This window comes from Desmodus rotundus, chromosome 4 (assembly GCF_022682495.2).
Source record: "Desmodus rotundus isolate HL8 chromosome 4, HLdesRot8A.1, whole genome shotgun sequence".
Lineage (NCBI taxonomy): Eukaryota > Metazoa > Chordata > Mammalia > Chiroptera > Phyllostomidae > Desmodus > Desmodus rotundus.
Window position 1 is genome coordinate 77635433 of NC_071390.1, and position 72089 is coordinate 77707521.

Below are 72089 nucleotides of genomic sequence, written 5' to 3' on the forward strand. Positions count from 1 at the left end.
AGCAATCAAACCAATGTCTCCCTGATTGTTCTCTGTGTGTATGTGTGTATGTGTGTGTGTGTCTTGGTTTAGGGTGGAGGGGAGGGAAGGGCAGAACGGTATGGAATCTCCAGGGTATATAGGTAGATAGGGCGCACAATTAGTTCTAAATGGACTTTTATGTTAAAAAACTTTTGTGGGTAAAGACAGGTGTCGCCCCCTCCCTCAGCCATCTTGCCCAGACACTCTGTATGACCTATGGCTGTCTGCTCCCAGGAAGGTTTTAGGAGAATAGCCCACAATGAGATGATCGGGCTGCCTGCCGTCTGCTCAGGAGCTGGCTCTCAGTGGAGAGGGAAAGTGAGTTTGTGGATGATAAGGATGGAATTGATACAGGGCTGTGAGGGGCTTGGGAGGAAGTCTTGCAGTGATGAAGCCAGGTATCAGGAGACGGAGCAGGGCGGCTAGTAGGAGGAGATTCCAAGGAGAGTGCTGGGCAAATCTTGTCTGTTAGGGATGGGATGGTGACAGGTGCGGGGAGTCATTGCTGATTGAGCTGTTGATTCTTGTAAATTGCATTTAAAATAAAACTCGTGAATGGTTGACACAGGGGAGGGGAGGGTTGGGACCTAGCTCATTCTGTTTTTCAACTCCATCCTTGGGGATGGTGGGAAAGCAGGAGAATGTCCCCACCCCAAGACTTTAGCTTGTGCCAAGCTTTCTTTCTGATGCTGACAGGGGAGGGTGGGGACTGGGATGACGAGTGAGTTCCCTGTATCAAACCCTTTTATGAATGTCCAAATCTGTGTTTCCCCAGCCCTCCCAGACTTGTGTGGCCAGTCAGAAATGTCTGGTATGTGTTCATCTCTCACTCATTTCTGGTGCTGGGACTGAGACTCCGCCACAGATCTCCTGTGCTCTGCATCCATGCCTCTTTTGGACATTAAAGGTTTATTGATGCAAAAAAAAATCAATTTATTTCTACATTCTAGAAATAAGCAATTAGAATTTGAAGTAAAAAAATATTGTTTATAATAAAATCATTAAAAATGATATTTTTAATATCATTAAATACTTAGGGACACAATTTTCTTAAATGGGTGCAGGACCTTACACTGAAAACCACAAAATATTGCTGACAAAAAATAAAGACCTAAATAAATGGAGACATATAACTTATATGCATGGTCAAGGGACTCACTATTGAATAGTTGTCAATTCTTGTCAAACTAGATTCTTCATAATATCACTCACAATCCCAGGAGAAATAACTAAAAATTAACAGGCTGATTCTAAAATATATATGGTAAATCAAATATATATGGTAATTTAAAGAACCTAGAATAACCAAATAATTCTGAAAAAGAAGGACAAAGGACCCACATTGCCTGATTTCAAGACAATAATGCTGCAATAATCAAAACAGAGTGTTATTGGCATAAAAATAGACATATGGATCAACGGAACAGCAAAGAGTATAGAAAACACCCATCCATATGTGGTCAATTTATGTTTAATAACAACTGATGATACATCAACTGAATATTCACATGGGGAAAAGTGAACTTTGTTCCTTTATCTCACTATCCACAAAAATTAATTTGAAATGGATCATAAATCTAAACATAAAGACCAAACTATAAATCTCCTAGAAGAAAATATTCAAAGTACATATATCTGAAATACTGGACTTATATCCAGAATATATAAGAACTCTTTTAACAATAAAAAAAAGACAAATAACATAGTTAAAATGAACAAAATATATGAATGGAAATTTTACAAAAGGAGATATATGGAATGCCAAAATGTATATGTAAAGTTGCTCCACATTTTTAGTCATAAAGGAAAGGCAATTAAAACCACAATAAGATACCACTACCTCCCCGCTCAAATGACTAAAATTAAAAACACTGGTAATATCAAACATTGTGATGAAGCTGCCAATCACCAGTTGCCCATAGCTGCAGCCTTCTGAATGATCTGAATAGTTTCTGTGGAAGAATGTTCAAACTTAATGCAAAATTTTATGCAGATTTGTTGCTCAGTCATTTTGAATGCGACCACCACATAGTACACATGCTCACTCAATGGTGTCCACTGCCACCAATGACTACTACAGTTAAGTCGTCATTATTCACACATGTACATTCCAGTCCACTCCCCTTGGCTGCCAGGTTACATCAGTGTCATGCAAACTGTTCTCATTATATTGACAATGGCTGCGCTTTTCTAGGCAGACCTCACACATACCTACAGATAAAGCCTTTTCAAAAAAAACTTTGAGGCCCAAATTTTTGTCTTTATGGTTTCTATCTAACTCTCTATCCCGTGGCTCATACACATTCTGTCTTTGCTTTGCCTGCTCCCCTGTCTCTCTCCCATATGTAGGATGCCTCCAGCAAGCTTCCTCTAACTATTCCCTAAATATGTTCATTTCAAAATTGTCCGTGATGGAATACCTAATTGTTCTTTGTTTGGAATGGTTGTTATTAGCCAGACATATTTACAACACTTCATCTTTAGATGATATACTCCCTGCTTAATAACTACCAAATTTGTCTATAAGTCTAATGAGTCTGCTCATAGTTAGCAACTATGAAGAAGTTGCTAACCATAATTCAGTAATCCAGGGGCAAAAAACTCTAATATCTTATGCTCAAATAGAATTATAAAATACCTGTTTATTAATATATGATACTCCACTTCTCCTAAACACTCATATTCATTATCTTATTGATCCTCAGTATGACACTATAACACTGGTATCATCATCATTTTACAGATTAAGACACAACTGCCCATCAGAATTAAGTGAGGACTTCAAGATGGCAGCATAGGTAAACACAGCTTGACTCCTCGCACAACCACATCAAAATTACAACTAAAAAATAGAACAGCCATCACTCAGAAACATCAGAAATTGGAAATCTACTTGAAAAAAAAATAATGAAAGAAAACTTCCTTAACTTGCTGAAGGAAATAGACATACAAGTCCAGGAAGCACAGAGAGTCCCAAACAAGATGGATGCAAAGAGGCTCACTCCAAGACACATCATAATTAAAGTGCCAGAAGTTAAAGATCAAGAGAGAATCTTAAAAGCATCAAGAGAAAAGAAGTTAGTTACCTACAGGAGAGTTCCCATAAGACTGTCACCTGATTTCTCAAAAGAAACTTTGAAGGCTAGAAGGGATTGGCAAGACATACTCCAAGTCATGAAAACTGGGAACCTTTTCCCCACTTTTGCCAAGATTGCTCTACCCAGCAGAGCTATTATTCAGAATTACAGGGCAGATAAAAATCTTCCCAGACAAGAAAAAATTAAGGAGTTCATCATCAAAAAACCATTATTATATGAAATGTTGAAGGGACTTATTTAAGAAAAAGAGCAAAACTATGAACAATAAAATGGCAATAAATACATACCTATCAACAATTGAATCTAAAAAACAAACTAAGCAAACGAGAAGAACAGAGACAGAATCGTGGATACAGAGAGCGTTTCGATGGTTGCCCGATGGTAGTGGGGTGTGGAGAATGGGTAAAGAGATAAGGGAATTAAGAAATACAAATTGTTAGTTACAGAATATACTTGGGGATGTAAAGTACAGTATAGGAAATGGAGTAACCAAAGAACTTATACACATGAGCCATGGACATGGACAATGGTGTGGGGATTGCCTGAAGGAGGGAGTTGGGGGAGGTGCAGGGTGGAGGGGGGCAAAAGGGGAAAAACTTGGACAACTGTAATAGCATAATCAATAAAATATAATTAAAAAAATAAAAGACATTAGGTCTCAAAAAAAATAATTAATTGACCTTGGCCAGTCATAGATGGCAAACCACAGACTAGAACTTTAACACACTTATTGAGACATTACCAATTATTTTTAGGTTCTACACAAATAGGAAAGAAGTGTCATATTTTACCAGAGGACTATGTTTTTAAGAATTATGAGGCATGTCTGTGGTCCTTAGTATTTTGCTCTATAAAATTAAAGCCTAAAATAGGTTAAAGGTTGCCAATCAGTGTAACAACCAGAAAAGATGATCTAGTAAATCAATGAGCCTTACCTGAATGATACTGAACAATTACCACCACCACAAGTACTTTTCTTCCAACTCTTACCCCCAACATGGTCTTACTTATTCATAAATTCATTCATCAAACATTTATGAAGGACTTGTCATGGGCTAGAAATTTTCAGGAGAAAAGATAAAGCAATAGGAACAGAGTTCTTCCCTAATGCCTAGGTTTTCACTGTCAATAACTTTATACCACTGCCCAGGTTATCAAAGTTTTATGGAAAGACTAAAAAAGGTCAATTTCTGGGATTTCTTTGTGTTCTAAGAAGCTGTGAATTTATGACTTCAGACATGAGAAATCAAATTAAGAGAGTAATTATAAGAAAGACAGACATGTGGGGAGAGAAATAATCAATGAAAGAAAAAGACCAAAGCCCGACATAACAGCTCAGTCTTTTCCTATGAACATTTCCTCAGTTAACATAGGGCAGTTGTGTGGGGTCTAGGTAGAGCCAACACTTCACAAACCCAAATGTGGCCCCACAATGTCAGCCACATCTCCCCACAGGCCCACTGTGCCTTGCTCATGTGATCAATTCCAGAGCTTGATGCCTGAATCCCAGTTTGTACTACAGGACTCACCTGGGATCTTGGGTGCAACCCTACACTATGTGTTTGTAATCCTAGATTTCCCGGTGGCAAAGATGGGTGGAGATGGATGTTTATGACTCCAGAAAGCCACTCTGAAGATTGACATGTTTTCCAAAGTGTTTTAAAATCCCCAGATGAGAGCTACTCATAGAGCCAGCTGTTGCATACTTAGCATTTTATTTTAAATTGATTACTCTCACCATACTCATATTTCAAGACCCCAAAAAGGCCCAGATTAAAGGCAATGCCCAGCAGTCCACTGATAGCTTCTAGACTGCACCTCCACAGAGGCTGACAAGCTGACACAAATAGATAGAACACTCCTATTCAGTACCACCTTTACAGAGACACATTGCATCTTCACTTTTAGATGTGGGATCGCGAGCATAAAAGTCACATTTGAACCAACATCTGATATCTCCCTTGAGGCCACACTGCAGACTACCACCACACTGTTCTGTTTTTGTAATGTTTCCAGGCTAATGGCAAAATGATTTGTTATGGGACTATCAGAGGGAAACTGAGTGGAGATTCATTTTGCTATTTAGAAAAATAGTTAGTAAATAAGTTTGAGTGATAATCTCAGAAAATCCAAACTGGTTTAATAGATGTAGTTTCTAATGATGTATAAATTGATCAGAAACTATATGTACAATCTGGTTATCCTTAGATGGAGTAAATAAAGGCCAGTTTTGGAATTCTGTGTTGTTGTCTACTTCAAAGCATTTTTTTTTTGGTTGGCAATTTGAGCCACTTACATTTTAAAACAAAAATGAAGTGCATTGATGGACTAGAAAGAAAATAAAATTACTGTATTGCTTTTCCCCTGTGAAGCATTTTCCCTGGCCCTCCAACTTTTTAAAAGAATGTTAAAAGCACCAAAATTAGAAAGAGGTATAATTTATAATGGTGTGACCTATGCCAAATCTAGAAGTTTTCTCTTTTTTTTCATTTTAAAGAGAACACTCTTTATTTCACACTTGAGTATATATTTAGTCGTGGGTTTGTCACATATACTCTGTCAAGCTGACATTTTTTCTTCTTTTTTTATTTTTATTTCTGTTTTTATTTTTTAAATTAATTAATTTATTTTTATTCAGTTACAATTGTCTGCATTTTCTCCCCATCCCTCCACCCCACCCCAGCCAGTCCCATAGTACCAATAGAACAGGTGGAAGCCAGCCTTGAAATAGCTACAAGTGCAGTGAAAATCTGCATTTGAAAAGTTCTAATGGCTTGAGGAGTCACAGGTTTCACAAAAATAGTTAACCTTAGTCCCATATAAATAAGACGTTATTTTTAATATCTCCTGTGTTTTAGTTTGTACAGGTAAGCAGATAAATGTATATATTCTTATTTACCCTTCCTTCTTGTAAGAAAGTAGAATACTATAGTCCTTTGCACTTTTCACTTTTCAGTTAACAAAATATTCTGGAAATCATCCATATCAGCATATAGAGACCTTTTCCATCCTTTTTTAAAGCTGCATAATACTCCTTTGCATGGCTGTTCCATTGTTTATTATATTATTCTTTTATGTATGAACATATAGATTGTTGCCAATATTTTGCAACTGCAAACAAAGCTGGAAAGAATAACTTTTTTGAACTTGCATTTCTGTTTCTCAATCTAAAAAAAAAATCCAGCCTCTAGTATTTATTTACATTTTTATAATGTTACATAAATATTTATAAGCATAATATTAGACATACTCTTTTCATTCTTATAGCTCTAACATAACCATAACATCATAACAAATTTATACATTAAGCATCAGTTAAACCATAAAAGCAAATAAAATTATTTATTTATTCATCAATCAAATCATAAAAGCAAATAAAAGTATTTATTTATTTCAGATAAATTTGATTCTAAATGAATAGCTAGTATTAATGTATGAAGTAGTCACATGAATACTATCAAACATTATTGGCTATATACAACCAAGGTCTGTCCAGAAAGTATCCAGCCATGTACTATGCCAAATAGAGACATTCATTGAAGATACAAGATACAAGAAACATCATACATAGGATAATGATGCCTCAGTCCCCTTCAAAGAGAGTACCTTGGAACCTCACACAGTTCTCTCAGCATCTCTTCCACTGTTCAAAACACTCTGTGAAATCACTTGTTGGAATAGCCATTAGCTGCTCCATTCTATTTTCCTGAATCTCATTGACGTTCTGAAATCTCTCCCCTTTCAAAGGTGACTTTAGTTTTTGGAAGAGCCGGAAGTCACAGGGCACCAAATCTGGGCTTTGAGGGGGCTGAGTCACCTGTGTGATTTGATGTTTTGTCAAAAAACTCTGCACAAGATGTGATGCATGAGCGGGCACATTGTCATGATGGAGTGGCCAAACCCCAGTTGCTCATAGCTGTGGCCATTTTCATCATATTGCATCTCTCAACCAACAAAGAACATTGAGGTAGTACTCCTTATTAATTGTTAGGACTTGAGGGGCGTACTGTGATGGACAACACCTTCTTGATCTAAAGACACGGTTAACATGGTCTTGATCTTGCTGCGACTCTGCTGTGCCTTCCTCAGGCATGGAGAACCAGGTGACTTCCATTGGGACAACTGAACCTTCATTTCCAGATCATAGCCATAGACCCACGATTCATCTCTGGTTATGACCTTCTTGAGGAAATCTGGTTCATCGTTAGAGATGTGAATCAAGTCACTAGCAATTGCAACACGATGTTCCTTCTGCTTTGGTAGCAGAAGCTCCAGAACAAATTTTGCCACAACACGTTTCATGCCAAGAACTTATGTCAAAATCTCAGACACAGTAGTTCTTGGAATCCCCAGATCAGCTTCTAGTTCTCGCACTGCCAATCACCAAACTTGGTTGTTTGCAGCCCGTACACATTCAACATTGTCAGGTGTTCTGCCTGTTGCAGGCCTTCCAGAACATGGATCACTTTCAACAGATTCTCAACCATCTTTGAAGTATTCGTGCCACACTTTTATTTGTACTGTACTCATTGCTTTGTCCCTAAAAGCATTCTGGATCATCCAAATTGTTTCTACCAAGGAATGTTCAAGCTTAACACAAAATCTGATGCAGATTCGTTGCTCTACTCACTCAGTCATTTTGAATTCAATGGCATACACAGTACATATGCTGCCCCCACAGACTTCGTATACCAAATGTAAGAGTACATTAGAAAAAAATGGTGGCTACATCGTGTCTTATTTTGAAGTTTTAATTTTCTTAATATCTGGTTAAGGTCTAAGTGGCAAGAGGAATAAAAATAAGTCCTATAGCCTGTGGCTTCTAGGTTATTCTCAGCAGTTCTCAGTGAATCAGTACTGAAAAAGAAAAAGAAAGCTTATAATGGCCACCCTTTCACTACACCTCCCCATCTTCATGAATAAATTTCACAAGTGACTAGAAGTAATATTAAATAGTTTGGCCTCAGTAAGTAATTCAAAAAATATCCTTTTGATCAGCTAAAAAGGAACTGAGGATTATCTGTTAGTGGTATTTTCACCATTTAGAAGTAGCCACATTCACAAGACACGGAGGCCCAGAGAGTGAGGGACAAAACTACACCTGCTGCAATCTCCATTTGCTTTCTATTCCCAGCTAGGGTGGTGGGCCATAAAATAGGCTGGTAGGTAGGTGCCAGAGGAATGACAGATAGAACCAGGGCAAGCATATAGTCTTAACAAAGAGTGTGGCTTTCAGGAGCCTAGTAGTAGGAACTCGATACCTAAGAAGTTTCTACTTGCTTAGAAGCGCTAGAAAGTGGCCATCTTTTCTTGAGTTTCTACTATATGACAGGCACCTTGCAAACATTATTAACATTCACAACAACTCCAAGAGACCAGAATAATTATCTCCATTGTAAAGATGAAAAATATCAAAGGCCAAGAAATTAAGTCACTTGACCAAATTCACATAGTTACCATAAATCAAAAAAAAAAAGCATAATTCAAACACAGGTTACCCTGACATCCAAGTCTGTGTATCAGACTTCCTCACAGATCTATTTAAGCTGAATTGCACAGTTGCAAACACATCTTTGTGCATCCCTGTGTATTTGTATGCTTGTGTCTGTGTTATGTGCACAATCTTTAGGAACAAAAGCAGAGAAATTATATAAAACAGTGACCACATTTTACCCAGTACATGTTGAAAGCTATCACCTGAGAAATTATTTTTGTGTCATTTTCCAAATGTGATAGTCAGTCTGCATGACATAATAAAAAAGATCAAGAATAATGTCCTAAACCAATCATGGGCAAAGCATACTGGATCACGACTGCCTTAGATCAGTGATTCTCAAAATATGGTCCTTGGACCATTAGCATCAGCATCACCTCAAAACTGTTATAAATGCTCTGCCTACACATACTGAATCAGATACTCTGGGCGTGGAGCTCAGCAGCCTGTCTTAACAAGCCCCCAGCTGAAGGTGGCACATGCTATAAAATTTGAGAACAGTGGTTTAGGCTTCCACCAATTCTGATTTGACCTCTGAGGCTACTGCATGATCACATCCCTGAAGGCACAGGATGAAGAGTGGGTACTTAGACAAATTTGGAGCTCTGAGAGCAAGAAAGGCTCTCTGCCAGCCAAAGAGCCTCCATGAACAATGCTTCAGGGGATCAAAAAAGGGTTACAGGCCTCAAGGGAAGTAACATGTGACTCAGTCAAAAGGATGGGAGTGTTTCATAGGACCTAAAAGAGCATTTCAAAAAGTGAAAACAAAATCAGCGAAGGAAGTCACTACAGTTCCCTTTGCCCAGAGGCACTTAAATGATTAGGGTTCATTTGTTTCTGATGAAGTAAAAACTCATTTCTCAAAGTGCCAATCTAATACATATAAAAACCTCCAACTCCTTTTTCAATTATAAATATGACTAAAGGGGAATTATAATTTTAAAGTATCTCAATGTAAGGAAAGCAACTAAATTTCCTTAAGATTATATTTCCTATTTAGATTAATTTAGTGAGACTTTATATTACCCACATCATAGTCCCTCTGTTCACCCAAAATATTATCACTACTTTTTTCAAATAGCCAGTACAAGTTTTAACAACAATACCTGGGGTCATATATTTACCTACTGCTTTGGAGTTTTCTAACGTAAACAAGAAATGAATAGCAAAATCTAGAAAATAAATAAGTTAAAGACAAGTAATGTGGGGGGGGGGAGGAGGGGAATCTGGGACACACTGAGTAGGAAAGGAGTTAACATTCATAATATATTAAAAAGCTTCCACCAACAAAAATAGAACAACAACTTGATACAAAAAAAGAGCAAAGGAAGCAAACAGATCATTCATTCATTCAGTAACTATTCTTTTTTTTTTTAGATTCAGTACAATCTGCACCCACCCTTTCTAGTTGTATGACCTTGAGCAGTTTATTTAATCTGTCTCTGACTCAGTTTTCCTACCAGCCATAAGCAGATAATAATAGTACCTACTTTATTCTCTGTAAGTATATATTAAAATATATTTAAAGTACAGAGGTTCAGAAAATGCTAGATATTGCTATTATTATTTATATAAGGCAAGTTTTAAATTTAAAAAAATTTAAATATATATATTTTATTTAATTCAGTGTATCCAAATTTTACCATCTCAACATGTAATCAATATTTTAAAGTATCAATAAAGTAAGTGTTAATAAAAGTATTATTTTAATACTAAGTCTTCAAAATTTGGTGTCTTATACATTGTAGTTCTTAATTCAGATGCTAAATTTTCATTCAAAATACTTGCTCTGTAGTTAGATTTCATAAAATTTACATTTGAAAAAGCCAGTTCACATACCCAAGTTATTCCATGCATACTTAAAGTTTACCAGTAACTGAGTTGAGAATCAATTTAAATCAAAATTAAAAAAAAACAAACAAACCTCCCTTCCTCAGTTGCACGGGCCAGCCCAAGTACTCGAGAGTCACGGAGGCCAAGGCAATCTACTAGGCACTAGTAATTCTCAATGAAAAAGAAAGATAAATGACAAAAAAAATAGTAAAAGCTGCTTACTATCAAATACACACAACTTTGTGGGAAAATAGCATTCCCATACTTTGTTGGTATAAATTGGGGGAAAAGACTGGGGAGCAGGTAGATAGTATCAACTTTAAATGCACATATATTTTGCCTTCAGCTTTCCACCACTAGGAATTTAACTGAGAATACTTACAAAAGCGTGAAAATGTTTATCACTTTTTTCTTTTTTTAATATATTTTATTGATTATGCTATTACAGTTGTCCCATTTTTCTCTGTCTTTATCGCCCTTCACCCTGCATCCTCCCTCCCACCAGCATTCCTCCACCTTAGTTCCTGTCCATGGGTCATACATATAAGTTCTTTAGCTTCTCCATTTCCATACTATTCTTAACCTCCTTCTGTCTATTTTCTACCTACCACTTATGCTCCTTATTCTCTGTACCTTTTCTCCCTCTCTCCCCCTCCCATTCCCCTACTAATAACCCTCCATGTGATCTCCATTTCTGTGATTCTGTTCCTGTTCTACTTGTTTGCTTAGTTTGCTTTTGTTTTTGTTTTAGGAGTGGTTGTTAATAACTGTGAGTTTGCTGTCATTTTACTGTTCATATTTTTTATCTTTTTTTTCTTAGATAAATCCCTTTAACATTTCCTATAAGAAGGGCTTGGTGATGATGAACTCCTTTAACTTGACCTGATCTGAGAAGCACTTTATCTGCCCTTCCATTCTAAATGATAGCTTTGCTGGATAGAGCAATCTTGGATGTAGGTTTTTGCCTTTCATGACTTGGAATACTTCTTTCCAGCCCCTTCTTGCCTGTAAGGTCTCTTTTGAGAAATCAGCTGACAGTCTTATGGGAACTACTTTGGAGGTAACTGTGTCCTTTTCTCTTGCTGCTTCTAAGATTCTCTCCTTATCTTTAATCTTGGGTAATGTAATTATGATGTGCCTTGGTGTGGTCCTCCTTGGGTCCAACTTCTTTGGGGCTCTCTGAGCTTCCTGGACTTCCTGCAAGTCTATTTCCTTTGCCAGGTTAGGAAAAGTTCTCCTTCATTATTTGTTCAAATAAGTTTTTGATTTCTTGCTCTTCCTCTTCTCCTTCTGGTACCCCTATGATTCAGATGTTGGAACATTTAAAGATGTCCTAGAGGTTCCTAAGCCTCTCCTCATTTTTCCGAATTCTTGTTTCTTCATTCTTTTCTGGTTGAATGTTTCTTTCTTCCTTCTGGTCCGCAGTGTTGATTTGAGTCCTGATTTCCTTCCCATTACTGTTGGTTCCCTGTACATTTTCCTTTATTTCACTTAGCATAGCCTTCATTTTTTCATCAAATTTGTGACCATATTCAACCAATTCTGTGAGCATCCTGATTACCAGGGTTTTGAACTGTGCATCTGATAGGTTAGCTATCTCTTCGTCGCTTAGTTGTATTTTTCCTGGAGCTTTGATCTGTTCTTTCATTTGGGCCATTATTTTTTTGTGTAGGCATGCCTGTTATGTAGTAAGGGGCGGAGCCTTAGGTGTTCACCAGGGTGGGGCAACCCACATGGCTGCATTGTATCACATTTTTATAACAGAATAAAACCTGAAAGTATCCTGAATGTTCACATATGAATATTGAATAAAAGAAATAGGATATATTCAAATAATGCAAAATCCATTAAAAAGAATAAGACAGATGTGAATGTATCAATATGAAGACATGTGTGTTCAAGACCTAAGTTTTCAAAAGAGTGTAATATGACCTTTTGTGAACATATTAAAAGGATTGAAACACATACTGCAGTACATGAAAATGTTGTGGAAGGATAATTTGGTCAGCTTGGTCATGAAGAAGTAAAAATCCGGGTTGATCAACCAAACTCCCTGTGGCAGTCATTTCATAGTATGTACACATATCAAATCATTATGTTGTGTGCCTTGGACTAACACAGTGTTATGTGTCAATTGTACCTAAATAAAACTACAGAAAAGAAGTAGAGATCAGGGATGGGAGAAGGAGAGTTTTATTTTAACTTTTCCTCTTTACACTATTGGAATTTTTCTATAGATTTTATTCTTTTTTATGAGATTATGCGTTGTCCTTTTTTCCTTATTTATTTTTTCAGTATTTTTAAACCTAATTTTTAAAAAGAACAAGTGCTTATTATTTCATACTGTTACTGAGGGTCAGAAATCTAAGAGCAGCTCACTGAGGTGCTTCTAGCTCAGGATCTCTTATGGGTTTGCAGTAAAAATGCAGGCTGGGGCTGCAGTCTCATCTGAAGGTTTGGTTGGGCCTAGAGGATCTATTGCAAGGTCACTTGGTCAGAGGCCTCAGTTCTTCACTCTATGGTTCTCTTCATAGGTCTCTACACAGTATGGCAGCTAGCTTCCCCCAGAGCAAGTGGTCCAAGATAGACAGCCAGAGAACAAACAGGAAGGTGCAGTCCCTTTTAACATGGCCTCTGAAATTACATACCATCACTTCTGCTTTATTTTAATTCATTAGAAATAAACCAGCCCACCTTCATGGGGAGGGAAATTAGACTCCCTTTCTTGAATGGTAGGGTATTTATGGTTTTTAGGTAAACACCTAAAAACCACCATGGAAGGAGAATATTTAGGAGGCAAATTTAAGAGAGGGAAGCAGGAGTCAACATGTTGAAGTAGATATGTAGAAAAGCCTCAAATCAGGAAAGCCAGGTTTTATTTCTTGACATACAACCAGCACTAATTAATGTATGGTAAATGAATGCATGAATAATAACTTTCCTAAGATTGTTTTTAAGTGCTCAGTCATGGGCGTAAGAGCGATTATCACATTACAGGGCTCTCCAGAGGGACAGGTGAGTAATGGGTGTTAGAGCTCTTTGCAAACTGAATACTTGTAACCAATGATTCCTGGAGGTGAATGTAGCTTGGGACAAGAGGAATGGTCCTTGCCCACGTGAGGTACTTTTTCTACCTGTTTGTGTCCTAGGACCTTGGGCAGTACTCTGATTCCAGCTTTCCATCCTAGCTTTCTATCTCAGCCCCAGCCCAGACTCTTTACAGTGCCTTACCTCCAGTTTTTGCTAACAACTTAATATATTGTATTTTATGAAACAACACCAAGCTCTTTCAGTACTCCCCATCTTAATAAATAGCAACTCCATCACTCCCACCAGTCAGACCCAATACTTGAGCCATTCTCAACATCTCAGCCTCTCTCACTCCTCATACCCAACTCATCAGCAAATTTTTCTAACTATATCCAGAACCCAGCTGATTTTTACTACCACTGTTTCTATTACTACCGTCCCCTGCCAAACATATAACCTGATATACAAGGTGATTTCTTTATGTGATTGCAAAAACTTTTTCCACAAGCCATTTGTCTGAATCTATCATCCTACTCTGGATATGACTTCTTATCCTGCCACCAGCATCACTTTGCAGGGTTTTTCCCAGGTTTTATAGTATGATATTACATAATGACTAGACATGATGTCAACTACACTGAAACCATGTCATGATGACCATCATGACAATGATATTGTCTCCTGCATCACAAAGACCAGGACTGACTGAGGTTGACTATGCCATGTGACTTCTAAAACTACTAAGCTACTCATAGTAAGGAGGGGAGACACTGCCAAACACTGAGTTCTGTAGAGCAGAAAGATAAAGTATATGTGGTACTCTATGATACTTGGATGTACAATTGAAGTAACCAATCTTTAAACTGCCAGGCTTGTCATGTCAGATGAAAAATCCCTTATTGCTTAAATCACTATTACTTGTTTTTCTCCTGCAAAAACAAAACAAAACAAAAACAAGACCAACCTTGTCAATATATCAGCTATAACTAGAAAGGGGGGTAGCAACTTAAATAAACACAAACACAACAGGTCATTTAAAAATACAATCATAAATTGATTTCAGAAACCCAGTAGAGGAACAGTATAGATGATGCTACCAAAAATCTAAGATCAAGTAAACATTAGACTTAAATTTAAAGTTCCTGCTGAAAGAAAGAAGGAAGGAAGGAAGAGCATAGCAACACCTTAGAAGAGGAAAACCTTTTCCTGACACTAACTCTAAGAAAAAGTTACCATAAGAAGATAAAGGACACAGAATAACATAGTGGAAGCAGTGTGTCTGTGGTAAAAAACTATTGATCCTCCCCAAATATTCATATGCTTTTCTCCATTTCCTAGTCCTTGTGAATCCTGGTGCAATCATGTGACTAATTCCTTAAAATGGAATTTGAGCCAAAGTGATGTGTCACTTTTAATCCAAGAAGGATGTACCTTAACCAAACCCTCTCTCTCCTGTCCATGCAGTTCCAAAGGAAGTACTCCAAGATGGCAGAGTTGCAAGATAAAAGCAACTTGAATCCCTGAGTCACCACTTGGAGGAGAGCCAAGCAGAGGAGCTATGCAATCTACATCAGAGTGTGATATAAAAGGTAAATAAACCTTTGTTGTGTGAAGCCACTGAAATATCAGGTGTATCTGTTTCCTAGAATAGTTTCCCTCAGTGGCTTAATACTGTACTTAATCAAGATTTTGGAATCAAGAATGTCATTTAGAATAGACAGTTGGCTAAGGTTTAATTCTTCTAAACTGGTCACATTCTTCATTTACATAACCACTCTCAGCCCATCTCCAAAACATACACAGAAATACACACTACTTTTTGGTACCTTCTCTTGAGTTCACTAGGCATCCTATCTCTCTAACAGATACGCTCCTTTCTCAGGGAAGCCTCATTCACATCAATTGTACTTCATCCTTTTTATGCAGCATTTAAGAAGTTGAAAACAAAGATGATGCGGATAAGTTTAAAACACAAACTAGATAAATGCTGATAAGAAAGAGAATGTCACCAAAAGGTTTTATACCTTTTGGAGAGTCTTCCATTTCTCAGCATTAAAAATCATATCATATCAAACATATGACTTCAAATGTTCCATTAAGAATTCAATAACCTATTATTATAAAAATTATGCCAAACCAAAAATACTTAAGATCTCCAAATGACCACTTTCTTGACTAAAAATAATCTTAGGCAAATACATTATTTCAACTATATAAACTTTGAAAAAGTAACACTGGGGGTGGGGCAAGGTAGACATTCACTGAAACACTTTTGAATTTCATCATGTTAGGTGCCAATCTATACATTTTTCCTACCTCTGTCTTCCTGGGTATAATCCATGCACTGATCTGACTTTACATGAGCTGTTCCAGCCCTCAACCTTCCTATTAGAGTCTTAGGGAAGGAGTTGCTGGGATCTACAACTATAACCTGAGCCTCCTTTACTAAGGTCATACTCAGAATGCTATCCCCCAAAATAACCCCTAGTTTCCAGTGAATCTCTCCCTTTTAAGTGTCTATCATTAAGTTCCCGCTCCTGAGTTTATACAAATTTTTCTTTGGTCCCTATTTCAAACTATTGTTCCTAAAATTATTCTTACTAGTTTTGCCTCCCTCCCCCCAAAAAACCTATCCCCTAAGACTGGGGTCTGTACCAAAGGATGGTTAATAATACTGAGTATCAGGTCGTATGCTAGCAGTTTTCCTACCGGATCTTCTAATCCCCACAACCACACTTGAAGGTAGGTGCTATTTTTAGCCCCACTGTCCAAATGAGGGAACTGAAATCTAAAAGGGTTAGGGAATTTGCCCAGAGTTTCCAGAATAGGAAGTGTCAGAGTCACTGCTGACACTATTTAATTTAGATAATTAAATGGACCGTGGAATAATGGGTTTCTTTCTGTCTTTCTTTTTTTAAGAATGTTTGATTCTTTCTCTTTCATGTGCTTTCCTAGTGGAGTTCTGTTACAGAATAAAGAATTGTTTTTTGTGGATGGATTACTGAATAAGAAAGTCACTGTTTCAAGTTATTATTTTCTGCAGTGATTGATTATTAATTAATCAATCTAGCATTAATAGAAAAGCATTATTATTATAGCATTAAATTTCTTTGTGGCCTGGCAGTGTATTAGTGAACAACAAAAAATAGAATTCACAATAATCAAGATTTAGAACTATGGGGAGAAAAGGCACACAACTGTAATTGAATAACAATAAAAAAAATAAAATTAAAATTAAAAAAAGAATTTTTACAGAACCATTTAAAATCATTACATTTTATTAAAAAAAAATTTAGAACTAAAAATTATACTCTAAGTTGTACTTGTCCAAGCTGTGGGTTTTTTGTTTTGTTTTGGTTTGGTTTTTTCTTTTTTTAGTGTTCTAGAGTATGGAGACATATTTATAGATTGTCATAGCAACTTAAATTTGCTCAATATTAAATTCTGAGGTAACTGTTACCTATTTTGGGGAGTTCTGGTACATTTTAAAATTTTTATTGAATTTACTGGGGTGACATTGGTTAACAAAATTATATAGGTTTCAGGTGTACAGATCTACCATATAATATATCACCTGTGCGTTGTATTCTGTTTTCACCACCCAAGTCGTCTCCCTCATAATGGGTTTCAATAAGTTAACGATTGTCCAGAGCCTAGTCTGTGAGGGTGATTATTGGACTGACAGACCATGTGATGTCCCTATAGTGTCTAGGGTTTCCCAGGCTCAGGCAGACAGGACAACACCTGCTTGAGAGAGACCTGAGGGGGCACGTCTGATGGCAGCAGGTGGGAAGTGGGCAGCCCTATGGTTTGGATGTTGGTACATTTAAGGTGGTCCCAAAGGTTCCTCAGCCTCTCCTCATTTTTTTGAATTCTTGTTTCTTCATTCTGTTGTAGTTGAATGTTTATTTCTTCCTTCTGCTCTAAACCGTAGATCTGAGTCCCAGTTTCCTTTGCATTACTGTTGGTTCCCTGTACATTTTCCTTTATTTCACTTGGTGAAGCCTTCACTTTTTCCCCTATTTCGTGACCATACTTAACCAATTCTGTGTTCATCCTGATTACCAGTGTTTTGAACTGTGCATCTGATAGGTTGGCTATCTCTTCATCACTTAGTTGTATTTTTTTCTGGAGCTTTGAGCTCTTCTTTCATTTGGGCCATTTCTTTTTGTCTTGGCACACGTGTTACGTATAAGGGGTGGAGCTTTAGGTATTCACCAGGGTCCAGCATCTCAACATTGCTGCATTGTGGTGCCGTATGTGGTGGAGTGGTCTGCAAGGGAACAATTCCACTTGCTGGGTTCTCAGACAGCTTTCAGCCACTTTTCCCACTACCCACAAACAAATTGAGCCCTTCTGTTGCTGATTCCTGGGTGGGTGGGTTTGTGTACATTCTAGGACACTGTGGGTCTCTCCAGCGAACTCTCCTGTGAGGCTGGGAGTTTCTCCTGCCACTGCCTCCACCCTCACAGGTCTTTTCAGTCAGAGGTTTTGAGGTTTTATTTCCCTGGGCTGGAAGCCTGGGTTGTGAGGTCTGTCTTGCTCCCCAGTTGTTCCTCCCGGTTTATCCGCATGCAAATGTGGGGCCACCCACTATGCCAGCCACCACCTTGCCCGCTCCACCAGCTGCCACTTTGCTGCAAGTCCTCTCCACCCGTCTCCGCCCCTTCTACTGGTCTGAATGAATGTTTCTTCTTTAACTCCTTGGTTGTCAGACTTCCATATAGTTCAATTTTCTGGCAGTTCTGGTTGTTTTTTGTTTTTAAATTTGCTGTTGTCCTTCTTTTGGTTGTGCAAGGAGGCACGGTGTATCTACCTACGCCTCCATCTTGGCTGGAAGCCTTGGATCATGGTTTTTTAATTCAGCCTTTTCTGGATCATATAATCCATTTATATTTAATTTAATTACTGATAAGGTAAGATTTATGTCTGAATTTTGCTATTTGTTTTCTATATATATTTGGGTTTTTTGGCTCCTTGATTCCTTCAATACTGATTACTCTTGTGTTGAACAGATATTTTCTTTTTTTTAAGGTTTTTATTTATTTAACTGAACAACAATAAAGTAATTTTAAAAAGGTTTTTATTTGTTTTTAGAGAGGGGAAGGGAGGGTGAAAGAGAGGGAGAAAAACATAAGTGTGTAGTTGTCTCTCATTCACCCCCTACTGGGGACCTGGTCTGCAACCCAGGCATGTGCCCTGACTGGGAATCAAACCATTGATTCTTTGGTTCACAGGCCAGCACTCTATTCACTGAACTACACCAGCCAGGGCTGAACAGATATTTTCTGGTGTACAATTTTAACTCCCTTGTCAATTATTTTATATTTTTTGAGTTATTTTCTTACTGTTTGGCCCAGTGAGTACTATTAACATCTTAATTTATAATAATCTGGTTCCAATTAATGCCAGGTTAATTTCAATAGTATGTAAAAAATTGCTCTAAAACCCCATTTCCTGCCACTCCTCTATGTTGTTATCAATATTATCACAAATTATATCTGTATACATTGTGTGCTCAACAACATACATTTATAGTTTTTGTTTTATGCAGTTATCTTTTAAATCAGATATGAGGGAGGAAAACTAATAACAAAAGCTCCATTTATTATGTTTTATATTTACCTATGTGGTTACTTTACCATTGTTCTTTACATCTTAGCTTGGATTTGAGTTAATGTATAGAATTCTTTCATTTAGTTTTTCCTACAGTTAGTTTTTCTGACAATGTTTTCTTTTGCCTTGCCAAATGTAGAATCCTTGATTGGCAGGGTTTTTTTCAGCACTTTGAATATGTCATCCAACTTTCTCATTTCCACGATTTTTGTTAAAGGTTATTTTTCTTTTTTTTATCCTCACCAATGACATGCTTACTGATTTGAGAAAGAGGAGAAGGGAGGAAGAGAGAGAGGGAAAGAGAGATCAATTGGTTGCCTCTTGTACACACCCCGATTGGGACTGAAACCTGCAACCCAGGTGTGAGCCCTGAGTGGTAATCAAACCCACAACCTTTTCTGATTATAGAACAATGCTCCAACCAGCTGAGGCACACCAATCAGGGCTAGCTTCCATGATTTTTAATGAGAAATCAACTGTTAAATATTATTGAGGTTTCCATATGTGTGATGAGTCCTTTCTCTCTTGCTACTTTCACAATTCTATCTTTCCTTTTGACTTTCAACAGTTTGATTATGATGTGTCTAGGTTTGATCTCTTAAGTTTACCTGATGAAGAATTTTTTGAACTTCTTGGATATGTAGAAAAATGTTTTCTACCAAATTTGTGGTTCAGTAATTGTTTCTTTATGTATTTTTTCTCCCCCTTTCTTACTCTCCTATCCTCTGGAACTTCCATTATGCTTATGTTGGTACATTTTTGTGTTTCTATTTACTTAGCTTATTGGGTCACTAATGACTGGACAGAATTTTTCTTAACCACTTGGAGCCAGTAAATCTCCCAGACTTTGCTGCGAGTGGCTCTGTATGGGTGCTGGGAAAGTCTTTAAAACTCAGTTTGTAACTCCATCTTAGCCTTCACTTCCTGCTTTCATAGAATCTCAAGGTCAACCAGAAGTGAGAGCTTAGGGTCTTTCTTCTGAGGTCTTTCCTAAGCATACTAAAGCTCTTCCATGTAATACATGGCCTTCTAAACTACCAGGAATATGTCAGAGCTTTTCAAAGCTCCATGGACAGTGCATTTCACCAGCTATTTCCTTTAAGCTTTTTGTTAGTCTATTGTTTGCCCTGACTGTTAACCATCACCTAAGGCATCTGCAAAGTTAAAACCTTGCCTTAATTATTTTTGACAATGCCCACTGTTGGGGGAGAAGTTTTTTTAGCATTGAGTAAGCTCTGAGGCAGTGATATAAGTATAGTCTTCCAGAGAACCACCAGACAGGTCAGATAATGACAGTTCTATAAGAATGAGGCTTTGAAAGAATTCCAGATACATTCTGCCACCTCTGGTGGATGGCAAGCCGTACCAAGACCATGAGCTATTATTTTTTTAAGGCTATTGCATAGCTGGAAAGTGGGGAAGGAGGGGAACAAGAACAAGTTAAAATGCCACAGAGCTCACTGTTCTTACTAAGAGTCAGCCATTTTTTTCTTTTTTTTTTTTTTTGTTTTAAGATTTTATTTATTTATTTTTAGAGAGAGGAAAAGGGAGAGAGAAAGAGAGGGAGAAAAACATGAATGGGTAGTTGCCTCTTGTGCACCCCCCACTGAGAACTTGGCCTGCAATCCAGGCATGTGCCCTGACTGGGAATCGATCCAGGGATCCTTTGGTACACAGGCTGGCACTCAATCCACTGAGTCACACCAGCCAGGGGTTTTTTCTTGAATAAATGATCCCTGAGTTATTGTAAGCCTTTGGTTAACCTCTACAGTTCTGAAAAAGTTAATTACAAAAATTTTGCCAATTTTTTCATTGCGCTTATGGAGTAGAAATTCTTGGAAGTCTTTTCTGCCACATTTGCTGACATTCTTCCATAACTTTTGTTATGCCAAAAATAATCAAAACCATGGCTAAGTACAGAAGCACTAGTAGCCAGACACCAGCATCACGGAAATGAAGAGTTAGGAGTTGTGAAATAAGACTAATGAAGAGCCTGTCTTCTGTGAAATTGCCTCATATAAGGCCCATTCAGAATAGCCACTAAATTAATCCTCCTTTAATTAAAAGTGCTCTTCCTTAACACCAGCAACAAGATAAATGAGAATAAGCTAACTCAATCTTATCACTAGAGGTCCTGTTTGGTTTAATCACTAGAGTTACTGTTTCATTTAATTACTAGAGACTGTTTTCTACTATTCCTCTTTCAAACATACCTTGACTCAGTTGTAATATTTCTGCAGAGAAATGTGCTCTACATTCCAGACAATCACCTTATAAACTTTTAAACCCAACAATTTGTTAACAAAGGATTGCTTATATGCAATTAATGGCTAAAACCAAAAACCAAACACTTAAACTGGATTTTGAAGGATAAAAGAGGAATTAGGAGAATGTGAGAAAGATTCTATGGCCAAAAGTTTCCAGTCTGGAATCAGCATAACACAATCTCAAATCAGTGAGCAGACTAATTGGCTGGAGTGGTGATTAATATGGGGAGCATAAGAAAATTAAAGTTGGGGAGACATTGAGGTTAGAGAAGACAATAGAAAATTTTAAACGTTAGGCAGAAAACTTTGGACTTGACAAGTAGAACAAAGGTTTACAACCACATTCTCTCCTCCAATACACTTGACAGATGCAGTCATCCCCAGGAAGAACAATGACTCACAATTCAAGATCCTCCAGCATGGAGATGAGATAGTAAGAATGGTATTAGAATGTTGGGGTAAGAGTCGGGGTGGGGTGGTTAGTGAGGGACATGAGAGATTTTGAAAAGACCCACTCGAGATTATAATTTCCCTTCCTTCAGCACTCCACTCATCCCTCCACACCTCCCTCAGTGGGAATGAAAAACCACAGGAAACCTCTAAAGAAAACACTGCTGTTTTGAAAGTGCTTCGGAGGCTGTGTTTCATGGAGCAGTGCCTAATTTCCTAAACATTATACAAGTATCTATCTGTACTTTCCAAAATGTAAGTCATAGAATACTCATTCCCACAATACAATATACAGATGATGCGTATGGAATTGTACATCTGAAACCTATTATTAACCAATGTTACCCAAATAAATTCAATAAATAAAATTTTTTTTAAAGAATACTCATCCCACAGATCTATTAAAAAGGTTCAATCTATATATGTTTGGGAGGTCCCACATAACATATCCCCTTCTATCAGAGATCCACAAACCCTATTAATTAGCCTACTAAAGGATCAAAGAACTCCCACAGTAGAGAAACCTGTTAATTTTTTAACCCAGAATTTTCATACATTTATTTGATCACAGATCTTATTCTCACATAATACTTAACTAATATCTAGTATTTCACAGAAAAGATAGATGAACACTGGCCTATATTTGCTGCTGTGTGGTTGGGGCCATGCCACATGTGGTTTTGCACCAGCCACAGATCTTCTCACACAAGACAATAAAGCAGGAAATGGCACTGCCCCTATGCTAAGAAACCCCACTCAGTACCATTCTTTCTGTCTAGCTCTCATTTGCCTCTTAAGTTCCTTAGGCAGAGAATAACCCAACCTCAGGTTCTCTCCTCTACCCTTCAAGTCCCCCCAAATAACTTTATTCAATGGGGACGATGAATCAAGGCTCCTAGTTTCTTCAGTGTTTCTCTGAGACCCTGACCAATGTCCATTCCCTGAATCTGAACTAAGTAACTGAGCTGGCTAAACAAGAAACCAGCCTGGAGAATGTGATGACACTTGAAGGTCTTCCTGTGTAACTAACTACAGGAAAGGGAAGGGTTATGAAAAGCTGCTGAGCAAGGGACAAAAGAGAAGATGGGAATAGGCCTGCCTGGGCTTGAATGAGTTACAAAAGAAAACAAGGCAATGAGAATGAAAATGGAGAATAACCATCCTCCTAGCTCCAATTTCCTTCCTCTGTAAAAGCTGAGTGGCCTTTTAAATTCTTCCCCAACACAGCCAGAGTCCGCTTTCTCTTTCTGTTTCTTTTTTGTCTCTTTATTTTTTTCTTTTTTATTGAAAGCTCTCTCTTTCAAAGCTGTGCTCTTGTCTCCCTCTGCTGGCCCTAATGTAACAAGTAGATTTAAAACTAACCAGAGTGTAATTGCTATGGTGGCCTGCAGTGATGTTTGCCATCTACATAATCTTCTCTTAAATATGTAAGATAAATGAGAGTAAGCTAACTCAATCTTATCACTAGAGGTCCTGTTTGGTTTAATCACTAGAGTTACTGTTTCATTTAATTACTAGAGACTGTTTTCTACTATTCCTCTTTCAAACACACCTTGACTCAGTTGTAATATTTCTGCAGAGAAATGTGCTCTACATTCCAAACAATCACCTTATAAACTTTTAAACCCAACAATTTGTTAACAAAGGATGGCTTATATGCAATTAATGGCTAAAACCAAATTGTAAAAACTAAGTGGAGTAAGTTGGAGTATTTTTGGAGACCTCTGAAGAAAATAACACTTAAACTGGATTTTGAAGGATAAAAGAGGAATTAGGAGAATGTGAGAAAGATTCTATGGCCAAAAGTTTCCAGTCTGCAATCAGCATAACACAATCTCAAATCAGTGAGCAGACTAATTGGCTTTAGCAGTGATTAATACTTAAATTTGGCTATACTTTCTAGCAAAGGTGAGAATTCAACTTCTTTTCTATTAGCAACAACATCAGAAAAGGGAGATGGGAAGGGAATGGTTAAATAAACTGTTGTATTTCAGGCTATGAAATGCAGCCACCTAGTTGTGTCTACCATGTGTGAAGTGCTGGGTAGAAAAGATTGGTAATACTGGGCTTATGCTCTCAGGAAACTTACAAGTTAGAGAGGGGTCCAATATATAACACATTTCTCAAAAGAGCAGATTTTTAGAAAACTTCTGTAATATGTGCCTTGAATGATGATTTTAATATGTTCACTGGATCTATAGTGAAGCATCTCATACAGGCCAGGCTGTCCTTCCTTAAATGTACATCATACTGAACAGATTTAATTACCCAACAATATTGATTCATAATGATCTTTTCTTTTAAGTATATTTTATTGATTATGCTATTACAGTTGTCACAATTTTTTCTCCCCTTCATCCCCTCTCCATCCTGTACTCCCCCACCTTCCAGTATTCCTCCCCCCAACCCCCTTAGTTCATGTCCATGGGTTGTACATATAAGTTCTTTGGCTTCTCTATTTCCTATACTATTCTTAACCTCCTCCTATCCGTTTTGTACCTACCATTTATGCTTCTTTTTGTAATATATTTTATTAATTATGCTATTACAGGTATCACATTTTCCCCCCTTTATTCACCTCTGCCCTACGTACCCCCTCCCACCCACATTCCCCCCGACCCCCTTAGTTCATGTCCATGGGTCATACATATAAGTTCCTTGGCTTCTACATTTCCTATACTATTCTTAACCTCCCCCTGTCTATTTTCCACCTACCATTTATGCTACTTATTCTCTGTACCTTTCCCCGCTCTCTCCCCCTCCCACTCCCCTGTTGATAACCCTTCATGTGATCTCCATTTCTGTGATTCTGTTCCTGTTCTACTTGTTTGCTTAGTTTGTATTTGTTCTTGTTTTAGGTGTGGTTGTTAATAACTGTGAGTTTGCTGTCATTTTACTGTTCATATTTTTTATCTTCTTTTTTCGTAGATAAGTCCCTTTAACATTTCATATAATAAGGGCTTGGTGATGATGAACTCCTTTAACTCAACCTTATCTAAGAAGCACGTTATCTGCCCTTCCATTCTAAATGATAGCTTTGCTGGATAGAGTAATCTCGGATGTAGGGCCTTGCCTTTCATGACTTGGAATACTTCTTTGCAGCCCCTACTTGCCTGTAAGGTTTCTTTTGAAAAATCAGCTGACAGACTTATGGGCACTCCTTTGTAGGTAACTGTGTCCTTTTCTCTTGCTGCTTTTAAGGTTCTCTCCTTATCTTTAATCTTACGTAATGTAATTATGATGTGCCTTGGTGTGGTCCTCCTTGAGCCCAACTTCTTTGGGACTCTCTGAGCTTGCTGGACTTCCTGGAAGTCTATTTCCTTTGCCAGATTAGGGAAGTTCTCCTTCATTATCTGTTCAAATAAGTTTCAGTTTGTTGCTCTTCCTCTTCTCCTTCTGGTACCCCTATGATTCAGATGTTGGAACATTTAAAGATGTCCTGGAGGTTTCTAAGCCTTTCCTCATTTTTTTGAATTCTTGTTTCTTCATTCTGTTCTGGTTGACTGTTTCTTTCTTCCTTCTGGTCCACAGTCTTGATTTGAGTCCTGGTTTCCTTCCCATCACTGTTGGTTCCCTGTACATTTTCCTTTATTTCACTTAGCATAGCCTTCATGTTTTCATCTAATTTATGACCATATTTAACCAATTCTGTATGCATCCTGATTACCAGGGTTTTGAACTGTGCATCTGATAGGTTGACTGTCTCTTTATCACTTAGTTGTATTTTTTCTGGAGCTTTGATTTGTTCTTTCACTTGGGTCATTTTTTTTTTTTTTTTTTGGTCTTCATGTACCTTTTATGTAGTAGGGAGCAAAGTCTTAGGTGTTCACCAGGACAGGACAACCATTGTGGCACTGTATGTGGGGGAGGGGTCTGAGAGATCAATAGCGCTTGCTCAGCTCTCTGCCAGTTTTCAGTCACTTTCCCCGGCTACTCACAATCAAATTGGGCCCTTCTGGTGCTGATTCCTGGGTGGGTGGGTTTGTGTACATTCTAGGACACTGTGAGTCTCTCCAATGATCTCTCCTGTGAGGCTGGGAGTTTCTCCCACTGCTGCCTCAACCCCCACAGGTGTTTTCAGTCAGTGGATTTGAGGTTTTATTTCCCTGTGCTGGAACCCCGGGTTGCACAGTCTGTCTTGCTCCCCGGTTTATCTGCATGCAAATGTGGGAGTGCCCACTCCACCAGCCACAGCCTCTGCAAGTCCACCAGTTGTCGCCTTGCCTGCCAGCTGCAACCTTGCACATCCAGTTCCACAAACTACAGCCTCACCGGGTCTGCCAGCCACAACCTTGCCATGAGTCCTCTCCACACTGCTGCCCATCTCTGCCCCTCCTACTGTTCTGGATGAATGTTTCTTCTTTATCTCCTTGGTTGTTGGACTTCCATACAGTTTGCTTTTCTGTCAGTTCTGGTTGTTTTTTGTTTTTAAATTGTTGTTGTCCTTCTTTTGGTTGTGTGAGTAGGCACAGTGTGTCTACCTACATCTCCGTCTTGGCCAGAAGTCTCTCCAACTTATTAAATTTAAAGTAACTTGAAGTACATTTATTGAGTCATTGTGACATCAGCACAGAAACAACTCTGAAATCCAACTTACAATGTATAAGGTGTAATTAAGTCTATGGTAAAAATGACATTTCAAATTAGTGAGGAAAGAATAGTCAATAAATTGTATGAAACAACTGGCTGTATATTAGGAAAACACAAATTCCCATCTCACAAAAGACAAAAGCAAATTCCAGGTGGATTAATGTTTTAAATATTAAAACAAACAAAAGTAACAGGAGAAAAATAAGAGAATATTTTTATATGAGGCTAGGAAAGGAAGCCTTGACTAAAATGACACTAAGGTCCAATGTCATAAACAAATATTGACATGTTTGACTATGTAAGAAGCAAAAATGTCTGCAAAAGAATATACACAAGAGAGAGGAAGAAAGAAAGAAAGAAGGAAAAGAAGCTTCAGAGGAAATATTTGAAAAATATATCATAGTCAAAGAAAACAACATATGCATTTAAAAGCAAAAAAAGATTCCAGAAAAATATATATGCATGTACTCATTAATTTTATTTTGTATTCACTAATTTTGAATATAAAAATACATAAAAAAGAAAAGGTAAACATAAATTAAATTATTGCAGTGGTTATTTTATGGGATTGTAAAAATAGAGAGGCTTTTACTGGGATATTGTTTGAATTTCCACAGTGATCACACACTACAAGAAAAATAACTATAAAAAATATTTACAACCCTGACTGGTGTAGCTCAGTGGGTTGAGCATTGTTCTGCAAACAAAAGGTCACTGCTTTGATTCCTAGTCAGGGCACATACCTGGGTTGCAGGCCTGGTTTCCTGTTGGGGGAGTGTAAGAGGCAATTGATCAATGTTTCTCTCATACACTGATGTTTATCTCCCTCTCTTTCTCCTCCCTTCCCCTCTCTCTAAAAATAAATAAAATCTTTAAAAGTATATATATTTCTGCCCCAGCTGGTGTGGCTGAGTGGATTGAGTGCCTGCCTGTGAACCAAAGTGTCGCCAGTTCCATTCTTAGTCAGGGCACAGGCCAGGACCCCAGCTGGGGGTGCACAAGAGGCAACCACACATTGATGTTTCTCTCCCTCTCTTTCTCCCTCCCTCCCTTCCTCTGAAAATAAATAAAAATCTTTTGAAAATAAAAATAAAAATCTATATATTTCTATTTTAAAGAACAACAAGTAAAAAAACTTTTACTTATTTATAGGAGAGCATCAATACTTAATAAGATACATTCTGAATTAGTAAGTATTTGAAAATTTCCAGCTTGTGGAATATTTACAAACTCTCTAGTGACCTCAGAAATAGGATGATTCAAAAATTAGTGACTTTTCTTTCTGAAAAGATCATCTCTAAAAAGCAATGACAGTAGATTTGCTAGTCAATGAAAGAAGTCATGAGGCCTGAAATCTAGTTTCAAAAGAAATGGACAATGATGAAATGTCTCATTTCTCCTTCTCAGAGATCCAGCTTCTCACCATTCTTTCTGCTCCATTGTCCATGTTTTGACAAACTATCAAGGGAAGAATGGAAATACTGTGGTGGTTTATATTACCTGCTGTGGTTTTTATTCTCAGTTATCCCTTTTCCATAAAAATTAAGAACAAAGAAAATGGAGGATGTAGAGGAAGAACAGAGGAGGAAGAAAGAGCAGGGAAAGAAGAAAAAGATTCTCAGCTCTTAATATTTCCAAAACAGATTTTGGAAACTCCATGAAAAGAGAGTATGGACAGCAAGAGCCAACAATAATGCTATAAATTGGGAGGAATGCCTGGGGTGATAGGAGGTTCCCTGCTAGACTTGCTGGAGTTTCTACAGGCTGGAGGGAGGCAGAGAGTCAGAAGGAAGCAATCCAACTCATCACATAGTGCCAACTGGAAGGGGAGGAGTGATAGAGTATAGTGATGAGAAGACACCCAGTAAATTGGGGATCTAAGGGCTTGCTTCCCAAGTGAGGTAAAGTCTAATCAAGAGCTGCTTCCAACAGGACCACAGAGTGACGATGCAACAGGAGGGCTGGAAGCATGGTATGTTGGCCAGAGAGGCCTGACACAGCCTCTCCAGGCTCCCCAAGCCTCACAATGGTGCAAAAAGTTTTCCTCGCCCCCAACAGGGCCACGAAAGTGGTTGAGAGAGAACCAGAACACCTGAAGGGACCTTGAGGTTCCAAGAAGAGTAAGTGAACTGATGATCGGAGATGGATAAATAACAAACATTAGCAGCTAATGCCACCTTAGAGAGATGAAGGTTGTGAATCAAAAGATCTCCCACTCCACCAAGTTCCCAACATACAGAGATGCCACCCCATGTAGAAAGAAGGGAAGGGGAAGTTCATGAGTTAACTGAGGAAACCCAATATTGGCTAGAGTAAGCCAAAAATCTAGGGGTAAAGTGGGGCTCAAAGATAGAGTTATGTTATAAATTATGTTATACATGGCTGTAGGCCTGAATTTATGGATTGGGCAAAGTGAACCCACCACACAGGATTGTTTTAATGACAAGGCAAAACAGACAAGAGAGGTCCCATATACACCTCTCCAACTATCAGCTGCTCCTTATTCTTAGGACAGCTCATGATTTTATTGCCCAGTCACCTTCAGATCCCCTGTTTAATAAACAGAAGGCACACTACAATATGGCCAAGTTTGTTCTGCTTATTTTTACTGTAAGCAAGAATATACCAACACATTACCTCAGAATTAACATATTTTATTTTCTCACACATAAGTTATGTAACCAGAGCTTTTAATTCAGCCACCCCCACCATAACACAAGACATTATCTCTAAGCTGATAAGACACCTTAATTCAAGATTTCCTTTCTGTGGAAGGATATGTGAAATCAACAAGGCATTTTTCTCAAGAGCTACAGTCCACACCAGTTTTGCTGCTTGCTTGTCAAATCCAATTTGATTGTACTGGGTTAATATAAACTCAATTACTACCTGTCTTCATTTCCTGCCAGGCACCCCAGAGAGACATTGTTTTTCCTTTTAAGTTATACCATTGGGAGCAAGAAAGTAATTTTCATTAATGTACTTATCACATAAGGATTGCAATTCCTTATCTATATATGCTAAGAATTATGCACAATTACTTAATTTGAACTTGACAGCTATCCTCATTTTATAGATTAGGATGCTGAGTCTCAAAAAGGTTACGTTGCACTGAGAGCCCAGAGTAAATATTAATGTCTATATCTGAATCCAAGTTTTATCTGACCTCTTTCCACTCTTCCACAACACCTTGCTAATGAAACATATGTCTATCTTAAGCTTATACATTAAAAAATTCTTGTCAAGAAACTCAAGATCTGGTATAACAAAAGTCATTCTACCAATACTACCCTTCTCACCTCCTGCTCACTCCACCATATGCCTTCCCTCTGCCACACTCACATCTATTCCCTAAACTCACCTGCCTTCCTTCAAGCCTTAAAGATCTGTTCCCTCTGCTTGGACTGTCCTACCTTTCCTTCCCACTTAGAGGATTCCAACCCACCCTCTAAGTCGGACATTGACTTTAAAAGTTTTGCTCCCTCTCCCAAGGATTAACTGCCTACACTCCAGCTTTTGCAACCTAGTTTATCTTTCCATCGTAACAGACACATATACAGCACCTGAGACTGGCATTTATCTGCATGTGCCTCTGTAAGCACTTCTAGAATACGAACTCCTCAAACTGAGGGTCTGAGGCTTACAACTATACATACTTGTTAATCTAAGGAAGTCAGCGCATTGTGGGACTTCGACCAATGCTTGTCCAGTTAATGAATTTTATTTTTAATCAAGGTCTATATTTAACATGTGTTAGATTATGAATGAACTCTATGTAGTAGGTGGGCACTGTGAAATAAACTAGCTCTTAAATGACCACAAAGAAGAGCTTCACTCACCCGAAGCTAGTTTTTCCAGAGACTCGCCTACTGTCCCGCCCTCTACAGCCCCCTGTCTCCCGCCACCCCTCTCTGCTGCTCCACCAACGTTTATCACAGGCTTAGCGCAAGCAGGACATAGCCAGGCCTCCCTACCTGCCAATCAATCGCTCCAGGCACAAGCGCAGGCACCGCCCCCGTCCCCAAGCCCCGCCCCCAGTCACTGCCCCAAGACTGTCGCAGGCAGTTAGGTCCTGGGGGAACCTTTCCTTCAATGGCCCACCCACTATGACGATCACCTACAGCTGCATTGCTAACGGCCGAGCGATCCTAGCGGATCTGGCCTTGACTGGTGGCTCATATCAGGTATTCCTAAATCGTCACCTCCGCCTTCACTCGTTCTGCTTTCAAAAGGTGGTGCGGGCGTGGCTCGCCCCTCGGGTGGCCCAACTGGACAATGAGGCCATGCGGTGTGTGGCAGAGTCAGCTAGACGGTCAATCCCTGGTTGGAGCCCCTCGAACTCGTTCGTAAACAGCAGAGCCGCACGTTCGCCACCTAGGGGTTAGAGTTGGTGCTGCATGTGGCCCATTTGGCGGTGATTAACAGCCATGTTCAATTCCGGAGACCCCCTTACGGGTTTTCTCACCCCTGCGGGAAATGACTGGCAGCTCAACACACACTTATTAAACGTGTCAATTGCGTAATCCCTGAAAGGGTGGGGGATGCAGCAATGAAGAGAAGATGACACCTGGAGCTGTCCCTTGATGAGCTCGTCCCTTTATGTCCAAGGACTGTTATAGGTGTCCTACAGTGTTAAATATATTTCAGTACTGCTCCTATAACACTTAGAATGGGTGGCTGCTTGCTTATCACAGAGGAGAAAATTTTAGGGTGCTTGGCACAGGAAAGGGAAACAGGGTCTCCGTGCAGAGGAAAGAGCCGACCTAAAGAACCTCAGGGCTAGCACACAGGGTCCGAGTATAGTATGTAGGGGCTAAAGATGAAGTCAGAAAAGCAGGCAGAGGATAGTTAGTGAAGGGTCCTATTTTGTTTTCTTATCCTAGAGAAACTGGGAAGCAATTAAATAAAGGATTAGCATGACCTGATTCATCTTCTGGTAAATTTGGTCTGGTTACAATCCAGAAGGTGGATTGGAGGAGAGAGAACCAGTTAGGGTGGTACTGTTATAGTTTATGTAGCAGATCTAACGGCCTGAGCTAAGGCAATGACAGTGCAGATAGAAAGGAGGGGGCAGATCCAAAAACAAGACTGTAAAACTAATCCTCGGGAGTTTGTGACAGGGTCATGCCTAGGATTATTTTTAATTTTTTTCCCCCAGTTCTACTGAGATAGAATTGACCTATAACATTGTGTAAGTTTAAGGTGTACAATGTGATGATTTGGGCATTTTTTTCCCTTGGGTGTGAAAGTAGAAAATACAGATGAACAGGATTGTGGGGGAATCGATGCAGGGGAGGAGAGTTCGGTTTGGGACAGGTCAAATTTTCTGTTGAAAATAACCAATCTATTTGTGTATTTATTCCTCCATCTATTCCCAAAAGCTTTAAGCGATAAAAATGTTCAAAAGGTAGCACTCAGAGGGGCAGGGCTAACAGTTGAATAGAGTAGAAGTGGGTAAGATATCTGGAGAAAAATGTAGGGAGTGAAAAGAGAAGAGGACCAAAGGCAGAACACTGTTTAAGAACAGAATAGATAGGTGAGTCACCAAATGAGAGCAGTGGTGTCCTGAAAGCCAGAAAAAGAAAGTTGCATGAATTTTTCATGCCCCAGAGAATTTGAACAAGATCTAAAAGGTGTTTATCGGACTCAACAGTTATATGATTGGTGACCTAACAGTTAGCAGTTTGTAGAAATGATAAAGGCAGAAGGCAGATTGCTTTAAGCCAGGTGAATGGGAGATGAGGAAGTAAGGAGAGTGAAGTTAGATTATTCTTTCAAGAATTTAGAAAAGGAATGAGATACAGTGAAAGTTAGTAAAGATGCATGGACCAGGAAGGGGCCTCATTTTTTAGTACAGAGGAAACTTTTACATGTATGTATGCTAATGGGAAGAGTTTGGAGATATGTGAGAGGAGGGAGCTATAGGTGGAGCAAGACCTGAAGGAGCACAAAGGAATGGAATCCAATGTGGCAGTGGATATGTGAGCCTTGGATTCAAGGAACGCCCTCTTTCTCTTGGGGAAATGAGGGGTGTGGATATAGACACACAGAACTTGGTCTGCTTTTGGGGCTCTCCTCTTTCCCAATCCTTTAAATGCTATTTTCCCCAGGGCACTACCTTCACTCCTCTTTTAACTTGGCACATTCATTCACAACTGTGGCACCTTTACTCTGATCACTGTCAAATCCACTTCCAAAGTAATCTGTCTCCACGGTTAGATTGCCTAATAGAAGAACTAAATTAATTCTTTCCTAACTTATTCCTCCTTGCATATTTCTAATCTTGCTGAGTAGCTCTACTGAGCCAGTCAAGCTGGAAATTGGGAGTCACCTTCAATTTTTCTTTCTTCTTCACCTTCACATTGGTTTTCTGTCACCAAGTTCTGTTAGTTCTGTCTCCTGAGTATGTCTTGAATCTTTCCTTGTTTCTGAACCATGTCATCATATAGGCCTTCATTCATGTCACCAAGGGTTACTGAAAGTGCCTCCTAACTGATCTCTCCCAGATTTCAGCCTTATCCCTCTCAAAACCAACCTCCACACTGCTGCTCAAGTGGTTGTTCCTAAAAGCAAATATGATCATGTCATTCCCCTGCTTGAAATCATTTGGTAGCACCTGCTTACATACAGAATAAAGCCCATACTACTTAGCCTGGCATTCGATGCCCTCTCTGGTAGGGCTTTTCAATGATTATCTCTTCTTCCCCCACATATCTTTGTGCTCCAGCTATCCTGACCTTCATACTGTTCTACAGTCTCACCAGCATCTCCCTTTAACCTCCTCTTCTCTCTCTCGAGAACCCTCTTGTCTCCACTTTTTAAGTGCAGTAAACCTTCTTCTGCACTTTGAGACTTTTCTCATTTCCCCCTGAAGCCTTCTCTATGCCCTGGCTAATTTACACTCCTTTATCAATCCACTTACCAGGCTGATATAGAATCTTCTTTTACTAGTCTCTGCTGTCAGACTCCTTCAGAACAGTGACTGTCTTCCCCTCTGTCTTTATATAGTAGGTCCTCAATAAATGTTTAATTAATTGAGAAGGGAGAGAGACAGAAAGTTGGAGATAACAAGCGGCCACTCTTTAAGAACTATGCAGGAAGGTGAGGAAGTGAAAGGGGGTGGAGCAATATGCAGTTGGAGGAAAGGATTAAAGGTTTAGAAGGACTGCTATGAAAAAAGCTGACCAGGGAGAAGGAAAGCAAAGACAAGGTGTTTTAAAGGAGAGTTCTACCATGTATTTTCTCAGTGCTAAATATTAATGTCACAAATATTTTATACTCATTAGAAAAGTATTAGTACCTACAAAAGCTTAATCATGAGATCAAATCAATTGTAATTAGGGGGTCCTAGAGCTGGATGGGATCCTAGAGATCATCTTGCCCAATTCCTTCATTCTTGACACAAAGAAACAGTCCCAGACAAGTTGTATACCACTTTAATTCCAAAAACAGAACTAGAGCCCAGTTTGTCATCCCTTTACTGCCTCATGTTGCCATTTGCTTTGTATCAAATTTTGCTATTATTTCATTGATTATATACTCTAAGTGAGACATGTGGTGAAAACTAGGAAAATATGTTCCACTAAGTAACTGAAAGTTTATGTATTCCCTTAATTTTTTGTGTTTCTTAGGAAATCCTTTCCTAGAGAATACCACCTGGATTTCTCAGGCAATACCAAGAATTTCAAGCTTTACTCTCAACCATTAATAATAAGTTTTAACCTCCCCCAAAGTTTTTATTTCAAGTGCCATTTTATGAAAGTAGAAAAGTTAATTAAGAATCTAGCTATTCAAGTTTTCTTAGGTAACTTTCAGGTTCCTTTCATACTTCTAAAGAAAAGTAATGGGATTTGGTGCAGTTAACTATATTTAAGGTATTCTGGATTATTATTAACAGATTACAAATTTTAATCAAAGGATGAGTCCAAAAAAAAACAGGTATAAGAGATCTGAGCAATTATTTGTTTCATAGAAAGAGATCAGTGAATAATAGTGAATAAAATTTTTATCTTAAGACTTAAGGTATTCAGAGAATAATGGCTGAATACTTTTAATTCATTAACATTTTATTTATAGTTTCAGTGACCAGGAGTCACTGGAAAGATATTTGATTAGATAGTGCTTCCCCTCCTTAAAATAAGACTGATTATCTAGTACAACCCATATTTGTGTGCGTGTGTGCCAAAAGTTCTGTCCAGAAGGTACCCAGCCACGTAATGTTAAAAACAGAGACATTTATTGAAGAAGATACAAGACACGAGAAACACTGTACATAGGACAATGATGCCTCTCTCCCCTTCAAAGTAGGCACCTTGGGACCTCACACAGTTCTCCCAGTTGCCATCAGCTGCCCCATCGAATTTTCCCGAATCTCATCAACAGTCTGAAAGCTCTTCCCTTCAAAGATGATTTTAGTTTTGGGAAAAGCCAGAAGTTACAGGACACCAAATCTGGGCTGTGGAGGGGCTGAGTCACCTGGCTGATTTGATGTTTCAGCAAAAAACTCTCCACAAGACATGACACATGAGCAGGTGTGTTGTCCTGATGAAGCTGCCAGTAACCCATTGCCCACAGCTGTGGCCTTCTGGATCATACGAATAGTTTCCATGGAGAAATGTTCAAGTTTAATGCAAAATTTGATGCAGATTCATTGCTCTACTTACTCAGTCATTTTGAATGTGTTGGCTACACAGTACACATGCTCACTCAATGGTGAGCATGGTCTACCACCCCCACTGACTAGTACAGTGAAGTCGTCATTGTTCATGCGTGTGCATTCCAGTCCACTCTCCTTGGCTGCCAGGTTACATTGATGTTATGCAAACTGTTCTCGTTATATTAACAATGGCTGGACTTTTTCTGGACAGGCCTCATATTCATGTAATTTTAATATTTTCCTTCAGATTTACATGAATCTGAATACTCATATGAGTATTTCACAATAACTTGCCTCTTACCATGAATGATAAATAACCACTCATAAGGTCTCCCAGTAAATAGTAGTCCATGAATAAGCTGACCAGAACATAAGTAAATTTAGGATAGGAATAATGAAAAGTACTTCAATCTTCTATAAAGTAAATGCTGACAATTTATTTTTAGGAAACAGCAGCAACAGTGCTTAGACTAGTGCTTCTTAGAGCTGAACCAAAGACCACAATTCAAATGGGAAGGTAAGGTACATTCTAATAAGACTCTACTTTTTAACAATCATCAGCTAATAATTCCAATGATAGTAACATGACAAAATATATTAGTTGCACATACTCCTGATTTAATCCTCAGAAAGGAGAACATCTATGAGAGAGGACCCCCCAAAAAACAGAACTATCTTCTGGAGGGCAGGCCCCTTGTAGCATAGGTTTCCCCCACTAGGTGAGTGTTCTAGGAACCCACCTGTATCAGTGTACTAGCTGGTGGTGTTGTGAGAGGCTGCATTCAGCTTCAGTGAATTTTTTTTGAAGACTCAATGCTTTGCCCATGTCATGATGGGTGATTTTCAAGCACACCTGTCCACACCCTTCAGAGTGTTCAGCAGTTTTTGACCAAAAAACAGCCCCACCCTCCCTATTCACTTGCTATTACCCTGAGAGACTTGTTTTTGTTTTCCCTGATGAAAAATTCCTCGAAGGGAAACGTTTTGCCAATGTGGAAGAGGTGAAACAAAAAGCAGCACTAAAAGGCATCAAAGTCAACAAGTTCAAAAACTTCTTTGAGCGGTGGAAAAAAGTCTCGATAGGTGTATTGCATCAAATGGAGATTACTTTGAAGGTGACTGAAGTTCAAACGTGTAAGAATGTGCAAGTTTTTATAAATAAATTCCATTTGGGGGGGTCCCCCCTCACATATACCTCATAAACGTAGAAAACCATGAATGGGAATGATAAACACCAAATTCAAGAAAATGCTAACCTCTGCAAAGTGAAGGGAGAAGAATGAAATTGAGGAAGGGTATTCAGGGGACATTAACTGTGTCTGTAACATTTTAACTAAATTGATGGGTCTACAAGTGTTCCTGTTCTTATTCTCTGTACTTTTTTGGTATACCCAAAGTATTTTATTAATAAAAAAGGCAATTTCCAGTTGAAAATATCTTCAATAAGACCACTCAAAAAAATAAAATAAAACAGAAACCAAAACCAAGTTTATAGATACAGAGAACAGATTAGTGGTTGCTAGATGTATGGGTTGGTGGGGGGTGGGGGGGGGAAATGGGTAAAAGGGGTCAAAAGATTTTTTAATATAAAAACCACATCAAGCAAATATATCACTTTATGAAGTTTTATAAGTCAACTCTCCTACCAAGTGCAACTGCCACCTAAGCCAAAAAAATAGAACACTACTAACTACCCCCAAAACGCCCACCATATGTCTGGTCCATTCACAGCTTTCTCCATCTTCCCCAGATCAACCACCATTCCAACATCTATAGTAGTCACTTACCCTGTTTCTCCATTGCCTCAGCAGCAAGATATATATCTCATATATTAGAGCCCAATACTGCCCATTTTTATTTGGTGTTATTTAAATATCTTTAATCCACATATTCTCCCTCCATTCCTGTCCTTCCCTTATAATATACTGTTGAAGAACCTATAGAGTTTCCCACAGTCTAAGTTTGCTGATTGCATACTGAAAATGCAGTTCATCATGTTCCAAGCGACTGGATCAAGAGGCTTGATCCCTTTGACAAGACTACAGGTGTTTTTTCATCAATCTGGTACATAATGTCTGCATATACCTCCTTTTGACATGCTATCAGCCCTGGATATTCATTGTCTACACCCTAGAGCCATTAATTTATTGGGGCTTGCAAAATGGTGATATTCTAGCTTTGTTCCACTTATTAGCAGGATGATTTCAAAAAAAGACATTTTCCTCATCTACAGTATGCTCACCTATATAGTATTGTAGATTCTAATTTGAATCTTTTGAGGACCTCTTCCCTGAACTCCAAACTCATATATCAAGCTGCGCATTCCACATCTCTGTTGGATGTCTGATAGGCATCTCAAACTAGGTCTAATACCAAGCCTTCTCCTGCAGTCTTCCACACATCAACTTTCCAGTTCCTCAGGCTTAAAACCTTTATGATCCTTGACTTTTCTCTCCTTTACAACCAAATCCAACCCATCAGCAAGTCCTGTTGCCTTTACCTTCCAAATATATCCAGAATCTGACAACTTCCACCAATACCATAGGAACCACATTACCATCATCTCTTGCTTGGGTTACTCGATATGAAGTTAGCTTCATTTTTTTTGTTTTGTTTTTTATTTTTAAAGATTGTATTCAAAATTTGATTTAATAACATTTTCTAATTATGCAAAGTTATATGGTTCCAAAGTCAAATCTACAAAACACATTCCTTTAAGAAGTCTAATTTTCATTCCTTTGCTGTCCACACTGCACTCTCTCTACCCCTTATATAGGTTATCATTTTGAGTAGGGTTTTAGTTTATCATTTTCTTTTCTTTTTTCTATAAGAGACACATATATATATTTGTACCTCCCTTGGTCATATATGAGAATGATAGATAAATGGTTGTACATCATACACACTGTCTCTGCTTTTGTCAGTTAACAATATATCCTAAACATCAAATATTCATTTTTTTAACATTTAAAGATGGTTTCTGAGTGTTACTAATAACATTCTAAGCAAAATTTAAAATATCTCCTTTCATATCCATCATCAATTTACTTCAAATCACATATATAACTTTGGTAGAGATGGTACAATTAGCAACCTTTTCAGCAAAGACTTCTCCCAACTTAGAAATAAAAATATTTTCCAAGTGGGGATTTTGTGTATCAATCAAAATCATCATTAAATATATTTATAGTGTATTGTATTCATGATACCTTATGAAGGGATTTACATTGAAAGAACATAATTTTCTGCCTCTAGATTATCTTTTTTGTGTGTTTCTGAACTTCTCATTCTCATGTATATCCATGTTAGCATTTGACCAGGTCTGTTATCTGTTAACTATTTGGGAAAAAAGTGCTCAAAACAACTAAATTAAGCCTATCCACCAAGCAACTACTTTTGCTGCCATTTCCCTAAAGTTTCTGGATTGTTGTGCAATAAAGATGTAGGCACTTTCCAAGAGTCTTCTAGCCTCTTAATATGTGACTCTGAGGAGGCACAAAAGGTCTAGAAGTGGGACTGGTCAGGATAAGGTTTACTTAGCATACTAGAAGGGAGTTTAATTCCTCTTCCTGAACTTGTCATATTCCCCAATATATTTGATATGTATTGACAGTTTACAACATTTAAATTCTAATCTATCATTATAGAAAGCCAAGAAGTGCCAAAATTGGATATGTCTACCTAAAAATACAGAGACAGTAAAAATCAGTGAACATAGCATTTTCTATTTGATCAGAATCTTGATTCAAGCTTGGAATATGATTATATTTGATTTGATTATTAGAGTTTTCTATATCATAATTTATTATTTATATAATTTATTTTAAATACATATTCAAATTTTCAGTTTTTATTTAACATAATTTAATTTTTCAAATATAAGAGAAATATTCTAATTATTGATCATAAAAGTTATCTATACAGCTTTTATACTATTAACGAGAGCTTGAAGACAAAATTAAATTTGCTACATAGGTACTTAATTTCTTTAATATTATCATGTAAATGAATGTATTCTTTTCAAAGCTTTGTCTATCATACTCTCTTTATTGATGGGATCATTTACCTATGTGCCTCAGACAATGCATTGGATAGTGTAACACCATCTGCATTTCTTAAAAATGTAAGTAATTTCTTATATTACTTTAAGGACCTTTTCAGTATCTGAAATTATGAGGTTTCTTTTAGTTTATTAGTGATAATGTCACTAAACAAAAAGGAGATCACTCATCTGACTATAAAGCATAGCCATTAATGACCTTCAGAGATTTCATACACCCATCCCTCATTTGTCTCCTACTGCCATACTTCCCCCAACTCTGAAGCAAGATCTGTAAAGACAATACACTCAGACCTATTAGAATCTCTCTTTATATTTATTTTGTTCTTTAAAAGTAAGAAAGAAATGAAGCTTTACTAATATTTAAAATACTTTCTTTAAAAATTTTTTTTCTAAATAAAGACTTTATTTATTCATTTCTAGAAAAAGGGGAAGGGAGAGAGGCAGAAAGGGAGAGAAACATCAATTGGTTGTGGGAACTGGCCTGGCTCACAACCCAGGCATGTGCCCTGACTGGAAATTGAACCAGCGACCTTTCAGTTTGCAGGCCAGTGCTCAACCCGCAGAGCCATACCAGCCAGGGCTTAAAATACTTTCTCAATGGCATATGTATTTTTTTAATTTTAATTTTTTATTGTTATTCAATTACAGTTGTGTGGCTTTTCTCCCCATCCTTCCACCCCACCCCAGCCAGTCCCACTTCCCTCCCCCACCTCCACCCTCCCCCTTGATTTTGTCCTTGTGTCCTTTATAGTAGTTCCTGTAATCCCCTCTCCTCACTGTCCCCTCCCCACTCCCCCCTCCCTGGCTATTGTTAGATTGTTCTTAACTTCAGTGTCTCTGGTTATATTTTGTTTGCTTTTTTCTTCTGATGATTATGTTCCAGTTAAAGGTGAGATCATATGGTATTTGTCCCACACCACCTGGCTTATTTCACTTAGCATAATGCTCTCCAGTTCCATCCATGCTGTTGCAAAGGGTATAAGCTCCTTCTTTCTCTCTGCTGCATAGAATTCCATTGTGTAAATATACCCTAGTTTTTGGATCCATTCATTTGCTGATGGGCACTTAGGTTGCTTCCAGTACTTGGCTATTGGAAATTGTGCTGCTATGAACATTGCGGTGCATAGGTTCTTTTGGATTGGTGTTTCAGGGTTCTTAGGGTATAATCCCAGCAGCAGAATTGCTGGGTCAAAAAGAAGTTCCATTTTTAGTTTTCTGAGGAAATTCCATACTGTTTTCCACAGTGGCCGCACCAGTCTGCATTCCCACCAACAGTGCACTAGGGTTCCCTTTTCTCCGCATCCTCTCCAACATTTGTTTGTGGATTTGTTTATGTTGGCCACTCTGACTGGTGTGAGATGGTACCTCATTGTGGTTTTAATTTGCATCTCTCTGATGGCTAGTGATGCTGAACATCTTTTCATAGATCTCTGATGCCCTGGTTTCTTTTATTTTAGGTTTCTGCCAGACTTGGCTTCAAATAAACATTAACTCTGTAATTATCCATTTGAAATTATTTATATAGTTTACATATTTCCACTTTCACTTCCCCAGGTTAGTGATATTTTTCTGAGAAATCCTTTGATATCACAAGAACATTTTTCTCCTTCAAATGCAGTTGCTGCAGATTTTCAGCAAGTATTAGGGAAGTATATGGTATGTAATTCCAACTGTATTCCTAAACATCATTAGCATTGTAACTGTCAAATCAGTTAGGACTTTTGAGTTAAGAGCTGTATGATGAATGAGAACTGAGAACTTCTATCTTCATATAATAAGTAATGATACCCATGATATATCGATAAGTGAGTAAAGCAAGATAAAGTATGTATGGTATACTATTACTTATTTAAATATGCAACCTTTTAAGGAAGAGGGAATAAATACAAATATATGTATTTGTTTGCTTATAGTATAAAAAATAAGGTGGGCTGATGGAATACAAAGAAAGGATAAACCAAAAACATTCATGTGGTTGCATATGGTAAGGATGGGAGGATAGGAAAAGAAACTAGACCTCTCTGAATGAAACTTGCTTTACAAATTTGACTTTGTAACCATATATATTTTTACATAATTTAAAAATACTATTAAAGTAAATACTTAAAAGGTAGCTCCTGTTAAATGAAGTAAGATAGACACAAGAGGACAAACATGTGATTCCACTTATATTAGGTACCTAGAGTAGGTCAGATTTATACAGACAGCAGGAAGAATGATGGTTGTCAGAACCTGGAAGGAGGAGAGGAAGAAGAGTTATTATTTAATGGGTACCAAGTTACAGTTAGGGAAAATGAAAAATTTCTGGAGATAATTGGTGATGATAGTTGTACAACAATGTAGATATAGTTGATACCACTGAACTAACTATACAGTACAAAAATTACTGAAGTCACAAATTTTATGTTATGTATATTTTATCATGATAAAAAAACATTTAATTTTAAAAAGTAATACCTAAAACTCAAAGCAAATCATCATCATCATCATCATCCTCTGGTCAAGATCGAAGTGTAGGTAGACATGTTTTGTCTCCTCATGTAACCATAGAAAGAATTACAACCATATCTCAAAACTAACAGCACCCAGAACCATCAGAATATCAAGCTGTATTGAAGTCCAACAACCAAGGATTTAAAGAATACACATTCGGGGGAGCTTCCAGTTAAAATGGAGGTGTAGGCAAACATGGCTCACTTCTTTGCACAACCACATCAGAATTACAACTAAAATATAGAAAAACCATTACTCAGAACCATCAGAAATTGAGTTGAATGGAAGTCTGACAACTCCAGAATTGAAGAATCACATCCATCAAGACTGGCAGGAGGGGCACAGACACAGAACATGCTGGTCCCACATCCATATGTGGTGGATAAAAATTCGGGAGGGATATCTCAGGAGCGAGCAGGCCCAGCCCCACACCAGGCCCCCAGCCCAGGGTTCCAGTGGCAGGAAGGTAAGTCCCCACAACTTCTGGATGCAAAACTTAGTGAGGATTGAATTGGTGGAAGAACCTCCTGGAGCCCCAAGCAGTTCCCCTTAAAGAATCCACATACAGACTCACCTACTTAGACTCACTCCCTCTGAGCTCCAACACTGTGGTGGCAGCTTGAAGGGCACCAGAGGCAAACTGGAAAAGGCTGAAGTGTCTGGTATCAGGCTGAGCAGATGCCATTGCCTCTTATCTGAGCCTTCCCCATGAAGAGGCTCAGAGCTGTGGAACTGGCAGGCTGGTGCCATCTTTGAGACTCCATCAACCTGGCTAACACTATTTGACCTCCTTAGAGATCCCCAGAGACTCCACCCCACCCAACTTATGGGCCACCCAAGCTGCTTTTCCATATGAATGGTGAGTCTTGACTCATGCTTCACAACTTCCTAAATCCTATCAAATAAGTGGCAGCAGCCAGATTAGCTTCACAGCTTGGCTTCACCTGGGAATCTCCCAGCCCGACACCAGTAGTAGCCATCTCAGATTGCCTTATAGCTCAGGAAGCACAGTCCCATGCAAAACACAGGCAGGGGCTGACCTTGGCTTGCACCACCCAGGAAAACCCAGGGCCAACGCACCCACTGGACAGCTACAGACCACTTCAGAGCACTGCCGCCCTGCCCCTGCAAAGCTGATCCTGCACAGAGGATGGATGTTGGTGGCAAGTGATCACAGCCAATCCTTACAGCTGACTGGCCTGGGTAAATCCCTTCCATTGATCTGCCAACAGCAAAAAAGGCTCAACTACAAGAGGAGGATGTACTCAGCCCACGGGAAGGGCACACCTCAAATACTCAGAATGGGTGATAGAGGAGACTGTGCCACTGGACCCTATAGGACACCTAAAGCAGCTCTACCTAATACAAAGAAACAAACACAGGGAGGCTGCCAAATTGAGGAGACAAAGAAATATGGCCCAAATAAAGTAACAGAACAAAACCCCAGAAAAAGAACTCAGTGAAAAGGAGATAGCCAACCTCTTATATGCAGAATTCAAAACACTGGTTATCAGGATGCTCAGAGAACTCCTTGAATATGGCAAAAAATAAAATAAAATAAAGGAGGAAATGAAGGCTACAATAATTGAAATAAAGAATAATCCAGAGGAAACCAACAGAGGAAGGAAGGAAGCTGGGATTCCAACCAATGATTTGGAAGATAAGGAAGAGATGAACATTGAATCAGACAAAAAGAAGAAACAAGAATTCAAAAAAATGAGGATGGGCTTAGAAACCTCTGAGACATCTCCAAACATGCCAAAATCTGAATCATAGGGATGCCAGAGGAGAAGAGGAAGAGTAAGAAATTGAAAACCTATTTGACGAAATGATGAAAGAAAACTTTCCTAATTTCATGAAGGAAATACACATAGAAGTCCGGGAAGCACAGAAAATCCTAAATAAGTTGGACCCAAAGAGGACCACACCAAGACACATCATAATTAAAATGCCAAAGGTTAAAGAAAAAGAGAGAATCTTACAAGCAGCAACAGAAAAACAGAGAGTTACCTACAAAGCAGTTCCCATAAGACTATCAGCTGATTTCTCAAAAGAAACTTTGCAGGCAAGAAGGAACTGGCAAAAAGTATTCAAAGTAATGAAAAGCAAGGACTTGCTTAGATGAAAATCTAAGATTACTCTATCCAGGTTTCCGGACACGATGGAGGCATAGGTAGACACACTGTGCCTCCTCTCACAACCAAAAGAAGGACAACAACAATTTAAAAACAACTGACAGAACTGACAGAAAATCGAACTGTATGGAAGTCTGACACCCAAGGAGATAAAGAAGAAACATTCATCCAGACCGGTAGGAGGGGTGGAGACGGGCAGCCAGGGCGGAGAAGACTCACAGCAAGGCAGCTGGCAGACCCTGCATCCCCACACTCGTGCATAGATAAACTGGGAGGAACAGCGGGGCAGGGAAGCAGACCGCACAACCCAGGGCTCCAGCGTGGGGAAATAAAGCCTCAAACCTCTGATTGAAAACACCCATGGGGGTCGAGGCGGCAGCAGGAGAAACTCCCAGCCTCACAGGAGAGGTTGTTGGAGAGACCCACAGGGGCCTAGGGCGTGCACAAGCCCACGCACTTGGGAATCAGCACCGGAGGGGCCCAATTTGCTTGTGGGTAGCAAAGGGAGTGACTGAAATCCAGCAGAAAGTGGAGCAAGTGCCATTGCTCCCTCTCAGCCCCTGCCTCATATACAGTGTCACAGCGCAGCCACCAGCGTTACCCCACCGGGGTGAACACCTAAGGCTCTGCCCCTTTAAATAACAGGTGTGCCAAGACAAAAAAAAAATGGCCCAAATAAAAGAACAGATCAAAGCTCCAGAAAAAATACAACTTAGCAGCAAAGAGATAGCCAGCCTATCAGATGCACACTTCAAAACACTGGCAATCAGGAAGCTCACAGAATTTGGTTGAATTTGGTCACAAATTAGATGAAAAAGTGAAGGCTATGCTAAGAGAAACAAAGGAAAATGTACAGGGAACCAATAGTGAGGGGACGGAAACTGGGACTCAAATCAATGGTGTGTACCAGAAGGAAGAAAGAAACATCCAACCAGAAAAGAATGAAGAAACAAGAATTCGAAAAAATGAGGAGAGGCTTAGGAACCTCCAGGACATCTTGAAACGTTCCAACATCCGAATTATAGGGGTACCAGAAGGAGAAGAGGAAGAGCAAGAAATTGAAAACTTATTTGAACAGATATTGAAGGAGAATTTCCCTAACCTGGCAAAGGAAATAGACTTCCAGGAAGTCCAGGAAGCTCAGAGAGCCCCAAAGAAGCTGGACCCAAGGAGGAACACACCAAGGCACATCATAATTACATTACCCAAGATTAAAGATAAGGAGAGAACCTTAAAAGCAGAAAGAGAAAAGGACACAGTTACCTAAAAACGAGTTCCCATAAGACTGTAAGCTGATTTCTCAAGAGACCTTACAGGCAAGAAGGGGCTGGAAAGAAATATTTGAAGTCGTGAAAGCCAAGGACCTACATCCAAGATTACTGTATCCAGCAAAGCTATCATTTAGAATGGAAGGGCAGATAACGTGCTTCTCAGATCAGGTCAAGTTAAAGGAGTTCATCATCACCAAGCCCTTATTATATGAAATGTTAAAGGGACTTATCTACGAAAAAAGAAGATAAAAAATATGAACAGTAAAATGACAGCAAACTCACAGTTATTAACAACCACGCCTAAAACAAGAACAAATACAAACTAAGCAAACAAGTAGAACAGGAACAGAATCACAGAAATGGAGATCACATGAAGGGTTATCAATAGGGGATTGGGCGGGGGAGAGAGCGGGGAAAGGTACAGAGAATAAGTAGCATAAATGGTAGGTGGAAAATAGACAGGGGGAGGGTAAGAATAGTATAGGAAATGTAGAAGCCAAAGAACCTATATGTACGACCCATGGACATGAACTATAGGGCGGGTATGTGGGAGGGAGGGGGTGTGCAGGATGGAGTGGAGTGAAGGAGGGAAATGGGACAACTGTAATAGCATAATCAATAAATATATATATATTTTAAAGATTACTCTATCCAGCAACACTATTGTTTAAAATGGAAGAGCAGATAAAGTGCTTCCCAGACAAGGTAAAGCTAAAGGAGTTCAAATCAAACCATTATTACATGAAATGGTCAAGGGACTTATGTAAGAAAAGGAAGAATATCAAACCCATGAACATTAAAAAGGCAAAAAATTCACAACTATCAACAACTGAATATAAAAAAACAAACTAACTAAGCAAACAACCAGAACAGGAATAGAATCATAGAAATGGAGATCATTTGGAGGGTTATCATTTGGAGGGGGAAGTGGGAGTATGGGGAAAAGGTACAGGGAATATGAAACATAAATGGTAGGTAGCAAATAGACTGATGGAAGTTAAGAATAGTATAGGAAATGGAGAAGCCAAAGAACTTAATGTGCATGACCCATGGACATGATCTAAGGGCAAAGATTGCTGGAAGGAAGGGATTACTGGGCAGAGGGTGGCAAAGGGAGGAAAATTGGGACAAGTGTTATAGCATAATCAATAATATAAAAAATAATCCAAATGTATCTTGACTTGATGATGGCTTAAAAGACAGTGAAGTTTTATGTCAAGTGACTTCAAAATGCAATAATTTGATCATATATTTCTAGTGAGATTATATACTCATGAAAAGGACCAAAATGTTAAAATATTTCTTTTCAAGTGTCACATTTAGTAACAACATTGGTGTTGCTCTTTTTTTTTAAAGATTTTATTTATTTTACTTTTAGACAAAGGGGAAGGGAGGGAGGGAGAGAGGGAGAGAAACATCAATGTGTGGCTGCCTCTCACACGCCCCCTACTGGGGATCTGGCCCACAACCCAGGCATGTGGCCTGATTGGGAATCAAACTGGCAACCCTTTGGTTTGGAGGCCAGCACTCAACCCACTGAGCCAGACCAGCCAGGGCTGGTGTTGCTCTTCTGAAATTGGTTTTTATATATAGTTAGAAAGAGAGATAAATATATTATTTTGAGTAATCCAATTAATGTTGTTAGGAATCAAGATTTTTCAGCAAGAAGTTACAAATATAAAGTCAAAATAAAATGTATAATCCTAAATTTAAATTGAAAATTAAATGCCAAGAAAAAGTGTAATTGAGGTCCCGGGGCCAGCTTGCTGCCTTTGATGCAACTGGCACCTTTCGTTCGCAGTGAGGACGCCTCTTCAGAAGCCTTGGGGAGTGGTGGCTGGAAGCAAACGAGTCCACCATGCTGGTGGCGTTGTACACGTCCAGCCCCAGTACAGTTTTCCCAGATCACCAGAACCCAGGTGATCCAGGCCAAGTTCTTTAGTGCAAACATGTGTTTCTGGACTCTCTGGCACTTTTGGCCTGACTCAGATGCTGTGCTGGGTCACTTTCTATATGCAGATCCTTCCTGATGATGAAGACTGAAAGTATAGACTCAACTCTTTACAAATAGGAGCCAAATGAGAATTTCAAGAAATTATGGATTTCATATTGTATATTAAAGCTATAAATTAAAGTGTTTTGGTCACAAAAAAGAAAAAGTATGTAATGAACATATATCACATGATATATTTTCCCTTAAAAGTATTTCATAGGCTATTCACTGAAAAGCCCTAGAAACAAGGACCAATTCAATAGCAGTGTACCCCTCAGTCCAGATTACAGTCTCTAAATACCATTTTACACTAAAATGAACAAGTCCTAATTCCAGATATGGGGCAGGAAACATAAGCCAGAAACATTTGTCATACCATAAACAAGAAAGCTATCAAAGTCCATTTTGCTCATGTCAAAAAACTAAGCCAACTTTAAGAGGCTGCCCCTGGCCAGTGATGGAATAATTTGAGCATGAAAAAGAGGAGTAACTGCAGTGGACTGTAATACATCAACGATGTTAAATTCCATGAGTTCCTAGATACTGCCAAAGTGGGGCTGGGCAGGGTAGGGGAGCTGGGGTAACCCTCCTCAGTCAACTTTGGAAGCAAGCATTTATTCTAAATTTTTTTAATATCTGAACTGTACCTCAAAGGATTCAAATATTTGCCAAGGAAAATGGAAGTACTGCAACTAATAAATGAAGAAGAGGTGATAAAAGATCACTATTCTGCATTCCCTAATGAAATAATGGGTCTAGACAATCATCATCAACATTAAAAAATGCGATGAAAAGCTGATGGGGAAATTTGTTATGGCTCAAGACACCTAAATCCATTGCTTATTCCTAAGGTCACAATAAGGGAGACAATCAACAGTTATGTGTTTTCTCAGGTCACACAATGAGCAGTATACAGCACACTTCTGAAGTATGCTTGCCCAAAGCATCAAACCTGCTTGTGACTGAGCCTTCACATGTAACCAACTACCCAATTTACAGGAAAGAGTGAGATCAATGACCACATTATGGAATCAGCAAAACCAGAATATAAGAACCTCTGTAAGACAAAGGACCCAAATTATTTAACAAATAAATTGTAAGGGGGAAAAAAGTTAAGGCAAACCCATAGATTAAGAGAGACTTAAAACACATATCAATATGTAGACACAAAACACAATATGTAGGATTTGGATCCTGGTTAACAAAACAACTGTAAATAAAGCTATGATTTGTTTTTGATAATTTTGATGATATTAACAAATTTTTTCAGATGTGGTAATGATGTGGTTTTGTTTTTAAGAAAAATGAGACTACCCTGGCCAGGTGGCTCTATTGGTTGGAAAATCCTCCCTTACACCAAAAGGTTATGGGTTAAATTTCCAGTCAGGGCACATACCTAAGTTTTGGGTTTAACCCTGATTGGGGCACATGCGAGAGGCAACTGATCAATGTTTCTCTCTCACATCAAGGTTTCTCTCTCTCCCCGCCACCTAAAATCAATAAACATATCCTTGTGTGAAGATTTAAAAAGGAAGAAGAAAAACGAGACCATATCTTATAGAGATACAAACTGAAGAATTTACAGACTAAAATAATAGAGTGGCAGGGGTTTGCTTTAAAATCATACATTTAGGAAAGGGGTAATCAGTAGTAGCATAGATGCAACAACATTGGCTGCGTGTTGATAATTGCTGAAACTAGGTGATGGGTACATGGGAGTTTATTATACTACTCATTCTACTTTCATAAATGTTTGAACTTCATAATAAAATATTTTAAGTATACCTGTGTTAGTTTTCCATTTAAATGTGACAAATTACCACAAAACAGCACACATAGTATCTCATAGTCCCTGTGGGTCACAAATCAAGGCATGGCTTAACTGCGTTCTCCATTTAGGGTCTCTCAGGACTGCATTCAGTGTGTCAGCCAGGCCATATCCTCATCTGGAAGCTCTGGGGGAAAATCTGCTTTCAGGCTCATTCAGGTTGTTGCAGAATTCATTTCCTGGGAGCACTTCTAACCACTTCTCGTTAGATGCTGCTAGATTAGGACCAATTTTTGCCCAAATTTAGTCTTAAATTATACACACACACACACACACACACACACACACGTGTGTGTGTGTGTATTTTATACAATACCTATCTCAGGGATGCAGCTTTTTGCTGGCTGTTGGCTGGAGGACACCCTCTGGTCCCACAGACTGATAGCAGTTCCTTGCTACCCAAGGTGGATGACCACAACACAGCTGCTTGCTTTTTCAAGGCCAACAAAGGAATCTCACTTCAACCTGCTAAATATTTTATAGTGTAACATAATCACAGGAGTGACATTCCATCACCTTTGCTTCTTATTAGTTAGAAGCAAATCACACTTAAGGGGAGGGGATTGTATAAGGATGTGACTCATTGGGGATCACCATAGGCTGTGGCCACCACAATGTCTAATAACTAAAAATAGATGCTTTTTTATATTAAATTCATACATTTTCTTATGAAGAAATTATGCATATTCAAGACAGCCAAAATATATTAACGTAGCTCCCTGAAAACTAGTTACTATGTGAAAATATGCACATTTTAAGTAATTAACACATCTGACATCAAAGAATGTTCTGTTTAACATTTATAAGCTAACCTGGTAAGCTTTAAATCTGTAGAAAATTTTGTAAAACTTGTTGAATTTCTTGTACTCTAATTAACAAAATGAACACAGTACCAAAAAAAAAGTAGTTTTGAGAAATTTAAAATATATCAAATGCTATTGAATGGACTATGCATATATTGTCTTAACAAAATTTAGAGGATTCTCTTAGATTAAAAAAAGATTAAGCATTTTTAAAAGGAACAAAAACACACATCATCATTAAGACACCCAAGACTAAAGATAAAGAGAGAATCTTAAAAGCAACAAGAGGAAAGGAGAGAGTTACCTACAAAGGAGTGCCCATAAGGCTATCAGCTGATTTCTCGAAAAAGACCTTACAGGCAAGAAGGGGCTGGAAAGAAGTATTTCAGTCATGAAAGGCAAGGACCTACATCCAAGATTACTCTACCTAGCAAAGCTATCATTTAGAATGGAAGGGCAGATAAAGTGCTTCCCAGATAAGGTCAAGTTAAATAAGTTCATCATCACCGAGCCCTTATTATATGAAATGTTAAAGGGACCTATCTAAGAAATAGAAGAAGATCAAAAATGCGAACAGTAAAATGACAACAAACTCATAACTATCAACAACTGAACCTAAAAAACAAAAACAAAAATTAAGCAAACAACCACAACAGGAACAGAACCAGAGAAATGGAGATCACATGGAGGGTTTTCAGTGGGGAGGAGGATGGGAAGAGTGGGAATAGGGAGGTACAGTGAATAAGAAGCATAATTGGTAGGCATAAAAGAGATGGGGAGAAGTTAAGAATGGTATAGGAAACAGAGAAGTCAAAGAACTTGTATGTACAACCAATGGACATGAACTAAGGAGGGGAATGCTGGAGGGTTGGCAGGTGCAGGGTGGAGGGGGGATGAAGGGGAGACAAAAGTTGGGAAAACTGTAGTAGCATAAGCAATAAATATAATTAAAAAAGAGAAAAATCAAAGATTAACCATTTATCTTAACTTGATTGCATGTGCAAAGACCCTATTTCCAAATAAAGTCACGTTTTACAAGCATCCGGAAATAGGGCTTGAACATATCTTTTGGGGGGACAACAGAATTCATCTGGCACCCCCTTCTTTTCTACATCCACCTCAGGAACTCCTCACAGAACATCATTTCTAAGTTGCATGGTCCAGTGACCAAGATCAGAGTTCTGTTTAAAGTGAATTTGATCATTTGCCAAAGAGCAGGGGTTTTTAATATCATTTTTTGTTTTAAAAGTAATGCTCATTAATAAAGTGAGATAATACAAAAGTACATAAGGTGGAACATAAATATCTCCTACAATCTCAATCAAACCCCCTTGTGATATGAGCACTCTTAACAGACAGTTTGGTATGTAACCTTCCAGAATTATATAAAGATAGATAGATACATACATATATACAGTTATAGATATAACAATCTCTGGAGCTTCTGAAGTCTGAATCCTTGTTTTGCTTTGTTTTTTAAAGATTTTATTTACTTATTTTTAGGGAGAGGGGAAGGAAGAGAGAAAGAGGGAGAGAAACCTCAACATGCAAGAGATCCCTTGCCTCTCGCACACCCCCAAGTGGGGACCTGGCCTGCAACCCAGTCATGTGCCCTGACTGGGAATCGAACCAGTGACTTTTCAGTTCGCAGGCTGGCACCCAATCCACTGAGCTACACCAGCTAGGGCAAATATGCCCTTTTTTCACCTGATTTTGTATTTACTTTTAATTAAATTTATTGGTATGACATTGGTTAATAAGATTATGTAGGTTTTGAATGTACAATTCTATGATATATTGTCTGTATAATGTATTATGTGTACAACACCCAAAGTCAAATCTTCCATATGTTTGACCCCCTCTACCCTTTACTGCTCCCCCAACTCCCTTCCCTCTGGTAACCACCATACTGAGATATGCCTTTGACATTTATATTCTATTTTGTACAATATATTATAATAGATTTTATTTATTGAAAATAAAATTTGTATTATATTTCACTTCTATATAGTTGAAATACAATAAAAATCAAGATGACAGCTCAATATCCACACTGAGGAGTCAAGTGACTGATGTAAAAATTGTTATGACCCAGAATATTGATAGAATATTGGAAAGCGAAGAAAAAATGAGTATCTTCACTGACAGAACAGATGATCTCCAAACAACTGTAAGTGATGCACACCTGTCTTGATCTCCTAACATTAATCTATTCTAAACCATAAAATTAATGCCCTTGAGACAAACTGCCTAAAGCATGGATTCTGTGAGATAATCCTATGTCACCACATTATGGCTTTATGAAGAAATTATTGGAGCCCTGACCCATGTATCTCAGTTTGTTGGATGTTGATCTGCAAAGCAAAAGATCACCAGTTTGATTTCCGGTCAGAGCACATGCCTAGGTTGCGGGTTCAGTCTCTGGTTAGGAGCGTGCAAGAGGCAACAAATTGATGTTTCTCTCCCTCTCTTTCTCCCTCCCTACCCCTCTATCTAAAAACAAATTAAAAAATATTCTTTTTAATTATGGGACACAAGTAAAATATTAAAAGAACAATTATAATACAATCCAAATTTTTTGAATTAATCAAACTTTTAAATAATTATTATGTTTATTGGTGTGACGTTGGTTAATAAAATTATTTTGGTTTCAGGGGTACAATTCTATAACACATCTTTTGTATGTTGTGCTGTGTGTTTACCACCTGAAGTCAAGACTTCTTACATCACCATTTTTTCCCCCTTTACTCTCTCCTACCTCCCCCCACCCTCCTTTCTCTCTGGTAATCACCATACTGTTGTCAGTGTCTATAAGGTTTTTTGTTTTTGTTTATTTGTGTTTTTTTTTCTTAATCCATTAACTTTTGCACCCAACCCTCCCCACCCTCCCCACCTCCTGTTCTCTGTATCTATGAGTCTGTTTCTATTTTGTTGGTTTCTTCTGTTCATTAGATTCCACATATAAGTGAAATCATATGGTATTTGTTTTTCTCTGACTGGCTTATTTCACTTCACATAATACACTCCAGGTCCATCGATGCTCTTGCAAAATGTAAGATTTCCTTCTTTTTTTACAGCCAAGTGGTATTCCATTATGTAAATATTCCACAGCTTTTTTTTATCCACTCATCTACGTATGGACACTTGGGCTGGTTCCAAATATTGGCTATTGTAAATAATGCTAAAAAAAATCCAAATTTTAAAAAACACTAAAGTAGGTGTTGATTATTTGCATGACAGAAGGATTTCTTGCAATAAGAAACACACAGGGCCCTGGCCGGTTGGCTTAGTTGGTTGGAGCATTGTCCCATGCACCAAAGGGTTGCAGGTTTGATTCCTGATCAGGACACATGCCTGGGCTGCAGGTTGGCTCCCCAGCTGGGACACATATGGGAGGCACCATATCAATGTTTCTTTCTCACATTGATGTTTCTCTTCCTCTCTCTTCCTCTCTCTCTAAAATCAATAAACATATCCTCAGGTGAGGCTTAAAAAAAAAGAAAGAAACACACAGATTAGTCAACAAAAGAATTGCAAGGGGGAAAAAAAGAGAGGGAGAGTTTACCAAAAAATTGACTTAGAAAGTATAACACTTACAATGTGTGGTCTTTATTTGGATTTTGATTCAAACAAACTATAAAAATTAAAATTTATAACTTCATGAGACAACCAGATATTTGAACTCTGGTGAATATTAGATGACATTAAGAAATATTAAATTTTAGGTGTGATAATGGTATTATGGTTATGATTTTAAGGGTCATTACTTATTAGAGATACATAATAAAATATTTATGGATGAAATCATATAACATCTGAGATTTGCTTCAGAATTGTTCAGGAGTGGGAGAGAAGGATTGGGTATGAATGAAACAAAACTGGCCATAAATTGATCATTGTTATAACTAACTGGATGTTGAATGCATTGGGATTCATTATACCATTCTGTCAACTTTTGTATGTGTTCAAAATTCTATATTACAATATAGTTATTTTAAATATATTATTTTGATTATACTATTACACTTGTCCCATTTTCTTCTCTCCGTTTTTCCCCTCTGCCCTCTAATCCCCCTCCCACCATCATTCCCCCACCTCAGTTCACGTCCATGGGTCATACACCTAAGTTCTTTGGCTTCTCCATTCCCCATACTATATTTAACCTCCCCCTGTCTATTTTGTACTAACCATTTATGCTTCTTATTCCCTGTACCTTTTCCCCCACTCTCCCCACTATCCCTCCCCAGTGATAACCTTCCATGTGATCTCTATTTCTGTGAATCTGTTCCTATTCTAGTTGTTTGCTTACTTTGTTTTTCTTTTTGTTTTTTTAAGTTTGGTTGTTGATAGTTGTGAGTTTTTTTTTGTCATTTTACTGTTCATAGTTTTGATCCTCTTCTTTTTCTAAGATAAGTCCCTTTAACATTTCATATAATAAGGGCTTGGTGAAGATGAACTCCTTTAGCTTTATCTTATCTGGGAAGCACTTTATCTGCCCTTCCATTCTAAATAATAGCTTTGCTGGATAGAGTATTCTTGGATGTAGGTCCTTGCCTTTCATGACTTCAAATACTTCTTTGCAGCACCTTCTTGCTTGTAAGGTTTCTTTTGAGAAGTCAAATGACAGTCCTATGGGAACACCTTTGTATGTAACTGTGTCCTGTGTCCTTTTCTCTTGCTGCTTTTAAGGTCTCTCCTTATCTTTAATATTGGGTAATGTAATTATGATGTGCCTTGGTGTGTTCCTCCTTGGGTCCAGCTTCTTTGGGACTCTCTGAGCTTCCTGGACTTCCTGGAAGTCTATTTCCTTTGCCAGGTTGGGGAAGTTCTTCAATATCTATTCAAATAAGTTTTCAATTTCTTGCTCTTCTTCTCCTTCTGGAAGCCCTATGATTCCGATGTTGGAAGGTTTATAATTGTCCCGGAGATTCCTAAGCCTCTCCTCATTTTTTTGAATTCTCTTTTCTCATTCTGTCTGGTTGAATGTTTATTTCTTCCTTCTGTTCCAAATCATTGATTTGAGCCCCAGTTTCCTTCCGTGCACTGTTGGTTCCCTGTACATTTTTCCTTTATTGCATTTTGCATAGCCTTCACTTCTTCCTTTATTTTACATCCATACTCAACCATTTCTGTGAGCACCCTGAGTACCAGTATTTTGAACTTTACATCTGATAGGTTGGCTAACTCCTTGTCACTTAGTTCTTTTTGTGGAGGTTTGATCTGTTCTTTCATTTGGGCCATATTTCTTATTTTATTTTTATTTATTTTTAAAAACTATTTTATTGTTGTTCAATTACAGTTGTCTGCATTTTCTTTCCACCCCGACCCCCAACCCCATCCAAACCCACCTCCCTCCCTTGCTTCCATGCTCCCCCTTGGTTTTGTCTGTGTGTCCTTTATAGCAGTTCCTGAAAATCCTTCTCCTCATGTCCCCTCTTCTCTCCCCTCTGGCTATTGTTAGATTGTTCTTAACTTCAATGACTCTGGTTATATTTTGTTTGCTTTTTTGTTTAGTTGATTATGTTCCAATTTAAGCATTTCGGTCATATTTCTTTGTCTTGATGCACCTGTTATGTTGTAAGGGGCAGAACCTTAGGTATTCACCAGAGCGGGAACACCCACTTCACTGTGTTGTGGGGGAGGCACCAGAAAGGGAACAATGCTGTTTGCTTGACCCTTGTCCCACTTTCAGTCACTTCCCTTGCCTCCCATAAGTGGATTGTGCCCTCTCAGGTGCTGATTTCTGGGTGGGTAGGCTTGTGTACATTCTAGGATCCTGTGGGCCCTTCCAACGGATTCTCCTGTGAGGCTGGGACTTTCTCCCACCACCACCACGCCCATAGATTTTTACAGTCAGAGGTTTTGAGGCTTTAGTTTCCTACACTGGAACCCTGGGTTGCGTGATCTGTCTCAATCCCCAGTTGTTCATCCAGGCTTATTAGCACGTGAATGAGGACCACCCAGTCCACCAGCTACCACTTTGTCACACATCCTTGCTGCCCTGGCTTCCCATCTCTGCTTCTCCTACCAGTCCAGATGAATGCTTCTTCCTTAACTCCTTGATTGTTGGACTTCCATGTAGTTCAATTTTCTGGTAGTGCTGGTTGTTTTTTGTTTTTAAATTGTTATCCTTTTGGTTGCGCAAGGAAGCAAAGCACATCTAACGACACCTCCTTCTTGGCTGTAAGCTCCTGTCTTTACCGAAATAAGTTAAAAAACAAACAAACAATTGTGCCTTTTTGAATGCAGCCAGTAATAAGAACTCACACTACTACCATTCTCTTTTCCAACCTTTTCTTCTAAAGTGACATACTCAATAGGTCCTTTGTCTGCCTTCCAAGTTGTCACAGGTGATAAGTTTTAGCAAATATTTTACCCTCCATAGCATAGGTCTTTCTCTTTCCAGTCCCTTCACTGTCTACCACATGATGGTTAAGGTACTGTTTTAGAATTTTGTAATATCAACATCTCATCCTACTACCAATTTCCATATTAGTTAGAGAAACACTAGCTAGAAACACTAACAGCTAGTGTTTCTCTAACATACCCCAGGGTTTCAATGTTTTAATTCAATAGAGGTTTATTTCTTGGTTGTGTAACAATCTGAGGCAGGTTTTTCAGTAGGCAGACTTCCACATGGTAATTCAGTAACCCAAGCTTTTTCCATTTAGTGACTCTGCCATTGCCTTGGGCCTCAATATTTAAATTTCAGGTGGTAATGGTTAAACAGGGAATAAAGGAAGCACATTTGCTTATAGTCCACTTTAGCCCCAAAGTAACACCCATCACTTCTACTCACAATATGTTGATAAGAATTAGTCTTCTAGCTTTGTATAGGTGCAAAGGTTAGAGAGGGGCCTGAGAAATGTAGCCTGATTAGAGAGTTTCTTGCCATCAACAACTCCACATCATGGAAGGAAATTAAAGTCTTCACTGGAAAGCTGGCTATCTTTATCATATCTGCACTAAAGGAAATTCTCTAGGGAGTATGTCAGGTAGATGGAAAATGGTTTCAGGTGAAAATTCTGAGTTTCAGCAAGAAACAAAATTCCAAGAAAGTGGTAAAGGTGTCAGTAACACTGAATATTGACTGCAGTGTGGTGATGAGAAGTAGTTGGATTGTGGATATATTTTGAAGGAGCGAATTAGAGTTGCTGACAGATTGGATATGTGGTGAGAGAGTCAAGGAAGACTCCAAAGCTTTGAGCCTAGTGAAGAGGGAGGATGGAAATTCCATATAGTTCCATTGCTCTCCTCATGTGAGCCCAAGGCTTAGCATGCTGTCCCTGTGAGCACTAATGTTCTAGGCCCTGTATGACAGAGGCTAACATCAGCACCCTCCCAAATCCAGAGGAGCTGCATATCAGTGCAATTTCTCACTGCCCTCCTAGGTTCCTGCACATGGCCTTACTCTTACTTTCTTCCAAGGCTGAGTTATGCAAGGCTGAGTTAAATGTTTGCTTCTCTTATTTTATCCAGCATTTCTGAGTAGTAATAGTGTCAGGGTTATGGGTTTACATAATCCCCCATATCACCAGAAATATTACTTTTTTATTAAATTATATATGTTCCTTTCTTATAGGAAAAGAGGCAATATCAAAGTCCCAGAATATTATAGCAAAAAAAAAAAAAGTAGAAAACTTATTTCATTTTACTGCCTTACCTTCCAAACAAATTCCACTTTTATGTATACACTGTATTTTCATGATTACATGGAGGAAACAAATTACTTCCTCTTTGAAGCCAGTTGAGTAGAAGCAGCTCAATAAAAAATAAAATTTTACTGAAGTATTTTACAATTTTTCTCACATTATTTTATACAGCACATAATTGTTCTCAGTAAACCCGCCATTTTTTCCTAGCTAAATTAGTTTTCTCCCTCTCTTTTCCCTTGGCCTTTTTGTAAAGTACTCTACTGTATGTTCTTAAAAAGCAGATTTGGTTCTTAACAAAAAGTAGGCCGATAAGCTTTCTGTCAGTCTGCCTACAGATAAGTACAGGTAATAGAGTTTAAGTTGGCAGATTAAACCTACACATTTATCTTGATATCCTCTCAAAAGTCCAGTAAAGTGAAAGGTAAAACAATAGAGATTTTGATGTATAAACCACTAGGGTAAAAAACAAGAGAAAAGACAACAAATAAAAAATGTCAACAATTTTGGAAGATAGGAAATGGATTATCAGTAATTATTAGTCCCAGTAGAGCAGTAAAAGCTTGAAGCATAAACTTGCAAGCAGAAGACATTAAGATGCAAACTGACCCAGGCCATAGAACCTTGGAAAGGATCAGAAATTGGAGACATGCAGTATATGGGTCTAGAAAGAAGAGACTGGGTATAAAGTCTTTAAAAGGAACATGTTACCTGTAGAGCCACTTCCCTACTTTTTACAAAGCCACATTGCTTCCTCCTCTTATCCCTGACAAAGGATAATAAATTTTATTATCTAAAAACAATAGACCAGAGATGTTCTAAACTTAAGACACTAGATGCAGTTGAGGCCAGAGTGACTACCATTAAAATCAGAATGACTAAGTGCACATCTGCATCCTGAATGTGGTAACCACTCCCCAGCCTAGCTCCCAGTCAGCTCCACCCACGCAGGAGAGTAGAGGAACTCTCTCTAGGAATGCTGACTAGACCAAGGGAAAAAAACGTACAGATACTAACCTACAGCTATTGAGGCATTCCCCCAGTGAAAGAGTCAGGTCCATACCACCTTACCCTACAGGGAAGCCCACCAAATGACAGCCCTCACTCACTCATACTGAGTTTCCAAACATTTTAGTAAATCAACAATACTGATCATAAGATATTTGAGGAAAGTCTCTATAATTTAAAAAAATGCATTTATGCCCTAGCTGGTGTGACTCAGTGGAATGAGCACCAGCCTCTGAACCAAACGGTCACTGGTTTGATTCCCAGCCAGGGCACATGCCTGGGTTCCAGGCAGGGTCCCCAGCTGGGGGCATTCAAGAGACAACCAATCAATGTTTCTCTCCCTCTCTTTCTCCCTCCCTTCCTCTCTCTCTGGAAGTGAATAAACAAAATCTTTTTAAAAATGCATGTAAATAGGAAAAATGGAATGCAGACAAAACAGATAATGCAAAAGCAAAAGAAAGTGTCATTTTTTTTTAATTTATAAATGCTTAGTTTAATAAAAACTATGAAGCCTGGGGTGCTTTTATATTGTCATTTCTCTAAAAAGGAAATCAGTTATATATTGATAGACTGAACTGTCCCGAAGATTTTTTCCCAAATAATAGCTCTATTAAGTACGTGTCATTTTTTCTTAATTTTATTTATTTTTAGAGGGGAAGGGAAGGACAAAGAGAGGGAGAGAAACATCAATGTGTGAGAGAAACACCCATTGATTGCTTGTAGTATGCCCCCAACTAAGGCACCTGGCCTGCTACCCAGGCATGGGAATTGAACTGGTGACCTTTTGGTTCACAGACCAGCACTCAATCCACTGAGCCACACCAGCCAGGGAAAGAAACTGGCCTTTTCAGAAAGCTCTCCAATGTCTTTTTTTGGTGTATATTTTATTTATTTGTTTGTTTGTTTGTTTGTTTATTCATTTATTTATTTATTTTTAAAGATTTTATTTTTTATTTTTAGAGAGAGGGGAAGGGAGGGAGAAAGAGAGGGAGAGAAACATCAGTATGTAAGAGATACATCCATCAGTTGCCTCTCGCAGGCCCCCAACTGAGGACCCTGCCTGCAACCCAGACACATGCCCTGACTGAGAATGGAACCGCCGACCTCTTGGTTCGCAGACTGGCACTCAGTCCAGGCTCTCTAATGTCTTGAGAGAAATGATGTAAGAGAATACATCTCTGAAACAAGAATGGAAAGCTATAGAAAAACTTATTCGTATAACAAAAAAAGATCTTTTGGAAATTAAAACAGTAGTAAAGAGTTTAAAGTCAATGGTACTGTTGGACTATAAAGTTGAGATATTCTCTCAAAAAGTAGAGGAAAAAAAAGAAAAGAAAAGAAAGATAAGAAAATCAGTCTAAGAGATCCAACATATGAGTAATAGGAGTTTCAGAAAAAGCAAATTAAGGAATCAGAGGGGAGAAATTCAAAGTAATATGAAAAAGTCCTAGATTTAAATAACCGAGTTTCCAGATTCAATGTACAAAAACAAGGACCACCACAGGGCATGTAATCTTGAAATTATAGAACATCAGAAAGAAAGAGAAGATTCTAAAGGCTTTCAGAGGGGAAAAACAAAGACTTGGCAATTAGAATATTATCAGATTTCCCAATAGCAATAAACGGGTGTTTCAAAAAATGGAGGAATATTTTCAAAATTCTGAGAGAAAATGATTTCCACACTAGATTTCTATACCCAATAAATGACCAACTTCACTGTAAGCATATAATAATGATATTTCTAGGCACGCAGGTTCTCAAAAGTATATCTCCCACTCACCCATTCTAAGGACAGCTTTGACAAATATTTTTCACCAATAGGAGGGAATAAGTCAAGAAAAGGAAAAGGTGAGATTGAAAAAACAGAAGGCCCAAAACAAGAGATGGGCACTCCCAGGATATTGGTGAAGATCTCAAGATTAAAGCTATATGGTAAACCTAGAGCCCAGTCAAGCCAGACTGGATCAGGTCAAAATGCTCTGAGATGAACTTCTTTGAGATAAAATAGGATGATCCAAACACAGGAGAAATCAAAGGAAGGCTATTTTTCAGCTCCTTTGGAGAGTCTGGAAATGAATTATGGTTGGTAGATTAAAAACTACCAATTAAAATGATTTTGGTTAACTGTCTACATATGATTAGCTCTAGAGAAACTGGAAAGTTATACATTAAAGTCAATATAATCAAATACACTCCATCGCTTAGCAAATATTTATAATGTTTTAGTTAAACAAAAAGAGGATAGAGCTTGGCTGGTGTAGCTCAGTGGATTGAGTGCGGGCTTGTGAACCAAAGGGTTGCTGGTTCGATTCCCAGTCAGGGCACATGCCTGGGTTGCAGACCAGGTCCCCAGTTGGGGACACATGAGGGGCAACCACACATTGATGTTTCTCTCCCTCTCTTTCTCCTTCCCTTCCCCTCTCTCTACATAAATAAATAAAAAAAAAATTTTTAAAGAGGATAGAAAAGAAAGGAAGGTGTGTGTTTGGGTGGGGAGGGGTTTAGAGGTATAGTAGGAGTTACATCCTCTTTTCCATAGTTGGAAAGTGAAAAATCAAGAAATATATATCAATGCTCTTTAGTAATGCAGAGGAAAACAAACACCAGGACAAAAATAATCAGCTAAATGAGGTGCATTCAACAAATATTTATTGAGCACCCACTATTACAGCAGACATGTTCTAGGTCAAGGTTTCTTAACCTTGGCACATTCTGTACTGGGTAATTTCTTGGGGGGTGGGGGTGGGTATGTGAGTAGGGGGGCTGTCCTATATGCATCTCTGGCTTCTACCCATTAGATGCCAGTAGCACCTCCTCCATTCACGACAATCAAAATGTCTCCAGACATTGTCAAATGTCCTGGGAGAACACAGTCACCCCTAGTTGAGAACCACGGCTCCAGGTAATAGGGATACGGCAACCAACAAAACATCTGAACAAAAGATCTGAAAGTGATTACCTCTAAAAACAGAATCAGGGGTGGGAAGGAGCAGGGCAGGAGAATGACGTTTTTACTCACAAGCCTTGTAGAATTCTCACTTTTCAAAATATGTATGCATATTACATTATGTAATATGTATGCATTAATAAAAAAGCAAATAATCTAAGAGAAGAATGTAAAATCTGCTTATACCTTACTTCTACACAAGGCAGTATAGAATCATGCAACTAGATCTGAATTCCAGCTGCACCCTTAGGCAAGTAACTTAAAACCTTTGAGGCTCATTTTTTTCAATGCTGTAAAATAGGAACACTCACCCAAGATTATTATGAATATTGCATATTATTATGCAAAGAACACATATAAAGTATGTCATATAGTACCCGAGTTTAAAGCATTCAATAAATTACAATATCCTGGAAAGTATAACTAATCACTGGCTTTCATATGCTAGATCCTTGGGAATTACCAATAGCATCTTTGTTCTATAAACCTAAGTCCCATATCTTGTCATACATTAGAGTCGTGAGGACATATGAGTAGCATGTCAAGACCCATGCCATTTATCAGATGTACTGTAATCACGTACTTTGACTTCGCTCTTGTAAAGTCACTGTATACACAAAGTAAAGAAGCTGATCTGATGCATGGATAAAGTTGCAGTTTTACTTCTTATTCATGTGGCAGACAGCAGAAATCCATATAAGCATCAAGCAATTTATTTATATCATGGTTATATGAGAAACAGTTATATGTTTAAAATACAAAAGGAGTGGACCAAATGAAAACAATAAAATTTTGTGTAGTATAAAAAAATAAAAAGGATTTTACAATTTTGTATGACCTTGTTTTATTCCTCCCTACTGCTCCTTGAATTCTTTCAATAATATTTTCTATGTTATTAAAAGTGAGCTATTTTATTTAGGTTTAATTAGGTTAAGATATGAAACTTCTTGGTGTCATAAAGTAGTTAAAATCCATCTCATTATTCATCAAAAATATTAATTATAGCCCTGGCTGGTGTGGCTCAGTGGATTGAGTGCTGGCCTGCAAGCCAAAATGTCGCCCATTCAATTCCCAGTCAGGGCACATGCCTGGGTTGTGGGCCAGGTCCCCAGCAGGAAGAGCACAAGAGGCAACCACATATTGATGTTTCTCTCCCCTTCTTTCTCCCTCCCTTCTGTCTAAAAATAAATAAAATCTTTAGAAAATGTTAACTATAATAATGGTGTAACTTATTTTTTAGTTATATTTTATTATGTTATTACAGTTGTCCCAATTTTTCCCCATTTGCTCCGCTCCACCCCATGCCCCCTACTCCCTCAGGCAATCCCTCCACTATTGTTCATGTCCATGGGTCATGCGTATAAGTTTTCTATACTGTATTTTACATCCTCATGACAATTCTGTAACTACCTATTTGTACTTCTTAATCCCCTCATCTCTTCACCCATTCTCCCCCTACCCACCCCCATCTGGCAACCTTCTAGTAACTAACTTCTTTTCTCTTTCATTTCAGTCTCTATCTTTAACTTTTGGCCTTTTAATAATGATGGGTCTTTTTGCATCCATCATAATTGGGACTCTCTGAACTTCCTGGACTTTCATGTCTATTTCCTTCTCCAAATCAGGGAAGTTTTCTTTCACTATTGTTTCAGATAGATTTCTAATATCTTGCTCTTTCTCTTCTCCTTCTGGTACCCCTATGAGGCAAATGTTGGACCTCTTCAGATTGTCCCAGATGTTGTCTATACTATCCTCATTTGCTTTTTATTCTTTTTTCTTCTTCTTGTTCTGTGTGGTTGTTTTTTGCTTCCTTATGTTCCAAATTATTGATTTGATTCTCGACTTCATCCATTCTACAGTTACTTCTCTGTAAATTATTCTTCATTTCAGTCAGTGCATCCTTCATTTCTGACTGGGCCTTTTTTATGCTGCTGATGTCCTCATGAAGTTCCTTGAGCATCCTTATAACCAATGTTTTGATAGATTGCTTATTTCCATTTCATTTAGCTCTTTTTCTGGAGTTTTGATCTGTTCTTTCATTTGGGCCATGTTTCTTTGTCTCCTCATTTTGGCAGCCTCCCTGTGTTTGTGTCTATGTATTAGGTAGAGCTGCTTTGACCCTGAGTCTTGGTAGTGTGGCCTAATGTAGTAGCTGTCCTGTCAGGTCCAGTGGCATCCTCCCACTGTCACCCTAGCTGGGTACTCGAGGTGGTACCCTCCATGTGGGCTGAGTACACCCTCCTCTTGTAGTTGAAACTTGGTTGCTGTTGGCAGATCAATGGGAGGGACTTACTAAGACCAGTCAGCTTCAAGGAGTGGTTGTAACTACTGACCACCAACCTCCACCCTCTGTGGAGGATCAGCTGTGCAGGGGCAGGTTGGTGGTGCTCTACTGTGGTCTGTAGCTGCCCAGTGGGTGCACTGGCCCTGGTGTTTCCCAGGTGGTGCAAGCCAAGGTCAGCCCCCCGCCTGTGTTTTGCCCATGGCACCTTGCCTGAGCTGTAAAGCAATCTGAAATGGCTGCTACCTGTGCTGGGCTTGGTGAAGCCAAGCTGTGACTCTTATCTGGCTGCTGCTGGGGCTCACAGAAGCAAACTGTTGTTTGATAGGATTTAGGAGCAAAGACCGGCCATCCTTTTGGAAAAGCAGCTTGGGTGGGCCTGTAAGTTGGGTGCGGCACAGCCTCTGTAGATCTCCAAGGTGGGTGTTAACCAGGTTGATGGAGTCTCAGATATGGCACCAACCTACCAGTCCTGTGGGGGGAGGGCTCTTCAAAAGGACAATGGCCTCTGCTTGCCCAGATGCCAGAAATTTCTGTTCCTCCCCATGTACTACTGGTGCTCTTCAAGCTGCTACCCAGTACTGAAGCTCAGAGGGAGTGAGTCTGAGTAGGTGAGTTGGTGTGTGTGTTTTTTAAGAGAAACAGCTTAGGGTTCCAGCAGCCTCCTCCCCCCTGCTGGTTTTCACTGCCAGAAATTGTGGAAATTTATCTTCCTGCCACTGGATGGAGGTCCACTCTTGGTCTGGGACTCCTTGTTCCCGAGATATCCCTCCTGAATTTTTATCCACATGGGCCTGGGGTCATCCCGTTCCATGTCTGCGCCCCTCCTACCAGTCTGGATGGATGTGGTTTCTTCAATCCTGTAGTTGTCAGACTTCCATTCAACTTGATTGCTGATGTTCCTGAGTGATAGTTGTTCTGTGTTTTAGCTGTAATTTTGATATGGTTGTGCAAAGAGGCGAGCCATATCTGCCTACATTTCCATCTTGACCAGAAGCCCCACAAAACTTATTCTTATATAGATTTAGATATAGTACATTCACTATCTTAGTTCTCACAGTCTGGGCTACTGTGTGGCAGATGTTATTATCCACATTAATAGATTTACTTATTCATTTCACCCAACAAATACTAATTGAATCCCTGCTCTATTATCATGCACTGTTAGGAATAGAGCAGTGAATGAAACAGACAAAATACCTGCCTCCGTAGCATTCACATTCTCAACAAACTACAAATAAGTATATTTTATATCATGTTAAATAAGTACTTTGGAGAAAAATAATATATTGAAGGGGAATAGGGCTTCTGGGATGGAGATAGGGAGTATCAACTTTAAACAGGGTTGTAAGAGATAGTGGTATTTAAATTAAATCCCAAAGTCAAGATAAGGAAACTGAGGCTCAAAGAGTTAGTAACTTGTTCAAAGTCACAAAATTAATACAGCTAATAAAAGTACGTTTGAACACAATAAGGAAGTCACCTGGAATCTTGGCACATCATTTTATAAAAGCTGTTTTGTTCAGCTCTATTGAGACTTGATGGGATTGGTCAAAACCAAACTAAATCTTCCTTTTAGATATCTCTAATTATTTAAGTGTGCCCATTAATCCAGAAATGAAAACATTAAATTTGTGTTTATTCTTATTTCAGGCCAAAGATTCCAAAAAAACAAGAAAGATTCTTAGGAGGATATGGCGGAAACACTTCAAAAAGATTATAATCATCACAGTGGCAATTCTCCTTTCAATCATCATCATTCTTTTAAGTACGAACATAATACCAACTTAATCCTTTTTCTCTCCATCCCCAATAGGTACCAATAAATTGTTACATGTAATTAAGAGTTCTGCAACCAATAATCATGAAAGCATTCACTCCTGGTAGGACTGGAGGAGGAGGGAACTGGAAGTACTACCTTGTCCCTTGAGTGTCCCTTGACTCATCATTGTACCCATTTCTTTTCTATAATCTCATTTGTTCTATTACACTGGTCTACTACTTTCCCAGCCTCCCTTTAAAAAGCACAAACCCTGGAAACAGAATGCCAAGGTTTAACTCTCCACTCTGCCACATACCATCTAGGTGACTTTGAACAGTCAGTTAAACTGTACCCATTTTCTCATCTGTAAAATGAAGCTAGTAACACCACTGCACAGTTTTGTCTACCACAAAGCAAGTGCTATTTAAGTGTTAACTATTACTTCATAGGAAAAGATGACAGAATTAATGGCATTGATTAAATCCCTATAATTTTATCCTTACTCAGAAATGAACTTGTACTCAAAATTCCCTTAGAAATACGAGAATCTAACAAAAAAATTTTTTTTAATTTTAAAAAAATGAAATATGAGAATCTGAACATGAGTATAGTCCAGAGATACACATTTTTACTTCTTGTCCAAAGTCTTTCATTTGAAATGGAAATTGAAACCATTGTGTTTTCTATTAGGCATTTTCCTTGGGTAAAGATAAAAAACTGTGAAGCTTCATCTCCATAATAAATCACTGGTTTTGTCTTCCTATCTTACCACCCTAAAGGCCTGTTTTTATTTTTATTTTTTGAAATGATACACTAAGATTTCTAATAACCAAAACATTCAAATTCACTTTGCAGTTTGTAACAAAGTTTCATGAGTTCTATTTCCTAAGTGGGAACATGAGGTCTACAGTTGGTTGTAAAAACCATTCAGTGATCCATGTGGAAGAATAAAAGATTAGAAAAGGGGTTCTTGACTGCTAGATAACTTATTTTAATTCTGATAATAATAAAATATCATAATTTTAAATAGGTACCAATTCCTTTAGCACAATATCATCTTTCTATTCACAAAATATTTTTAAAGGATGTTAAATGTTAGAAACTTTGGAGTTTCTGCAATTTATAATGGGTGGTGGGAATAGGTAATCTATTGAATATTTTCTGTGATACAATGTACCAAGTGCTTTTGGGGGATGGGTATCATTTAACTGTACAATGACATGAAGAGGTAAAAGCTATTAAGTTAGCACAATATATAGCTCATGGAATAGGCTGGCACATAGTGCTATGACACTGTTAGTTCATATTATCTTCATTGTACAGATAATAGCAAAGTTAGTAATGGAAAAAATACAATAAAATTTTAAAAAAGAAAATAGCGAAGTTAAATGACATGTTCAAGATCACACAGCTAGAAAGCTGGTATTTTTACTGATTCAAGTAATGACTGTGGTATATGGCCATGAAGCCCGTGTTTAATTCAGAGTATATTATCTGACCCCTTAATTGTGGGCCAGACAAGACATACCAGTAATATTTTGCTTTTTACCAGGTTGGTAGGTTCTTCTGGACAGGAATTTAGAGTATTGTAAGGACCCGCCATGTATTTTGCAGCCATTATTCTTGAAGCTCTGTAACATTTGCCTAACATTTTTATAATTTATAATTATGTATAAAATACATTCTGGTCGCCACTGAATACTAGCATATTTGTTGCTAGAAGACATGGAACTTAAAGATCACCTAATCTAGCTCCACCCCCAATTTTACATATTATCATGCCAAGACGAAGAAGCCTAAAAATAATACTGTGCCTCTGCAGGCTCCTCTGCACTTGAAGCATGTTGAAAGCACAGGCTATCATCCTGCTTCCAGGCAACAAGTCCACATAATGCCTGTTTCCTAGGTAGTCTTAGAGTTTAGGAGTTTTCAAGATGACTTACATTTTTATGAACTGGTGACAGCTACCAGAAATAAAGAAAAGCACTCGTTTAGCATTTATACTACTTAAGAACATAACTGAGTAGAAAGATTTGGGCAATCTTAGATCTTTCATTCATTGCGCATTCAAATTTTTAGCCCCTACTCTGTGCTACAACAGTTCTAAAACATTAAGATTTATTCTAAATTACCACATTGATAGAAATAACCGATTTTGAGAAATTAATGGGTATGTATATAAGTGCAAGAAATGGTCCTAATCTTTAAGGGAAGCTTACATTCCAACTGATGAATGACCAATAGAAATCACAAACGTGTTAAAAACCTAAAATTTTTTAATCCCACAACTGTACGTTCTTCTGCCTTTCCCCGTGAAACTTATTTGACCTATTTCCTATCTCTACAAAGGGAATCACAGCTATTCTGTAATCTAGAACTGTCTTAGCCTACCTTGACTTCTCCCCTCCCACCCATTTCATCTTCCCAAATTTACTCACCAAAATTACAGAACTTCTATGTCAAGTCTCCAGAAGGCTCACAGCCAGAGAAGCCCACAACAAAAGTAGGGAGTCCATGCAGGTGCCCAGGCAAGCATCAGAAAGGGCATTCACTCATCTCCTCATGGTGAAAGGCTATCTACTCTCCATGGCCTGGCCACATCATATTCTTTATACTCAGACTGCCCAGCACATACAAGAATTAACATTTGATACTATTTCATATACATGATTTCCCTATTTCTTAAACATGGTCATAACAATAAATATGAAGCTTTGGTATTCAATCCTCAGCATCAGAAATCACCTAGGGATCTTAACTAATATAGATGCCTGGGCTCCACCACTGAAGATTCTGCTTACGGCTAGGATGGGGCTTCAAAGTGTGTATTTAACCCCATGATGAAGTTAAAAATTATTATCCTCAAAGTACTTTTCACATGTCCATACCTGAGGAAAATAGAATTGTACAGTTGGAAAATAATGCCTAAAGTTAAATTTTATTTACCCACCATCACAGGGCCTATGACAGAGCTGAACCTCAGAACCATTCATTTGAAAGGATCTATTCCACTGAATATATTAAACTACAAAATGTTTAAATCTGCTAAATATAATGTCCCACATATTTTGATAAATCTGAAAAGGATTAATTTGTTTCAAATGTTCGTACCATCTTAGAAACTTGGAAGAACCTACAAAAACAAAACCCATTATTTAATTCCAACCTCTGATTTTCAGAACAAAAAGACAAATCACAAGCTGGTTAGAGTTCATTTGCAAAGCAGACGACCTGCTCAGCACACCATGACCCTTCATAATGGCAACCTCTCTCACTAGGCCAGCACTATGAATGACCCACATTCCTTAGAGAGTTCTCAAGTGACACAAACACAGGAAGTGGAATAGTGAAACAAATACTGTTAGGCTTTCTCTGTATTCATGTTCAGTATAAGTACCTTGGTCAGTGCTACTACTAGCATACACACCTAATTCAATTTGCCCTTTTCTGAAAAACTTTTAAGTCTGCACAAATAGTAAATGTCCACCAGCGCTTTTAGTGGTCTCAGAACATTTTACAGCAAACCCAAGAGGCCAAACGCTGAACAATCCCCAATATAATCTTCCTACTCTGAATATTCCTCTTCATAAACATTCTGGAGCAAACTGGAATTGCCTTTTCTTCTCCTATCAAATTGTTTTTCTTCTCTTTGTAATGCTATTTGACCAATTACGCATAAGCTATCTTTCAAAAGAACCCATTATTTAAAATTCTTGTGATTTTAAATACGGTAGTAGTCACCTTACCTTTTTAACTAAGAAAATAAGACATATGTATTCACCTGAAGGGAAAGCTTTAAAAAAAAAAAAAAGACAGTGCAAAAATGCATGAGTGCTGTAAGATTTTAATTGTAAGACAAAAGCACTACATTATAATTTCAACATAATCTTTCAGAAAATAAAATTTAGTGCAAATTAAAACCCCATTAAAGCTCACTATAAACTTCATATGAGGACTCTAGAAGTAGGCTTCTAGGACTGGAAACATTTGATTCCAACAGAATTAGCTTGGGGAGAATGTCCTGAAAATGTTAAATGGTACAGAGAACATCATGTCAATTTAAAATCAAGTCAACCAGGTACTTAAAAGACATGCTAACAGGTCTTAATACATAAAACTAATTGATTAGTAGTAGCATGCTTTATATATCAATGATTGCAGAAGCAATTTACAACAAATTTGATCATTTCAAAGTTTTATTGCCTTAACCAATCCCTTAACTACACTGTAATTAATAATCAAAGAACCATCTTCCAATTTTTTTCATCAGAGAGTGGCAAGTATTTTCTAAAACTGTCATTAAGCCCTGTGTAATCCAAGACCATCCATACAACAAAAAAAGGGCAATTATAGATTTTTCTCAAATATTTATTCAAAGCATAGTTTCCATGACATGTTAAATGTCACACTTGGGTACATTAGGTACAGGCATTAACCTACCTCTTAAGTTTCTCCCAGTGTTTCATTTTTTTAAAAAAACAAGAGCCAGGAAAGTAACCTTGCTTTCAAATTCTAAAGTACAAACAGAATATAGACTGATTACAAAATAAAATGTATACCAACTAAACTTGAACTATCTTCCCAACACCAAGTGATTCAGATTTTTTCTAAGTAGAATCCAATAACCTCTACTTAATCAGTTTGATGAATTAGCACCTCTCTAATGCTTACCTGTACTTTCTTTGAAGACTTTAAAACCTATGACAACTAAAATAATTTGGAGTGCTGTAACAAAAAACATTTTGCTATTACTTAAGGACCTAATTCCTCTAAGACATTTCACCATATTTGAGGTGTAATTTTATAAGGTCCTTTTTCTCATTCCCTTATATAAAGAATTCTTCTGTCCCCCAAAGCTATCCACCTTGGCCATGGCTGGGTGGCTCAGTTAGTTGGAGCTTTGTCCTGTACACCAAAAGGTTACAGGTTCCATTCCCAGGCAGGAAACATACAAAGATCATGGGTTTCCCAGTCAGGGCATGAACCAGAAGCAAACTGATTGATGTTTCTCTTTCCCTTCTTCTCTAAAAATCAATAAACATACCCTTAAGTGAGGATTAAAGACAAAAAAAGTTACTCAAGTTTTTAAAGTTTACACTTAGTGGTTACCCAACTGCTCTGTCTTCCTAAATTACATTCCCTTTACCTGCAGCTATTACTGTATTTTGCTGTGTATAATGTACTTTTTTGCCCAAATTTTTGAGGGAAAAATAAGGATGCACATCATACTTGGGTAGTACGAATTCTGTATCTACATAAATGTTTTTAACTTTTATTTATGCTTTAACATTAGAAGTCTAACTGTGGAAAGTAGTAATGACATCCGTATGCAAAATAATACCCTGGAATATGAAAATTGGTTTCTAAATTTAAAAAAAAATTGAATTAAAAAGTTAAAGTGAAGGATTTTTTTCCTGAAAGTTTAGAAAATGTGGGTGCACATTATACACGGGAGCATACTATACAAGGCAAAATACTGTACACAATCCTTCTTGGGAATCTAAAAGGTAGTAAGGACAACGCGGTAATGTTTAAAGTAGCCAGCCCAACTCAAGACAACATCAAACATCAATTTCAATCAGTTGCCAATGAACAATTCCTAATAATGGAATAGATGAGATCAGTGACAAACCCAAAGGGGACAATATGTAGGCAAGTTTATTGCCTATACGGGGAAGAAAAAACTCACCATTTTTCCAGCCTACAGCCACCCCCACTGCCTCCCTTTCCCGATTGCCACCTTGTACATCCATTAGAATGTGAAATCTTTTCTCATTTTCTTTTAAGCTAACCTAATCCATGATTAATATGTATCAGTGGGCTACATTTTATGAAACATGCACCTTTGTCTTTACAAAAAAAAACAGTAAAAAAAAAAATCCTTAATGAAACGGCATGTTTAACTGTAATCATCTTAAAGCAACACTCCTTAAAACTTTAGTGTAGCTAACATCATTTGGGTGTGTTAAGCACAGAAGCCCAGGAAACACCTCCAAAATATTGATTCTGATGGCCTGCAGGCCTCTTTGAAATGTGAACCAGATTGCCCAGGCCAGGTAGCTCAGATAGTTAGAGTATCATCCAGATACACCAAGGTTGTGGGCTTGATCCCTGGTCAGGGCACATTATCAACCAATGAATGTACAAATGAACAGAACAAATCAATGTCTCTATCTCTCAAATGCATAAATTTAAAAAAATAAAGGAAATGTGAACCAGATTATAATCAACCCTTACCCAATTTTCCAGATTATAGGCACCTGACAATTAACAGGACAAACACACTCATTTGCACATCTTGCTAGAATCATTTTTGCCCATGGAAATTTTCAGGCTAGACTTCTAAATACGGCTAGTAGTAAAGAAAAGGTAGTCTGCATCCATCTCAACCTTGTCAAAATTTGATAGTAGAATTCACACTTTACAAATAGTTTGGAGCTATCTAAATATTAAATATTAGCACACTGATAAGCTGATTAATTGCTCCCCCAAAACTTAATGACTTTGTGTCAATGTATTTATTATGCAGGCATCCAGATTTCGGTATTTGAGGGTATGACCCCAAACCAAATAAACGCATACATTTCAAAATCAACACAAATATTGTGGTGGACAGTGAGTTGGTCCTGGTTTTCAAAATTCCTAGTACCTCAGGGCTCTAAACTTAAAGTACTTTTAAAGTACGAGATAACTTCAAAAAAACTTTTCCACACAGTAAAATAAAAGCACCCGAAGTACAGAACACCAACACCTAAAAATTGGATCCTCATGTTAAAACCTCATTTCAAAATTACCTCA

General features: G+C 38.2%; 1 protein-coding gene across 1 annotated transcript; it reads left to right on the forward strand.

The window, feature by feature from the left end:
• Nucleotides 1–30505: 30505 nt before the first annotated feature.
• On the forward strand, nt 30506–51835 carry LOC112317735 (uncharacterized). Its single transcript, XM_024574794.2, has 5 exons — nt 30506–30583; nt 35502–35572; nt 39082–39178; nt 40673–40774; nt 51653–51835. Exons 1-5 carry the CDS (start codon nt 30506–30508, stop codon nt 51833–51835), a joined length of 531 nt encoding a protein of 176 aa, XP_024430562.2.
• The last annotated feature ends 20254 nt before the right edge of the window (nt 51836–72089 follow it).

Excerpts from the sequence above, each read along its gene's own strand:
- LOC112317735 (XM_024574794.2), top strand. The coding sequence starts at position 30,506 with ATGACGATCACCTACAGCTGCATTGCTAACGGCCGAGCGATCCTAGCG. Across the intron at positions 35,573-39,081 it reads ACCACAATTCAAATGGGAAG|CTTTGTCTATCATACTCTCT; the intron begins GTAAGGTACATT and ends TTCTTTTCAAAG. Across the intron at positions 40,775-51,652 it reads AAGTATTAGGGAAGTATATG|TTGAAATACAATAAAAATCA; the intron begins GTATGTAATTCC and ends ACTTCTATATAG.